The sequence below is a fragment of the Epinephelus fuscoguttatus genome, linkage group LG18 (genome assembly GCF_011397635.1).
Source record: "Epinephelus fuscoguttatus linkage group LG18, E.fuscoguttatus.final_Chr_v1".
In the NCBI taxonomy this organism is placed as follows: Eukaryota; Metazoa; Chordata; class Actinopteri; order Perciformes; family Serranidae; genus Epinephelus; species Epinephelus fuscoguttatus.
This window is the reverse complement of record NC_064769.1, coordinates 24,068,294-24,140,382: the sequence shown is the minus strand read 5'-3', so window position 1 is coordinate 24,140,382 and position 72,089 is coordinate 24,068,294. Positions and strand designations below refer to the sequence as shown.

Sequence of the window (72,089 nt, the reverse complement as noted above, 5' to 3'; positions counted from 1 at the left end):
TCAAACTACACAGGCACACAAGCAATTTAAGGTGCAGTACTTAAGAAAATAACAGATTCTAAAAACAGGAAACATTCTCTCTCTCTCTCTCTCTCTCTCTCTCTCTCTCTCTCTCTCTCTCATTCTATTGCTGCATCTTGCTAACTCGGCCATTCTGGATGTCACTAACTCGGCTTCTTCTCCGGAGCCTTTGTGCTCCACTGTCTCTCAGATTAACTCATATCACAGCGGTGCCTGGACAGCGTGGACGTGTGTGGTTGTGCTGCTGCCGTGGTCCTGCCAGATGCCTCCTGCTGCTGCTGCCATCATTAGTCATTAGTCATACTTCTACTGTTATTATACACATATGACTATTGTCACACATGTATACTGCCAGATATTAATACATACTTTCAACATATTGTACCACAGTAGCCAGAACTATAACTATAATATTATTACTTTCAATAATGTTGTTGTAAGCTACTGTCATTACCTGCATCTCTCTCTCTCTCTCTCTCTCTCTCTCTCTCTCTCTCTCTCTCTCTCTCTCTCTGTCTCATTGTGTCATGTGGATTACTGTTAATTTGTTATGCTGATCTCTTCTGTACGACATCTATTGCACGTCTGTCCGTCCTGGAAGAGGGATCCCTCCTCAGTTGCTCTTCCTGAGGTTTCTACCGTTTTTTTTCCCTGTTAAAGGGTTTTTTTGGGGGAGAGAATGCTACAGTAGCTAAAAAGAGAATATAGATTCTGTGATTTATGTTCAAGCACTAAGAAGAAGTATTTTATTTTGTGACACAATGGAGAGACAAGAGTTTATAGCTGGGATTTTCCTCCACAGGTGTGCTTCTGTCAGCTCTGACTGCCACTTCAATGATCATGTTTGCAGTGTAAATCAGTTCATGCCTGGCAGTCTGATTTATCCTGTAGGGGTGACAAATTACATACAGTAGAACTTCAATTAAAAGCTTAGTCCCAGCGTCCAGTCCTTTTCACTAGCCCAGTGTGACTACACATTTTGACAAATAAACACCTGTCTCAATTAGATGCTTAATCTGGTTACCAAGCATTTCATTTTTTAATAGATGTTCTTATAAAACCAGGTTGTTGGCTACCTCAAATTAATTATGTGTCCATTCCTTGATTACCCTGCTGTAAGTTATTCATATTCCTTTAGACGGAGCTGGATCAAATTAATGATTCATTATTGATATGTTCTCTGAAGCCTAATTTTTAAACAAGTAATATTCATACTGGTTTAAATAAACAATTTGATTGTATTTCCTGATCTTTGCTGGGCAACAGTTTTGTGTGAAAGAAATTTAAGGCCTGTCCCATATAAAGGTTTGTTGATTTCAGTGATTTAAGCAAATAATGGCAGTGGTGGAAAATAGAGCTGGGTGAACTCACCAGACAGTTCTAGCTGTTCTATTATTTGCATTCACCCACTTAGTCATTATATCCACATTACTGAGGATTATTTATCACAGATCTCATTGTGTAAATATTTTATGAAAACACTAATAGTCAACCCTACAATATCCTTGCAATGTTGATATTCAGGTATTTGGCCAAAAATATTATATCTAAGTGTTTGAAACCCAAAGAAGTCAGAATATATTTCACTAAAAGCAAAGATTCAGTCCAGTACTTTTATTTAAGTAGTATTTTAAGAAGCAGGACTTTCACTTGTAATAAAGTATTTTAAAAATCATTTTGTTGATATTTTAACTTTAGTAAAGGACCTGAATACTTTGATACACCACCATTGATTTCTGGCCTGACAGGCATCAAATGTGTGCCCGCAATTCCATCTGGCTCAATCACCGAGAAAATGTTTCTTTATGTAGCTTGCCTTTGTAAATTCTGGAACGTGCACATTATATGAGACAAAAACCTAATCACTGTGATCAGTTAGAAGCTGAAGTGTTGTCTGACGACAATGAAGAGTCTGAAGCTAGAGGCAGAGGATTAAGTGAAATAATTCAAACTGAAATTGTTAGAGATAGGACTGGAAATATATGATTGACTACTAATATTAACAAGGAAGTAATAGCAGACACATTAAAATCTGAATAATAACACAAATATGTGGAAAACTTACTGTTTGCAGGTTTGAATCCTGAAAACACAGATGAGAGATTACAGAATTAAACGTGAAGAAACAAAACTCTTCTGCATATTTTGTATATTTCACAGATCTGTTTTGAACGTTAAGGTAGAGAGCAGCCCTTCTACAGTATATACAGTACATCTGATGAGGACTTCTATGTTCTTTTGGCTGTAAACTACTAACCATCAGCCAGCTCACACTTTTTTTTTCAAAACATTTATCCTTTCTCAGAGAAAACATAATGTATTTTATCATTGAGTTGAACCTGCATGTTAAATCAACTGATGGAGAAAGAAATCTCACCATGATTGTTCCTTCTCCAGATGCAGAGTCCAGTGATGCAGAGTGTCAGCAGCAGCAGTCCTACAACAACTCCAATAACAGCACCAGCAGGAAAGTGTGAGGGAGAAACTGGAACCACAACAGAACATTCACACTTTGTCTCTACTACTGGATGGAGATTAATATGTTTACTCTAAGATGACTGTGATGACTATAGTGTTATCAGAACTAATAGAAATAATGACCACAACTGTATAACATTCATTCAGTATACCTGCAAACATAATTTAGTACTGCTAAGATTGCCAACCCCATCATGTTTGGAAACAAATGCATGCTTGTAAATAAATGCATTATCAAACGGTGAGAAGTGGCTGCAGTTTCTCTGACTGGAAAACTGTGCACAACAGACTACAGTCACCCAAGTTGTTGTTTCAAAAACTATGAAAATAAGATGAAGAACAGGATATGAATTTCTAAATCTGAACCACCCTGTTAGCCTGAGGTTTAAGATTAAGCTCTAAAAACCAGTGCCAAGAGTTAACTTCCTAACAACTCGTCTGCATTTGAATTAATAACAAATGCTTTTGGGCACAATCTCTGTAGTTATGATCCAGCTTTAATGGACAAACAAAACACTAAAAAAACAACACCTAAAACAAACAAACAAACAAAACAAAAAACCAGGTGTGTTTTTTCAATTTTTCATGTCGTCTGATCTCAGTCTTACCCCAGTTGGTCCTGATCACTGCTTTGTCCAGTTTGGTGATGATGTTGTCTTTCACACCAGAAAGATGAAACACACAGTCGTAGCTCCTCCAGTCTTCAGGTGGGACTGATGAAAGGTTCAGGTCAACACTCATCTGGAAGGATCCATCATGGTTGGGGAGGATCTCTCTGTGGTCCACGTCCTCATGAATCTCCTCTCCATCTTTCCTCCAGAACATCATGGCTCTGTTAGGGTAGAAACCTGTAGCGTGGCAGCTGACTGGAGAGGAGGGAGACTTCTGGAGGAGAGACACTGAGGGAAGGTCTGCACAGATAGAGGGAGAAAGAGAGAGGAGAGAGAAAAAAAAGACCAATACAGGCAGTTACAATTTGGAAGTGAATAATCTGAGAAATAAAGGGCAATTTCTAAACACCTACTTTTACCAACTTGATCTTGGCTAAAAATATTCCCACCTGTTACTGAACCAATTTTACTATATGGTAATGAAGTGTAGGGCCTCCTGACAAACACAAAGTATGAGAAGGGGGATAAACACGCTTTTGAAACCCTGCACACTAAAATGTGAGTATCCTCGGAGTCCCCAGAATAACAACGAACAATGGTTGTCACGCTTAATTAAGCAAATTTCCACTTTAAATCAGAATCCAAACAAGTTCTTTCATCAAAGCCTGTGAGCCCAAGTCCTAATGTTACAGAGCTCCATTTTTCCAAAAGAAGGTGGAGAGAGCTGGTTCTTAGACTCTCAATTAAGTTTGTCAAACACAAGCCATCCTGTCTCACAAATCTCAAAGTACACTTCAGTGCAATGTAGCACTGAACAGACAAACTGAGTGGTAGATTATCAGGCCAGTAACGAGAAACTGAGAGTGACATTAACTAAATACTGACTGGGTGACCACAGTTAACTCATAACAGGCGATCATACTCAAAAGTGGTACTACTGTATTATTAAAGAATAAACATTTAAAACTGAGGAGGCATTTTGTGTCTATGAAATCACATCAGGCCATACCTGTTCTCTGCAAAGAGCTCTTTCCAAAGTCCACATACTCCTTCAGGCGCTCAATGCACTTGTGGGTAAGAATTCTTCCAAAATATACTGCTATATCTATCTCTGTCCCACTCATGTTTGGTGATAACAGCTTGTTGTTTTGGAGTGACCCATGTCTCTGTCTCCAGGTCCAATGATATGAGGTCTTCTCCATCATAGCCAAAATGAAGATTACCATTGACCTCATCACTCTCATTGTCCCATTCACAGCCATTCATCCTTTGGAAAATGTGAATACCTGAGAGAGAGAGAGAGAGAGAGAGAGAGAGAGAGAGAGAGAGACTTTTAACTTCCTGTCTGAGAAGATGAAAAACATTTCATCAGTAAAGAGTGAACACATACCTTGAGTGTGGTTGAAACGCTGCATCAAATTCTCTATGGTGGCTTTGAAGGTGTGCTGGTTACCCAAACAGATAGTAGTGTACCACGCCAAGTGCTGAGGTTTCTTTTGGATTAATTTATCCATCCAGTCCGTTGTGGCCTGAGGTACTTGTCCATTGCTGTCACAGTAACCCATCTGAACTTTATCAACCAAAGCAACGGCCACAAACTCTGGGATGTCTCTGATTCCATGGGAATAACTGAGCATGAACTCCAGGGAGTGTTTCACTGTAGGAAAAAAACATTTTTGAGTTAGGCTGTTTTGTGTTTACACTCTTTTTTTGTCCTTTTGCTCCGACTTTGGTCTGAACCAGCTTCTTAGAAAAATATCTGTCTCTTTAGCTGCTGGATGCTCCCATTTCTTCAACCATACTTGCTTCCTTTTGTCCATTTGCTGTTTGATGCTCTGTTGGCAGTGTGCAGTCTGTTTATCAGAGCCTGTTTACTAAAAGCAGACAGACTGAAACAGGAAATGTACTGGTTAAACAAGATACTGAGTTAATAAGCTAAAAGCTATAGCTGCAGAGTTGGGTGAAAATGTGCATGGGGTTTACTGTAAAGTATTATTCTAAATTTAAAGACTGTGAAGGGTGGTGTAGTTTTTTTAATTCTATGTTCAAAACCAAAAACACAAAAGAAGTGTCAGGAATATATTACACAGTGTGAACTTATATGTTAGCATGTCTGGCTAGTTTAACGTTACAACCTACAGTAGTAATATGATCTACAGATAGAATTATGCTTCTCCAGATACAAACATAACGTCTTTGCAAATCCACACAGAGAAGGGTGGTGCATTATGGGTAACTGTAGGTTGCAGAGACTCACAGAGGGAGAATTGTTTCACTGCTAATCTCATGTCTCAGGACCCCAGGACTGTGAACAAATGGGGAGAGTGTGGGGTCGCTATAACTGAGCTGCCATTAGTGTTCTTTTTTGTTTCATTAGTATTAAGGGATACTTTTCTATTACATTACTATCTAGGCAAGGCAAGGCAAGGCAAGGCAAGTTTATTTGTAGAGCACAATTCGTACACAAAGTAATTCAAAGTGCTTTACAGAACAAGAAAATGCATTAAAATCACAATACAAAATAAAAACATAAATAATCATTATTAAAAAATCTGATGATTAGCTGATATCTATATATCAGCTAATCATGCTGGGTTACCTTGAATTCATTAGGTAAACTTTGTTTTTCTTGCATGCCTCCATGGAAAACAGCAAACATATTGATTTTTTAATTAGTGTTTAACGACAGCAAAACTAAACTAAGCACAAAAAGTAAGGAAATTTGTGTTTGGTAGATTATTTCTTTGTCGGAATAATGCTTCTTGGCAATAAATCTTATACTGTTGGAAAGCCAGTTTATTTCCCTTTCTAATGGTGCCACATTTGTAAGGAACATGCATTTGTGGGATGAGCAGCAGAGCCGAGCATGGGGGTTGTGCCCGTGAAATATTTGCCAACTCTACTCTGCCAATGCCAAACAGCTTTTTTTTTGCTGTTGACTCTTGTTTGGTGTTGTTTGGTGGATTGGATGATTGAAGTCTGAAGAAACAAGACATAATTGGCAATTTAACAATTTATTCATTTAACAAACAGGAGCCTCAGTAGCATGTGGAAGAACCATACACAGCCACAACAGTCTGGCCTTCTCATGCTGGTCACCAGCCTGGTGACAAACTGCTGTGGGATGGTATCCCATTCTTCAATCAGCATTTGTCGCAAGTCAGCCAACGTGGTTGTGTTGGTCACTCTGGCACGAACAGCACCTCCAAGTTGATCCCATAAGCGTTCAGTGGGGTTGAGGTCAGGACTGCTGGCAGGCCATTCCATCCTCTCCACTTCCAAATTCTGGAGGTAGTCTTTGATAAACCCCGCTCTGTGGGGGCGAGCATTGTCATCTCAGAGGACAGAGTTCGGTCCCAGCCTGTGGAAATATGGGATTGCCACTGGTTGTAGAATTTCATCTCGATATCTCTCTGCATTGTGATTGCCTCCAATAAGGTGCCAATCAGACACCTGATTGCACCTGGGGGTACCAGAAGCTCAAAACAAGAGCCAATAGCAACAGCAAAAAAAAAGCTGTTTGGCACTGGCAGAAAAGACGAAAGAAATTTTTCATGGCGCAATCCACATACTCAGCTCTGCTGCTTATCCCACAAATGCATGTTCCTTACAAATATGGCACCATTAAAAAGGGAAATAAACAGGCTTTCCAGCGGTATAAGATTTATTGCCAAGGAGCAGAGTCCTGCACTGGGTTGGGTACCCGCAAAAACAGCTGATTTGCGGGTGGTTTTAAAAAAAAAAATTTTCCCGGGTTCGGATCTGGGTGGAAAAAATAAAATGCGGGTCGGATCGCATCAAAATTACAAACACATCAAAATTAAGATAAAATATATTTCAAATATTGCTGTAAATGTGGTAAAAAGTGACAAAAATATTCACACCACTTTTTTAAATGTTGTTAGAAGCTAAATGTGGCAAAATGTTGCTGTTGATTTCAGTGTGAGCCACTTTACAAACAGCAACCCATAGTTCTCTGCACCACTATAAATACAACAAAAGTAAAAACAACATTTAAGTAAGATCTGGGTGGAAAACAGCTTTGGTTAATGGTAACTGCTGTAAGGAGTTACAAATGGTGAGAGAATGCAAAATGCATTTGGAATTTTTTGCACCGACTAAAACCAAAAAATATCAAATCTGTGTAGGGCTGCACGATATATGCGGTAGACGGTAGAAATGATATAAATTCGGTAGAGATTTGCGCTCTACCGTCCTATCGTCGATGACGTCATCGCACCCGCCTCAGTGTGACAATGGCTGCGAGCACAGAGACAGCGGAGCAAAAGGAGCTGGTTCACGTCCGTGATTTAGCGTAGCACGTGCAACATGTGTTGCTGGAGAACTTGTGAGTGAGTGAGTTAATGTCTTATGAACAGCCCCAGACTTCTCAGACTCTTTTAGCGACTTACCGCTCAGAGGGAACTCATTCAGTGTCTCCTCTGGCAGCAGCACAGCGTGTCTCCCTCTCCTCTCTCGCCGTGCGCACATGGGAGTTGGTTTTCGGCAAGAGAGTTTGTCATAAACCTTTGGTAATGTAAACCTATGTGACGCTAGGGGCTCGACAAAAAACTCCATATGTGAATGTGTGATAGTTGTGGTATCATAACAGCCTGTCACAGGTTACAGCGTGATGATTAGAGGAGAAATGGCAGAGCATAAAGGTCCAGGTGGAAAAACACAACTCATTCATTTAGTATTTTGCTAATAGAAGGAAATTACCTTTTGATATTGATCACTTGGGACATTTTGCACCATAGAGTACTGGGTTTTAATTTTGAGTTTTGAGTTCTGCATTCTGCAATACAATAAATACAATACAACAATACAATAAATGCTCTAAATAATACATTATATCTTTGCTTTTGTTGTTGTTGTTGTTGTTGTTTTTTTTAATCAATTTAGCTTTGCTAAGGGACTACAAAACCCATTCAGAAACACTTCTATTATAACTTTTACACTTAAATTTATACCGCGATATATACCGTTACCGTGAAGGGATTCGATTTATACCGTGATATGAATTTTAGGTCATAGCACCCAGCCCTAAATCTATGTTTTAAATATTAGTGTTTTAGTCTTCCGATAGGATGAAATAATATGTAAAAAGCTTACTCTATAAACGTACACTGCAGGCCTGCAGACAATAAGTACACTCATTAACAACATTGCATAATAGTCGTCTAACAAAACTGTTCCTAAAACCTAACCTACGCAATAGGACGATAACTTTTCAGTGACATGAAGTCCACTTGTGATTGCTAAGTATAAAGGTATATAACTTGTGTCAGTTTCAGTGGCGGCTCCTGCCAAATTTCTCAGGGGAGGAATTGTTGTGATAATGGCTGAGGTGACCGGTTCAATGGGTAAATTTGAATTAATTTGTTTCTAAAATGACTCAACAATCCAATGTGGTCATCAACAGACAAATTTTCATCAGTTTGCCCAAACAAACTCAACAAACTCTGAGTCTATCCCTGAACTCTGAGTTGACTTACTCTGAGATGGGAAACTCTGAGTTACGGTTCCAGAACAGCTGATTTGAGTTAGTTCAGTCAACTCTGAGTATGTTCACTCTGAGTTTAGCCGACAATAAACAGCCATCATCAATGGAGCTCCGACTCCACGATTCACCATGGCAACAGGTAAATAAAAGACAGCGCCTCCACTTTAATCCAGTGGATGTAGAGATATTAATGCATGTGTAGCAGATGGTGCATGTTTATCTTTAAAAGAAGAGCCTGAGTCCGAGCGAGGAAAGTGTAAATAAGTTAACCATAAAGTTAATAAAAAAGTTTTAATTAGGGTTGTCCGTTTATTCATCATTTATCAGACTTACAATTCCTTAATGAAGATAAAGTGGTGGAATCTGACTGTGTATCAGGCTGTAGATACATTACATTATATTAATAATATATAATAATATATTTGTTCAGATTTAATCTAATGGGGAAAAACACAGGAGGCAGCAACTGAAAAACAGGAAGATTTAAAACATATAGGCTAGGCTATAGATCAGAGACATAAAGACATGACTGTAAACTCACAGTCTGACCCAGTAATAATATGTTTGGTGATTTGCACTTGAAAAGACGTTGAGGTTAAAATACAGTAGATTTTAAAACATTGGACATCTATTTGTATCTTGACTCAACAGCATTCAGTGACTTTATTTCAGCTACAAATGTAGTAAATTTAAAGACACTGAAATGCTGCACCAATGCTCACTCAGAAATATTAACACATAATCCCCAATACTAGGCTATAGGAATTATGTTCCATCAGTGTGACCAATGACATCAGTGATGGAGATCATTAGTCATTGATAATACGTGTCTAAAGCTTCATACCGATTTTTAAAATTTAAATAATTAGACCTACACATTATGTGCCATAAACATTTGGGAGCTGCTCTAACAGACTGACAGTCTGATCCTTGTGCACAGTGTTATAAAAAAAAAATATATATATATATAAAAAGGACAGAGGTTTGATTCTGAGCTGAGGCTGAATTCTCGCTGTGTAATATTTTATTTAAAGACAAAAACTGATGACCAAAGAAATGACTGATGTGCATAAATTCAGTAACTTAAGACAGTCCTGAGTAACAAACTAATATCAGCAGGATTTGACTGTGACAGAGCGGTAAATCTTGCTAATTAATGCACTTTGATACAAGCTTTGACACGGCCTGAATGAATGAGGAAATGAAACAGCGTGTAAGTGGAAGGAGACAGAGAAAAATTCAGGGTTTATTGAAGAAAACCTGCCAGCGAGCAGGTTAGGTTCACAGACTCAGTTGCCATGGTGATTGACTTTGATTTACCTCTCTTTCTGGAACTGAAAACCCAGAGTTTCCCTCACTCCATGGTTAATATACTCAGAGTTTTCACTAAACTCACTTTCTGGAATACCCCTCTGACCTGAAGGTTTTTTTTGTTGTTTTTCAGTTTCAGTTATATATTGGGAGGACATTTTGGGCATTTTGGCATGCTAAAGTTGTCTGGGTGAAGTGTGCTGGTCTTGTCATACAAAGTTTGATGGAGTGTCAACTAGACAATATGGAGACATTTGCATCTTGAAAGCCGGACTACAAATGTGGATAGACAGGGAGAAACACACACAAGCCTAAGACGTGATAAGATCGATATTCCTCACTATATGAAGTGACTGACAACAAGATCTGTGTAATGGATTGTAAAGAAATTCGTCAGGTTTTTATTTTGTAGACAATTGATCTGGATTTTAGTGGATAGAGTGATGGGATGACAGCACAATGATGTGTCACTGGAAAGCTCTGGTCCTGCGCTTTCATGTGATATGCGTGGCATTTCTGTGCGAGTCTGCATTCGCGAGTAATCCATTCAAGAGTAATGTGTGTGCAAAGCTGTATGAAAAAAAAATCCATAGAGAAGAACATCATGATCATCATGAATTTGGACGCACTACGCGTCATTCCAGTTTAACCAATATGGTTAAAAAGCATTTTGGATCAGCTGGAAACGTTAGCCATGTTGATCTTGAATGTGACCGCTGCGAGTGGCGCTGCCTCATGTGATGGTCGGAATAATCGTAAAATGAGTTTCTGACTGTAAAGCAATATTTCAGTGGAAACGTTGACTTGTGGCGTGTTTTTTAAACATTTTGAGTGATAAAATACAACACATCTTCTTTGTAATGTCCATGATGTCTCCACATTACCACTTAAATGCTCATGAACACACAATGAAGTAAGAACGACTTCCTGACATGGGAAACCAGATCATCGGAAGAGCACATGAATGATACTTGGTGGTGTAGTGTGTATAACGAAAACACTTTGGGGCAAGCCCTCCCGGAACCCACAGAGATTGCATTGGAGCACCTGCATTTAGAAAAAAAAGCCTTTTACATGAATCGGGGTGATTTACTGTTAGGCTGATATCGCCCCAAAGGGTCAGAATGCAACTTCTCACTACGGCTGATTGGATATTCAGAGGCAGGAGGAGCTGTTTCAAGTGAAAATTATTAGAATAATTAATATATTGTGTGTATATATGACAATAATGATGATGATAATCATACATTGTTTATAATCATCTTTCTTTTCTTTTGTGGCTCAAGGAGGGGCCCTATCGCCCTACAGCCTATTGGTCAGCCGCCCTGCTTGACGCAGTTTCTTTTTTGAGCCCCTCATCTCCTCGAATTTTCCAGTCACCAAATTCGCGTTTACTGATAATCAGCTTCATAAAATGTTTAAAGAAAAATATAATCCACAATCTTACCTGGAGATGCAAAGTGGCAGAGGAGAGACAACAGCATCAAGGTCTTCATGTTTGCTCAGTAAAAGCCTTTCGCCCCTTGACAGCGGGCCAGCTGACTTTAAATTCGGTAAAGCTGGACTCACAGATTCGGACTTCGCGGATCAATAACTCATAAACGAGATGTTGTTGGAGCACATAGCCTTCGACACTACCTTCTTCCATTGGTCAACAAGTGAAGCTACAACAAGCTACAACGTAAATTTCATCAGGACAAGCCGTCTTTTCAGCTCGGCCAGTAACACTGATCTTTTTGCACAACCGACTGTGAGACGAGGGCGCAGGGACCGTCTACAAAGTGCAACACCGAAAAGAGATTTAATAAAATTATTCAATAATTTCAATACTATACAGTGTAGCTTCCCCAAAATCACTTCACACATTAATGGTCTTCTGCTGATCATACTACAACACTTCATTTGGGAAAATATGCTTTTTTTTGGTTTTGTTTTATTATTATTAGTAGTAGTATATAATAATAATAATAATAATAATAATTATTATTATTATTATTATTATCATTATTATTATTATTATTATTATTATTATTTTATCATTTTGCTGAATTGTTTTGGAGAAAACTGTTCAGTAATTTCAATACTCTGCAGTGTAGTGTCCCCCAAATCACCCCACACATTAAGGGTCTCCTGCTGATCACACTAAACACTTTTTGGGAAATAGGCTATACTATTTCATAATTTTACTGATTTTTTTATTAGGAAAATGATTCAATAACTTCACTATTATAGAGTGTAGTACTATTACCTTAATTTCAACCACCAGGGGTCCGTTTCATAAAGCAGGTTCAACAAACTCTGAGTCTAATCCTGAACTCTGAGTTGATCTACTCTGAGATAGGAAACTCTGAGTTTCCGGTTCCAGAACAGCTGATTTGAATCAGTTTAATCAATCAATCACTATAAAAAGCCAGATTCAATGGAGCCCCGATTCGACGAGTCACCATGGCAACGGGGAAGAGGAGGGCTGCGTTTTTCACCCCACTAGAATTACAAATCTTCAAAAAGAAGTGCAACACCGCTGCAGCTGCAAGGAGACTGTGGGAGAACATTGCTGCTCGGGTCAATAAGTTTAAATGTAGTCCTTTGCAATCACAATAATATTACAGGGGAAAACTGTTTGAATGGTAGCCTATTAATTTATTTCATTTAGGTGCAATCCATGAGAAGCGCACTTGGCAGCAGTTTAGGATGAAATATAAAAACATTGTTCAAACAGGTAAGACCTCGGCATAATCTCATGGGGTACCTCATTTTGATCATGTTTTACATTGTAAAGTAAATATTAAGTGGCTGTTTGACTGTGCAGTTGTTTTATCCCCAACATAATGCTGTTTTCACACACATAAATGTCTTCTCATCTGTATCATGTTCTGTTAAATAATTAAGCCTATTTAAACTAACACAGACTTCTACTCTGCCAACAGAAAGAAGGCAGATGCCCGTAAAACGAGCACACTTTTCTGACTGCCCTGCATACAGTTGCCTTACTCAAGTGCTCAGCATCTCCGACATTGTACAAAAAACTTCCATTTGCAAAGAAACGCAGCGCAACACACAATATACGATTGGTAATGTTGCAAATGTAAGCACGGATTAGGTTGTGTATAGTCTGAGTGGGCGGAAGTTCGCTGCATAGATCAGCTTCTCATTGAGCGGAACGAGCCACCCGTTGAAGTCCCACCCTACCACCTCTGGTTGGTCAGTTTTCAACCGTTTTCAACACATCCTTTACTAACTTTTGCGGTGTTTGATCTTCTGCCATGGTTCGCGTCCTGTAGGCAATATTTTTGTGGGCGTGTTACACCAAAACCTGTTTTCCCCTGGCAATATTTTTGCAAGCGCACCGTTGCTGTGGCACCACCCAGAACGATTGTGATTGGTTGAAAGAAATACAAGCAGCCGGGGCGTTTTTTTCTCCAATCTTAAAGTGAGAGTCCGTCCAGCCAGACCTTTCTTTTTTTGAGAAAGGTCTGGTGGAGACTAGGTTGTGTATGTAGATGATGGACTGTGGACGTGAAACGGTACAGCTCAAAAGATAATTGTCTGGAAATGCTAGAACATCTATGCGCGGTCTGATAACCATCTCCCAACGAATATTTAATTCTCTGCGCAGTAATGCTGCACCTTCATCCATGGGATCGTTATCAAAAGGACATGCCAGGTTAGTGAAAAAAGCCGTCACCTACTGTGCCTAATGGACTTCTAATATACTGACTCTGATTTTTTAAATGATTTTTTAAAATGACAGACGGCAGAACTAGGTTACGCCAAAACTTGCCTGCTGACTGAATGAATGAGGAAATCAAATGGAATGGAGACAGAGAGAAACTCGAGGATCATTGAGAAAAACCTGGTCCCGACCAGGTTAGGTTCATAGAGTCTGTTACTACAGTAACTGACCAGTGCCCCCAGTAACTCTGAGTCCCACCCCATCTCAACAGGTTGCCGGTTGGACCACTTGAAGCAGCGCACCCACCGGATCATGCAGAATACACCACACAAGGAGGAAAGGGGAGTTTTCTAGTGGATATACGTATACAGTGTTTCTCATACATTGACTTATTTGCCCTGCCATAGTCTCCAAAAATCAGCCAAATATAAAATGCCTCTGGTAAATGAATGTTATTCTGTAGCGCGCTGGAGCACCTACTGAGAATTCTTTGCCCCCTTTCTCATTTGACTGTGGTAGTGACATGTCACATCATGTTGATGTAGCCATGTGAAATACGAGCCAGAGTTTTCATGGGTGTTTTAATTTGAAAATTGACTGGATACTCGTCTTTTCTGCGCCTGACTTCCTGTTTGACTCATTTGGTCTGTGCAAATTGACGTGCCATTGCGCGGCGTCCGTCAGAAACAGACCCTGTGCATATTTTTAGCGGAGCAGAGCGCCGAGCCACTTCTAGGCCACAGCTGGTGGAGCAGCATTGACTTGAATGGCTGCTATTAGCTCCAGCACCGTGCCTCGGGCGGATCGCGCACACCACGGATCCCATGGGTTGCCATAAATGAGCCTGTCCCAGAGGCATTCAACTACCAGAGGGCTTTTGAAATCTTCTTTTCGAAGCCGCGTAAAATTAAATGCTCTGATTCAGGGTGCCATAATTGGAAATCGGGAGGGAGGGAAGCAGTAATTTGTAATTTGTTTCTGTTTGTGTGTAATTGATGTGAGTCTTACGTCGGGTGCACAACCTATTTTTCCTGTTTTAGCAGAGTGTTTCCCCAACGCATTCCCCACCCCCAGAACAATGTCACTGATGGACCTGGCCACATGCGGGTGGCCAGCTAGCGTGCTGTCGAGAGCTGTTAGTGAAGTCATCTGACTACTGACTTGCGCATGCGCATCTAGCGAACCTCTGTTGGGTCGGCTCCCGAAAATTACCTTCTTTAACATTTTTTATCCACTTTTAACTGTCATACTCTTGGCAAACTGTCTGTACCCTTTACACAATCTCTCTATGTGACCACTGTTGCAATCGGTCCTACCGATAACAAGTTTTCACAACTAGCTCATGCCCTGCGCTAGCTAGCCGGCTAACATTAGCCTGCTTTTTGCACTAGCTAGCTTGTTTTTAGCATTGCCGCTAATCCTAACGCCATTGATTTTCTCTGCGACCGTGCGTCATAGCAAGAAGCCACGCATATCACGTGAAACAGCAGAATTGTAGCTTTCGATAAAACCGACAAGCACTTGTCTGCAGTCCAATGTTTTCACAACGAAATAAAATAATAAAATGACAAAATGATGTATAACAGAGCTTTCATACAGCTCTGCACACACATTACTCTTGGATGGATTACTCGCGAATGCACAGAAATGCCACGCATATCACATGAAAGCGCAGGACCAGAGCTTTCCAGTGATACCACACATCATTGTGCTGTCATCCCATCATGCTATAAATCCAGATCATCTACAAAATAAAAACCTGACGAATTTCTTTACAATCCATTATACAGATCTTGTTGTCAGTCACTTCATATAGTGAGGAATATTGTATCTTACCACGTCTTAGGCTTGTGTGTGTTTCTCCCTGTCTATCCACATTTGTGGTCCGGCTTTCAAGATGCAAATATCTCCATATTGTCCAGTTGACACTCCATCAAAGTTTGTATGACAAGACCAGTCACTTCACCTTTGCGCAGACAACTGAGGCCTAATTATGCATGCATGACAGGGCCGTAGTCACCATATACATTGAGGGGGGACCCCCCCCCCCCATGCCCAAAATGTCCCCCCAATATATAACTGAAACTGAAAAACAAATATTATCTTGGAGGACATCATTGCACTTGGTTGACTATTTTTCTATTATCTTAGATGTAAATATTGCATGTTTCCTTCAGATAAAACACATTTTTGACTTGTGAATGAGTCAATGGAATTTCTTGCAATAATGAAAAAATACTGGCAATCATGTCCGCCTGGCACAAACCACATGTTTTGGACAACTGAGACGTGACAGAATGTCCCAGCGTCATGGTTCTTATACTGCCAGATTCTAGAGAGTCTCCCCTCTTCATATATGGCAGAATATGTCTTTTTCCAACTTGCTATGGTGAGATACATTAATATAAAATACTGGCACATAGAAGGACATGAATTGATAGCAAATCTGGTTAGCCCAGATTGTCCTGAAAAAAACAAGATATAGCATGTGTATGTTGCCTTTATAATGACTGTGATATGAGCTTAAAAGTAAAGGCAGCAAAAATACCCCAAAAATGCCTAGGGCCCATAGGGTAAAGTCTCAACCAAACATCATCAACAGCTGTTTTGGGCAGGTCCTCATTTCCGCAGAAGGAACACAACTCATCCTTTGAAACTGGAAAATAAAAATAAAAATAAAACAACAAAAACAAGTAAATTGCTGTTCAATTTGTATGGAGTGTTTAACATATTCTTTCAATATTTCTTAACCCTAGAACATTAATGTAACATTTAGTAGCACCATCACTAACGTCAGGTATATTTTACCTGCTGTGATCCCCGATAAAAAAATCTTCTCATCAAAATATATTAAAGTACAACAATACATGGCAAATTTAAGTACTCTTCTTTTATGTCCTCCTATACAATGTCTCATTTAACCAAAATCATGGGGGACCCTATAAAAAGGCTCTGAAATTAGTGGAAAAAATAGGGAATTGTTAACAAAAAAATCCTAAAAATAAATAAATAATGGAGCTGGGAACTTGTTCCCTGGGCCAAGTATTCCTGGGACATGTGAGCCTTGTCCAGTAAAGGCAGTGTCCCTACCTCACTGACAACTGTTTGAGAGGTAAACAAAAAATGGCATTTTCTGAGAGGGGAAAAATGACTAGCTGACTATAAATGTTTTGACCATATGAATTCCCTTGGAAATTACCACTAAGTGATATTTATTCAAAACCATTACACTAACTAAGGATTACATACAAATACCAGGACCACTCTAAATACCTTATACCTTACATACAGTCGGTACAGGCAGGGTAGTAGTGGTGAGGACACACGGGTCAGTGGCTGTTGCTTCAGCCACTGACACACGGGTCAGTGGCTGAAGCAACAGGCCCTGGGTGGCCATTTGTCTGGTGGTAGGCCTACCGGAATCATGACGTCGTATTTTTTTCTCTGATGACTTGAAGTGCTAGGCTCAATGCCATCACTATCATCCTCCTCCTCCTCATCATCACTTGGTTCCGGTATGTAGTCTTTATTACTGTCACTGTCATACATCTCTTCTGCTTCCACATCATCAACAGCTTCCTCACTGCTTTCCCTGTACAGTAGCTCTTCTATTTCCTTCTGGGACATGTATTTCACTGGTTTTCGGGGCATTCTTTTTTTTCCTCTGTGACTGCTTCAACTTCACCTGTAGCTAGCTTGAAGACATAAAGGAACCTTAGCTATGCTTTACTCAATTTTTGCCATGCCAGAGTCACAAAGCCTGTGACAGAATGATACCTGTGCATGATATGGGGCAATAAATATGGCAGGCCTGAACATTGTTACCCATAGAAACTAAAGGCTGCTTCACCTTGTTAGGTTTTGATCCTGGGAACACTGAGTAAACCTGTTCCAGATGATCTGAGGGGTCTGGATGCTTCATAACGTACAAGTATATCAGAGATGTATTTAGGCCCGAGACCATTTAGTGCTTTATAGACAAGTAACAAGATTTTAAAGTCTATCCTTTGATACACAGGAAGCCAGTGCAGTGATTTAAGCACTGGTGTAATGTGCTCCACTCTCTTGGTGTTGGTGAGGACTCTGGCAGCAGCGTTCTGGACGAGCTGTAGTTGTCTGATTGATTTTTTACTCAGGCCTGTGAAGACACCGTTACAATAGTCCAGCCTGCTGAAAATGAAAGCATGAACAAGTTTTTCTGTATCTTGTTTAGACAGAAATTCTTTTATCCTTGCTATGTTTTTAAGGTGGTAGTAGGCTGATTTAGTAATTGTCTTAATGTGACTATTGAAATTTAGGTCTGAGTCCAGAACTACACCAAGATTTCTGGCTTGATTTGTAGGTTTTAGTGTCATGGCGTCAAGGTGAGCACTGACTATTATTCTTTGTTCTTTGGGGCCAAAAACAACTATCTCAGTTTTGTCTGTGTTTAGTTGTAGAAAATTCTGGCACATCCACGTATTGATTTCATCAATGCACTTATTTGGCAGATGTAGGGGACTGTAGTCATCTGGTGACACTGTTATGTAAAGTTATGTGTCATCTGCATAAGAATGGTAGGAGATGTTATGATATTCCATAATCTGAGCAAGAGGGAGCATATAGATGTTGAACAGAAGAGGCCCACGAATGGACCCTTGAGGAACTCCACATGTAATCTTTGTTCGCACAGATTCATAATTGCCAAGTGACACAAAGAAATCCCTGTCTTGTAAATAAGATTTAAACCAATTTAGCACAGTGCCAGAAAGTCCCACAAACTTTGCTAGTCTGTCGAGTAGTGTGTTATGGTCAACTGTGTCAAATGCAGCACTGAGGTCCAGTAATACCAGAACCGAAATCTTTGATGCATCACTGCTCAGATGAATGTCATTTAAAACTTTTACAAGTGCAGTCTCAGTGCTGTGATGTGCTCGAAATCCAGACTGAAAGGCATCAAAGATATTGTTTTGCTCCAAGAAGGAGTTAAATTGCTGAAAAACAACCTTTTCAATGATCTTTCCTAAAAATGGTAGGTTTGATATGGGCCTGCAGTTATTTATTACTGAGGCATCCAGATTAGGCTTTTTTAAGAGAGGTTTAATGACTGCAGTTTTCAGGGCCGTTGGAAAAAGGCCTGACTGAAGAGAACAGTTGACTATCTGTAGTATATCTGATGCTATGCAGTTAAAAACATCTTTAAAAAAGCTTGTAGGCAGAGTGTCAAGGCAGCAGGTAGTGGACCTAAGGTTTCTAACTATGTCTGTCAAAGTAGCATAATTTAATGGGTGAAAAAGTGCCAAATTAACTGGAGTAGTCTTATGAGGCACAGGTGAAATAGCCACTGTGTTGGAATTACAGACTGTCTGCCTTATCTTTAAAATCTTGTCTGTGAAAAAAGAAGCAAAGTCATTGCATGCCTTGGTGGATAGCAGTTCAGGAGGGACTGACGCTGATGGGTTTGTCAGTCTTTCAACAACAGTAAATAAAGTCTGTGCATTGTTGTTATTTTTGTTGATAATCTCAGAGAAAAAAGACTGCCGCGCCCTTTTTAGCTCCAAGTTATAGATGTGCAGACTTTCCTTATAGATGTCATAATGAACCTGGAGTTTGGTTTTTCACCACCTGCGTTCTGCTTTTCTGCATTCTCTTTTTTGAGCTTTTACCTGTGTGGCGTTCCTCCATGGTGGTTTCTTACCAGAGACAACTTTGACCTTCATGGGGGCAATATTGTCCATAATATTCATAGCTTTAGAGCTGAAACTATGAACCAGATCATTGACAGAGATTGAGGGCAGAGCTGGTGTGGGTATAAAATCCTGGGTGAATAGTGTACAGGTGTTTTCGTTGATATAGCGTTTTCTGATTACCCCTGTTGTACTTTTACTGGTGTCAGCGGAGATGGCCATTTTAAAGAAAACACAGTAATGATCAGAAAAGGCAACATCAGTCACCACAACCTCAGAAATGTTGAGCCCTTTGGAGATAATTAGATCTAAAATATGTCCCTTATTGTGTGTTGTCTCTGTTACATGCTGGGAAAGTTCAAAGTTGTCCAGGATGTAAAAAGTTAAACTCTGCCATCTTTGGGATTATCAATATGAATATTAAAATCACCCACTATAACAACACAGTCAAAATCAATACAGACAACAGACAATAGTTTAGAAAAGTCATCAACAAAGTGTGCACTATATTTTGGAGGCCTGTAAATGGTTACTAATACTGCTTGACAGGAGGATCTCAACTGCAGTGCAACATATTCAAAAGACTCAAACTTCCCATATGACAACTGTTTGCACTGGTAAACATCCTTAAATAAAGTGGCTACTCCACCTCCTTTCCTAAGTTCTCTAACTGAGCTGATAAAATGGAAGTTTGGGGGGGCTGATTCAATAAGTACTGCTGCATTGTTGTTTTCATTTAACCAAGTTTCAGTTAAAAACATAAAATCAAGGTTTCTCTTGATAATAAAATCATTAATTAATAGTGACTTGCCAGCCAGAGATCTGATATTTAATAAAGCTAAGTTTAGTGTACTAACATTGTCTGACACAGTCTGTGGCTGACGCATAACTGGAGTCAGATTAGATAGAGTAGCTGTGCGCTTCGAGTACACGTTGTTTTTCCTGATGCTAGTCAAAACAGGAATGACAGACCTTGGAGATGACTCTGGCTGATGCTTTTCAATTTCAAGATGTGTTTGACCATGCCACCGGCTATTTAAGAATGCCGGTATGTTTAAGGAAGCGGCATGGGGTCTGACTCATCTCTGACAGGCACCTGAGTGATGATGTCTAGGGCTACTATTTAAAAGTTCATCAATTTGACTGAGCTTTAGTGTGGCAGCTTTAACTAACTCCTTGATTGGTGAGCGTGGGGTTGGCGCTGGCTCCGTGGTGATTGTGGTGGTGGTGGGGAGGGTCAACGTTGGCTCCTTAGTGTTTGCGCCGGTGCTGGGGGCAACGTTGGCTCCTTGGTGGCTGTGGTGAAGGGCAGGAGGGAGTTGTTGGATCCCTGACTGGGACAGGGACATCCTCTGAATACTCTCAATCACAAACATCGGGCAAAAATCACCCGAACACATGCCTGTTGAAAAATACAGGGATGGGAGCAGGAAACACGCCTACCTTTGATGACGCAAGTGAGCAGCCTGAAGCTATACCCAAGGACCCAGCCAACTCAGACAAAAGCAACACAATGAAAATCACATGACCACAAATGCATGGGTGAAAATCACCTGACATTAATGTTACCTGATCCTTTAAGTGTTCCTTCTGCCATCTCTCTTTGTAGATTTTGAAGACCTTTTTTCAATGAATCAGTGGGAAATGTCGGTGGAATTTCCACAGGAAATCAACCTGTAAGGATATGAATAATTAGACTGTTAACACTTGTTTTTGCAAACTCATTAAACTGTAAATATTTCAATACTCTGTCTGCACATTCAGCTTTCCTGGTACAGAAAGCTCCTAAACAAGTCTATCTTATTTTGTATTCTTGAATATTTCCGACATTATTGAAATTGTTGTGTTTTGTGATTTGATAAGCATCTTCATGGAAGATGGACTCAAGTAGAACTGTGTGGTGGGTAAACACAACTTGGATGTAAATACAGCTGGCTGATGTGAAATGTTTCTTAATGATTCCTTAATTTTTTCTATAGCTTTGGAAAGTATTTCGTGGATTCAGGTTCCACAAATCACAATGACTTGTTAATCAAGTTAGACTGTGCATTTTATTTTAGTGATCAGGAAAAAAATAGCTCTGGTGCAGGCTTGGAGCCTTTACTTGTTGGATCATTGCTGCTGTGCTTCTCATCTTTGCTCTTCTGGAGGTCTTTGCCAGTGTTTGGAGTAGACTTAGCTCTTTTTGGAACTGGAACAGTTTTTGTGTAAAATTTGGAGCTGGCAGTGTGCGGCTTTGCTCCTTCCCTCTTTGCCCACCTCTCCTGAGACTGTGTGATGTCTTTTGACAGCATAGGTTGAAGAAGTAATTGTTCAGAGAAGTTATGAGCAATGATATGTTCTCCCCTGCAGAGAGCCATACATTTTTCTGACAAAGGTCCCTGGTCTCAATCGCCTCTGCTTTTTGAGAACTGACTGACGATTAAAAAACATCTCCCCACATGACAGTTTGTGACCCTGGTTTTACTTGGGGCAAGGATATTATCCTCTTTGTCAGATGTGTACCTCTTCAAATTTCCCAACAGCAGACCACTCCAAAGAGGAAAAATGCCTAGGTAGTTCTCAAAAAGGACATCAACAATGCCTGGGCAGAAGTTTGGATTTTCTTCTTTATTTGGGGTCTTGTCATCTTCTGCCAATAATTGTGTGGGCAATTCTTCTCTAATCATCATGTTCCTTCTGAGCCAAGAGGCCATCCTCTATTTTGTCTGTCTCTGCCATGTCAGGAATCTTGCATTCTTCTATTAGGGCCTGCATGGCCTTCAGATTTATCTGCACAGCATTGGTGTTGTGTTTGGAAAGCAACACATGGCACAGTACATGGAAGATTTTCAGTGCTGTGGTCATTGAGGTAGCACTTTGCAACCTGGCAAATGCAAATATTGCAAACTCTTTCAAACCTCTGTCTTTTTAGCCCAATTGAGTGGGTGACAGCTTTCAGCAGGTGCAGAGCATATGTGTGGCACTGCGGACATTTGAATGTTCTTCCAAGTCGTCTCTTTAAACAAATAGCAAAAGCTCTGTCCAAGTAGCTGACAATGCTCTGGCTATTGAATGACAGAAGTAAACTTTCGAGTAGTGCTCAGCTGTAATCTGTTTCAACCTGATGTACTCTCAGTTTTATGTAACTGCAGTCAAAGTTGTACGCAGTATCAAACTAAAAACGTTAATAAGCGCAAATAAATAAGTTTCAACAATAAAATTTGATCAGGTTTTGTACCTTGTCTACTTTTGTGTCAGGATCGGCTGCAGACTGACTTGGCAGAGATGGCTGCCATCTTGTTTTTACATAGATTATTGTAATGTGTTCTTGCTACCACTAGATGGCAGATAAAAGCGTCCATAACTAGGAACAAGACTAAGTTAAGCAAATGAATTATCAGGTGCAGCAATCCTAAAGTGTATTACCCTTATATGAGGATGCAGTGTCACAGGAGGTTAAAACTAGTAAATGTGTTTATTTCGACAAAGGGAAAGGACAGATGGATGATATGAAATGATACGTACAGTTTGCAGGCTTAAATCCTGAAATACAGATGGGAGATTAGTAAAAATTAAAACATATAAGATAAACAAAAAAATGGAAATACCCCATTAATTTAACTGATTTCTGCTCCTATTTTAAAAGGTAAGAGAGGAATTCTCAATACATGAGCTAAACGCCAGAACTGTACAATACTGGTGTTCACAGTGGAGTACAAATGGCTCTTTGATGAGTAAAAATGTCTTTGTTCCTTGTCATGATGGTTCCTGCTCCAGATGCAGAGTCCAGTGATGCAGAGTGTCAGCAGCAGCAGTCCTACAACAACTTCAGTAACAACAGAACTTTGACACTTTGTCTCTACACCTGACTGGACCTGATATTGAAGTCACTTACCCAGTTGTTTCTGATCACTGCTTATCCAGTTTGGTGATAATGAGAAAGAAGCTAAGCTAGTTATGGCCCTGTCTTTGCAAATGGCAACAAACATTTACCACATTTTCCCTGATACATCAAAACTAAATGATAAAGATATCATAATTGTATCTGGCAGTTGTCACAGAAGAACTCAGCTGCTTTGCTTAATTAAAGTAGCAATAACAGAGTGTAAATATACAAGATACTTTCAAAGTCCATCATTTCACTGGCTTGATGGGAAACTTCATGAGTGACATGTCCTGCTCAGTTGTCCAACCACCATCACTGTCTTTTAAAAAAACAGACAAGCAACACATTGTTGCATCAATGTAAAACTGATTAATAAATATATAATACAATAAACATTAAAGATAAATTTACAATGTGAAATGAAACGATTACATTTAAATATCAAATACATAAAGTATACTTCTTCACTTTTACAGCAAGAAGCTTTCTTTCAGTCTCTTTTAGTTCTGTGAAGCTTTATAATATGACACATATCAAAGTGTTCACTTTGTTTTTCACAATCAGGTCTCTGGATTCAGTCTCAGACAGAGCTCGTAGTTGTTGTCAGGAGCTGTGAGGTCAGAAACAAAATGTCAATGTGAAATTCCTGAAGTCTCATCTTTCTCTGAACATTTAGAAAAAATAAATGCAGGAAACAGTCTTTGAAAAAAAAATCATCTGCACAATAACTTGAAACACTTTTTAATCTGCAGCATAACGTGTGTTTTAGATCAGTTGAAATAGAATAAAAGTAAGTTTTACTTATGAGGCAGGGGACTTTTGGCTGAAATCAGGAAAAAAAGACAAATCTGTTCAGTTACAGCTGTAAATGCCAGAATATCTTCTGTCACCTTTTCCTCACTGAATGTGTTCCCCTCTTCTACTCACTCTGACTCAAAAATAAATCCATTCTACCCTTTTGTTTCATCCTGACTTTATTTCTTTACTGATCTCTTCTCTCCCACATCATTGTGGTATAGTCACATTATCATGACTAACAGGCTCTGAGCCTTGAGACGCTTCCTGTTGGTTGCTTCAAATCATAGGTGCATGGAACTGATGCTTATTTATTCAGTTCAAATGCAACCTGGATAACAGAACTGAAAAAGTCAGTTTAGCAGATGATGTTTGCATTTTTCTCTCTCACCTTTCTTCCTTTTGTAAACAATGAATGCAGTGGCACTGATGAATATGAGAGCAAGAACAGCCACTGCAGCAGTGATGGGGACGGTCACGTTTCCTTGTGTGGTAAAGACAATGTGGTGTGTAAAATTCTTTCAAACTTTCTATGACTTTGTTAAGTCCTGTTAAGCTTACATGATCTGACCAGTGATCCTGGATGAGAATGTGCATTGGTTTGATTACATTCTTTAACTGGCTTATTATTATTATTATTATTATTATTAGTTCTTAACTTCCCTCAGTCTTACCCCAGTTGGTCCTGATCACTGCTTTTTCCAGTTTGGTGATGATGTCATCCTTCACACCAGAGAAATGAAACACACAGTCGTACCTCCTCCAGTCTTTTTTTTCTTAACAAAATGTTTCCCTAAAATAATGATGATGATAAGCCTGTTGAAGACAAAATTAATGTTTATTTTTGATAAATTGGCATTATTATAAAATTTGAAAACCAACACAAATAAACAATAACAAATGGAGCTGACATTAGGCGAGATGCTGGGTACACCCTGAACAGGCCGTCAAACTATCACAGGGCTGACCACTTAATTTAATTTAATGGAATAAATAACATTGATTTATTATTATTTTAACCTGGAAAAGCTTTTTCAGGATAAAACACTTGGGCGTATTAGTTTTATCAATGACCAAAATGTTATGAATAAATGCCGGATTGGATTTCTACTAAACTCTGCTACAACAGAACACAAAAATACCCTCAACACACCTTTTCTAAGTCCCTCCTCTTTTCGCTCTGGGCTCCAATATCACAATTTATCGATAGCCTGAAAACATTCATTATATCTGTAAAGCTATGTGTCACCCTGAACTAATGAATGTAAGTTTCTACAGTAAGGAGGCTAACGTCAGGTCAGGACCATGGCCTGTACTCAGTAATAAATACATCGAGCACTTCACTGATCCTTTGACAGGGAAAAGGGGACAATTAGAAGAAATCTTAAATTTCACACTCCAATTACAATCTGGCTAAAAATCTTCCAATTTGTTTTGGAACCAATAATTCTCTATGGCAGCTAGATTTTGGGACCAACATTTAATCATGAATTTGACAAACTGGACAAAACAAGTTCTGTAAAAACTCACTGCATGTCCAGTGAAAGACGCCAAATAATTCCTGTAGAGCAGTACCTCACAGTGAAACTGTGAAAGAGCAATTCAATTTACAATCACCAGAAAAAGTGACCCAGAACAATTCATATTCATTGTAATGTAACTGAATATCACAGACTGCAGTGTTTTTATGTACATTGTTGTTTCATCATGAAACTTTGTCAGGTCATGTGATTCTACCTGTTCTCAGCAGGAAGCTCCTCCCAAAGTTCAGATGCTTCCTCAGCCATTCAGGACAAAACTGGGTGAGGTAATTCTTCCAAAGCTCATTTCTGGCTCTCTGTCTGTCCCAGAAGTGTTTGGTGATGACAGCTTGTGGTTTTGAAGCCACCCATGACTCTGTGTCTAAGTCAAATGTTAGGAAGTCTAGGGGGTGGTGCTCCCGTTTCATTTAAGGAAAGCAACACCATGTAACATTAAACCATGTCAGACCATCAAGACCATGACGTCAGTTCTGTATTAAAAAGTTTTATCTGATCTTTTCTTACAACATGTAATCTGTAAAGTAACAATATATTAATGATAAAATGAAATAATTAAAAATACAGTAGTTTCTTTGACACGTAGTGGAGCACAAATATAAAGTAACATAGAATAGAAATGTCCAGTTGAAGTGGAAATACCTCAAATTTGTACTTGTGTGTAGTATTTAAGTAAATGTACTTTAACATTTTCAGTTACCAACTACACGATTTATTGACTCTGTAGAGGAACTAATGCCATAACAAGATTATTAAGATATTTATGGGTCAAAGGTAAAGTCTTCCACCATCATCCGTCAAGACAAAACTGTCAATCATTGTAAAAACTTCTGCTTCTCTTTTGATATTTATTTTGTTGCTTCTGCTCTGTCATGTTGCATCTGCTCATGAATCCAAAACTAAAATATTGTTTAATGTGAATTGGCTGTTGTTGCAGATTCACTTAGGCTACTGTGGAAGCTGATAACACATTAACAAACACTGAACGAATTAATGACTTCATTTCAAACCAAAAAACAAACAAGACAAAGATAACAGTGTCCGAAAGGAGTAGGTACAAGTAAAACTTTATTTATATGTACGTTATATATTTTTTTTGTATAGTCTTTAAAACGTATTTATATTTGTGCTTTGTTTCAACTCACGCAGCCCATTCCACCAGTCCACCCCATACAATGATATACCCAGACTCTTCCTAGTTGTACAAACACGTTGTTTTTGTAAAACATGATTATTGCAGTTTTAAATTTGACCAGATCGAAAAATTTCATTGCATGTCTTTAACAACAGTGTGTTGGTGTGTTCCCTGTATCCCACATTGTGTACTGTCCTGATTGCTCTCTTTTGAAAGATGTATTATTGTTTTTACAGTTTTACATAATTACAATAATTACAATTTACAACATTATCAATCGTCATCATTAACAGATTAAAAATGAACACAAATTCAAAAATGAATAAAATATAAAATAAAATTTCAAACTACACAGGCACACAAGCAATTTAAGGTGCAGTACTTAAGAAAATAACAGATTCTAAAAACAGGAAACATTCTCTCTCTCTCTCTCTCTCTCTCTCTCTCATTCTATTGCTGCATCTTGCTAACTCGGCCATTCTGGATGTCATTAACTCGGCTTCTTCTCCGGAGCCTTTGTGCTCCACTGTCTCTCAGATTAACTCATATCACAGCGGTGCCTGGACAGCGTGACGTGTGTGGTTGTGCTGCTGCCGTGGTCCTGCCAGATGCCTCCTGCTGCTGCTGCCATCATTAGTCATTAGTCATACTTCTACTGTTATTATACACATATGACTATTGTCACACATGTATACTGCCAGATATTAATACATACTTTCAACATATTGTACCACAGTAGCCAGAACTATAACTATAATATTATTACTTTCAATAATGTTGTTGTAAGCTACTGTCATTACCTGCATCTCTCTCTCTCTCTCTCTCTCTCTCTCTCTCTCTCTCTCTCTCTCTGTCTCATTGTGTCATGTGGATTACTGTTAATTTGTTATGCTGATCTGTTCTGTACGACATCTATTGCACGTCTGTCCGTCCTGGAAGAGGGATCCCTCCTCAGTTGCTCTTCCTGAGGTTTCTACCGTTTTTTTTCCCTGTTAAAGGGTTTTTTTGGGGGAGAGAATGCTACAGTAGCTAAAAAGAGAATATAGATTCTGTGATTTATGTTCAAGCACTAAGAAGAAGTATTTTATTTTGTGACACAATGGAGAGACAAGAGTTTATAGCTGGGATTTTCCTCCACAGGTGTGCTTCTGTCAGCTCTGACTGCCACTTCAATGATCATGTTTGCAGTGTAAATCAGTTCATGCCTGGCAGTCTGATTTATCCTGTAGGGGTGACAAATTACATACAGTAGAACTTCAATTAAAAGCTTAGTCCCAGCGTCCAGTCCTTTTCACTAGCCCAGTGTGACTACACATTTTGACAAATAAACACCTGTCTCAATTAGATGCTTAATCTGGTTACCAAGCATTTCATTTTTTAATAGATGTTCTTATAAAACCAGGTTGTTGGCTACCTCAAATTAATTATGTGTCCATTCCTTGATTACCCTGCTGTAAGTTATTCATATTCCTTTAGACGGAGCTGGATCAAATTAATGATTCATTATTGATATGTTCTCTGAAGCCTAATTTTTAAACAAGTAATATTCATACTGGTTTAAATAAACAATTTGATTGTATTTCCTGATCTTTGCTGGGCAACAGTTTTGTGTGAAAGAAATTTAAGGCCTGTCCCATATAAAGGTTTGTTGATTTCAGTGATTTAAGCAAATAATGGCAGTGGTGGAAAATAGAGCTGGGTGAACTCACCAGACAGTTCTAGCTGTTCTATTATTTGCATTCACCCACTTAGTCATTATATCCACATTACTGAGGATTATTTATCACAGATCTCATTGTGTAAATATTTATGAAAACACTAATAGTCAACCCTACAATATCCTTGCAATGTTGATATTCAGGTATTTGGCCAAAAATATTATATCTAAGTGTTTGAAACCCAAAGAAGTCAGAATATATTTCACTAAAAGCAAAGATTCAGTCCAGTACTTTTATTTAAGTAGTATTTTAAGAAGCAGGACTTTCACTTGTAATAAAGTATTTTAAAAATCATTTTGTTGATATTTTAACTTTAGTAAAGGACCTGAATACTTTGATACACCACCATTGATTTCTGGCCTGACAGGCATCAAATGTGTGCCCACAATTCCATCTGGCTCAATCACCGAGAAAATGTTTCTTTATGTAGCTTGCCTTTGTAAATTCTGGAACGTGCACATTATATGAGACAAAAACCTAATCACTGTGATCAGTTAGAAGCTGAAGTGTTGTCTGACGACAATGAAGAGTCTGAAGCTAGAGGCAGAGGATTAAGTGAAATAATTCAAACTGAAATTGTTAGAGATAGGACTGGAAATATATGATTGACTACTAATATTAACAAGGAAGTAATAGCAGACACATTAAAATCTGAATAATAACACAAATATGTGGAAAACTTACTGTTTGCAGGTTTGAATCCTGAAAACACAGATGAGAGATTACAGAATTAAACGTGAAGAAACAAAACTCTTCTGCATATTTTGTATATTTCACAGATCTGTTTTGAACGTTAAGGTAGAGAGCAGCCCTTCTACAGTATATACAGTACATCTGATGAGGACTTCTATGTTCTTTTGGCTGTAAACTACTAACCATCAGCCAGCTCACACTTTTTTTTTCAAAACATTTATCCTTTCTCAGAGAAAACATAATGTATTTTATCATTGAGTTGAACCTGCATGTTAAATCAACTGATGGAGAAAGAAATCTCACCATGATTGTTCCTTCTCCAGATGCAGAGTCCAGTGATGCAGAGTGTCAGCAGCAGCAGTCCTACAACAACTCCAATAACAGCACCAGCAGGAAAGTGTGAGGGAGAAACTGGAACCACAACAGAACATTCACACTTTGTCTCTACTACTGGATGGAGATTAATATGTTTACTCTAAGATGACTGTGATGACTATAGTGTTATCAGAACTAATAGAAATAATGACCACAACTGTATAACATTCATTCAGTATACCTGCAAACATAATTTAGTACTGCTAAGATTGCCAACCCCATCATGTTTGGAAACAAATGCATGCTTGTAAATAAATGCATTATCAAACGGTGAGAAGTGGCTGCAGTTTCTCTGACTGGAAAACTGTGCACAACAGACTACAGTCACCCAAGTTGTTGTTTCAAAAACTATGAAAATAAGATGAAGAACAGGATATGAATTTCTAAATCTGAACCACCCTGTTAGCCTGAGGTTTAAGATTAAGCTCTAAAAACCAGTGCCAAGAGTTAACTTCCTAACAACTCGTCTGCATTTGAATTAATAACAAATGCTTTTGGGCACAATCTCTGTAGTTATGATCCAGCTTTAATGGACAAACAAAACACTAAAAAAACAACACCTAAAACAAACAAACAAAACAAAAAACCAGGTGTGTTTTTTCAATTTTTCATGTCGTCTGATCTCAGTCTTACCCCAGTTGGTCCTGATCACTGCTTTGTCCAGTTTGGTGATGATGTTGTCTTTCACACCAGAAAGATGAAACACACAGTCGTAGCTCCTCCAGTCTTCAGGTGGGACTGATGAAAGGTTCAGGTCAACACTCATCTGGAAGGATCCATCATGGTTGGGGAGGATCTCCGTGGTCCACGTCCTCATGAATCTCCTCTCCATCTTTCCTCCAGAACACCATGGCTCTGTCAGGGTAGAAACCTGTAGCGTGGCAGCTGACTGGAGAGGAACGTTCTGGAGGAGAGACACTGAGGGAAGGTCTGCACAGATAGAGGGAGAAAGAGAGAGGAGAGAGAAAAAAAAGACCAATACAGGCAGTTACAATTTGGAAGTGAATAATCTGAGAAATAAAGGGCAATTTCTAAACACCTACTTTTACCAACTTGATCTTGGCTAAAAATATTCCCACCTGTTACTGAACCAATTTTACTATATGGTAATGAAGTGTAGGGCCTCCTGACAAACACAAAGTATGAGAAGGGGGATAAACACGCTTTTGAAACCCTGCACACTAAAATGTGAGTATCCTCGGAGTCCCCAGAATAACAACGAACAATGGTTGTCACGCTTAATTAAGCAAATTTCCACTTTAAATCAGAATCCAAACAAGTTCTTTCATCAAAGCCTGTGAGCCCAAGTCCTAATGTTACAGAGCTCCATTTTTCCAAAAGAAGGTGGAGAGAGCTGGTTCTTAGACTCTCAATTAAGTTTGTCAAACACAAGCCATCCTGTCTCACAAATCTCAAAGTACACTTCAGTGCAATGTAGCACTGAACAGACAAACTGAGTGGTAGATTATCAGGCCAGTAACGAGAAACTGAGAGTGACATTAACTAAATACTGACTGGGTGACCACAGTTAACTCATAAAAGGGCGATCATACTCAAAAGTGGTACTACTGTATTATTAAAGAATAAACATTTAAAACTGAGGAGGCATTTTGTGTCTATGAAATCACATCAGGCCATACCTGTTCTCTGCAAAGAGCTCTTTCCAAAGTCCACATACTCCTTCAGGCGCTCAATGCACTTGTGGGTAAGGGAATTCTTCCAAAATATACTGCTATATCTATCTCTGTCCCACTCATGTTTGGTGATAACAGCTTGTTGTTTTGGAGTGACCCATGTCTCTGTCTCCAGGTCCAATGATATGAGGTCTTCTCCATCATAGCCAAAATGAAGATTACCATTGACCTCATCACTCTCATTGTCCCATTCACAGCCATTCATCCTTTGGAAAATGTGAATACCTGAGAGAGAGAGAGAGAGAGAGAGAGAGAGAGAGAGAGAGAGAGACTTTTAACTTCCTGTCTGAGAAGATGAAAAACATTTCATCAGTAAAGAGTGAACACATACCTTGAGTGTGGTTGAAACGCTGCATCAAATTCTCTATGGTGGCTTTGAAGGTGTGCTGGTTACCCAAACAGATAGTAGTGTACCACGCCAAGTGCTGAGGTTTCTTTTGGATTAATTTATCCATCCAGTCCGTTGTGGCCTGAGGTACTTGTCCATTGCTGTCACAGTAACCCATCTGAACTTTATCAACCAAAGCAACGGCCACAAACTCTGGGATGTCTCTGATTCCATGGGAATAACTGAGCATGAACTCCAGGGAGTGTTTCACTGTAGGAAAAAAACATTTTTGAGTTAGGCTGTTTTGTGTTTACACTCTTTTTTTGTCCTTTTTGCTCCGACTTTGGTCTGAACCAGCTTCTTAGAAAAATATCTGTCTCTTTAGCTGCTGGATGCTCCCATTTCTTCAACCAGCTACTTGCTTCCTTTTGTCCATTTCTGTTTGATGCTCTGTTGGCAGTGTGCAGTCTGTTTATCAGAGCCTGTTTACTAAAAGCAGACAGACTGAAACAGGAAATGTAGTGGTTAAACAAAACACATCGCATCTCTGCAAACCCACATGGAGAAGGGTGGTGCATTATGGGTAACTGTAGGGTGCAGAGACTCACAGAGGGAGAACTGTCTCACTGCTAATCTCATGTCTCAGGTCCCCAGGACTGTGAACACATGGAAAGAGTGTGGGGTCGCTATAACTGAGCTGCCATTAGTGTTCTTTTTTGTTTCATTAGTATTAAGGGATACTTTTCTATTACATTACTATCTATATATCAGCTAATCATGCTGGGTTACCTTGAATTCATTAGGTAAACTTTGTTTTTCTGTCATGCCTCCACAGAAAACAGCAAACATATTGATTTATTGATTACGGGCTGCGTTTAACAACAGCACAACTAAATCAAATCAGTTTACATACTCTCACCCAACTAGTGCAGTATATTTCAGGTTTACCCATTTGTCCAGTCTTATGCTCAGTAATACCCAAACACATGCATTTTTGCAGTAAAGAGTATTGGAGTCAGACTTTGAAGAGCACATAACAGACACATTGGGGCGGCAGTAGCTCAGTCCATAGGGGACTTGGGTTGGGAACCAGAGGGTCGCCTGTTCAAGTCCCCGTCCGGACCAAAATATGGAACGTGGACTGGTAGCTGGACAGGTGCCAGTTCACCTGGTGGAGGATCTCTCCACTTAATGCATGTATAGGTCCTGTTTGTGCATATGTGTGATGGACCTGTGTGTAACTGATTGACAACAGAGTGAAAAGATTGAATTAATAAAGTATATAAAATTTAAAAAAAAATTAATTAAAAATAACTTTCAGTTCAGTTTTAAATCTTAACATTTTGATTAAAATGCACATGTACTGGGCATACAACTGGATAAATGAGACATGGATTACACTACACGAGTTGTTTTTAAACAGATGTTTAGATATAGTTGCTAAAAGTGGTCACCAATCAAGCAATCAATCAATCAATATGCTTGCAAAACAAAGTTTTCTTCATAAATTCAAGATAACACAGCATGACTAACTCATATTTTAATGGTCACTTTGTGGGTGATGTATTTCTTTAATGTCATATTCATGTTAGTCTGACCTATTTATGTTTTGTGCAATCAATTCAACTGTTAATGTACATTAATAACTGAAGATCAGTTTAAACTCAGACCTTGTTAAAATATTAAAGGGTGCAGGATAACTTCACTGATAGCTGAAGCAATGAGACATTAACACCTGTACTGCAGCTTCTCACTGAGCTCTGAGTTGGATGAGTGTACAGTTAAGTGTTTTGAACAAAGAAAAACCATCTGCTCAGGGAGACAGAGAAATAACTGAGTGAATCCACCAGCTTATGTGATTCCTCATTTCTACAGTTCTGAGTGAGGCTGTTCTCTGCACCACTATAAATACAACAAAAGTGAAAACAACATTTTAGTAAGATCTGGGTGGAAAACAGCTTTGGTTATTGGTAATTGCTGTAAGAAGTTACAAATGGTAAGAGCATGCAAAATGCATTTGGTAACACTTTACAATACACAAAATTAGAGTAGTTACTGAGGAACTAATGAGGAAACTACTGTTAATTTTGTGTACCTTATTGTAAAGTGTTATTTTGCACCGACTAAACACAAAAATCGATCTCGCCTACGTTTTAAATATTAGTGTTTTAGTTTTCAGATAGGATGAACTAAAATGTAAAATATCTGTTTAAAATCGGAGAAAATTTCACATTGTTGGCCTACATGTCTTTTATTTGGCAATTATTATGTAAATAGCTTACTGTACATATAAACGTGCATGTACAGAGAAACAGTTAGGCCTATAGGGAATAAGTACACACATTAACAACACTGCATATTAGTCGTCTAACAAAAATGTTCCTAAAACCTGACATGAAATCCACTATTGTGATTGTGAAGTATAAAATGTATGTATAATGTATCTTTCAGTTTCTTTTAGCCCCTCGTCTTCTCGAATTTTCCAGTCACCAAACTCGCGTTTACTGATGATCAGCTTCATAATGTGTTTAAAGAACAATATAATCTGCAATCTTACCTGGAGATGCAATGTGGCAGAAGAGAGACAACAGCATCAAGGTCTTCATGTTTGTTCAGAAAAAGCCTTTCGTCACTTGACAGCTGTCCAGAGTTCATACTTGAACTCTCTTCTTTATCAAAAGTGCAGGTCGCTTTCTATTGCACTAAGGTGGCTCCTCCCTTTCGTCACTGCCGTCTTGGATGCATGCCCATAAAATTGCATCTGGTATAAAACTCCAAGTTATGTTTTCACTGGCGTTGGTATGTTTGTCTGCAAAATAACTCGAGAAGTTCTGAACGGATTTTGATGAAATTTTCAGGAAAGGTTGATAATGGGACAACGAACAGATGATAAAATTTTGGTGGTGATCGGTTGAAGCGAAGTGGATAAAATAATAAAATGGCGGGAAATCCGAGCTGCTTGGCGGAGTGCTCGTATGGCTGCAGACTGGAGCCTCTCGTCTCATGGCTCTCGTCTCATAACCTCTCGTGTCATGACTTGGGCGTGTACAACAGCAAGTCTACAGGGTCAAAAATGCAAATTCGTGATTTCTTGACACTCTTGCCACCAATAAATCAAACCGAGAGGAGAAGAAGAAGAAGAAGATGGCAGCGGCGTTACAGGTAAATTCCCAAAGAGACCAGTTTTTTTTTTACTATCCATTTAAAAAAATAAAACGGTTAAACTCTTAACTTTACAATTTTAACCATCCGGATAGTTTGTAACGTTGCATTTGAAACGTAAGATGATACTACGTGTCCCTTGGGTTAACACATACATCTTTATTTGAAGAAACGTTAGCGTTTACCGTTTTTTTTTAGCTAATACCTAACGTTATGTACTCTGTACAAAACTGCGCTCAGTGCAACTGCACATTTAAGAGCTGCATGCCAGGTATTCACACTGTGCTTTTAACAGAATTCAAATGTTCAAATGTTACCAGGTAAAATGACTTTGTGTCTGCAACAAAAAAACAAATCTTAACACCATGCACATGAATATGCTTTTGTTTTGTTATTGCTATACCCACAGGTTATGTTGGACGTGGGAAGTTGGGAGAGCTCCGGGGGATTCATTCTGAGGATCCCCACCCTGGATTTTGCAGCCAGTTCTGCCAGCTGCAGTCTAGATGTTTTGACTAAAGAAATAAAAAAAAGCTGCATTCTTTAAAAGACTCGTTTTATTTATATATTTTATATATGTATTATATATTCCTTTCACACATCACAGGGAAATTGTTATGACAAGTACTTATCCTGTAGTGTGAATGTACGTGCATGTATGTGTGCATATGTGTGTGTCAACTAACACATGAACAGGACAAGCAGCAGTGCCAGGCAGATATCTACAGAGCCTGCAAGCTGAGACACACAATAACACTGAGGCAAGGCGAGGCAAGTTTATTTGTATAGCACATTTCAGGCAAAATGCAACTCAAAGTGCTTTACATAAAAAAAATAAAATGATTTTATGAAAGGACAACATGTAAAAGCAACACAAAGCAACAGTACATCAAAGAGAATTCAATACTATGTATAAAACAACTTTTCAACCAGGATTCCTAAAATACAATAGGAGAGGTCATGAGATGAGAGGTTCCAGGCTGCAGTCATATGTATAACACAGGAGAGGTCGTGAGACGAGAGGCTCCAGGCTGCAGTCATGTTTAACACAGGAGAGGTCGTGAGACGAGAGGCTCCAGGCTGCAGTCATGTTTAACACAGGAGAGGTCGTGAGACGAGAGGCTCCAGGCTGCAGTCATGTTTAACACAGGAGAGGTCATGAGACGAGAGGTTCCAGGCTGCAGTCATATGTTTAACACAGGAGAGGTCGTGAGACGAGAGGTTCCAGGCTGCAGTCATATGTTTAACACAACTTTTCTACCAGGAAAATCTACCAGGATTCCTAAAATACATTACAAAATACAATATAACGTTTAAAACAACTATAGTGTCAGGCACGAGCTTTACAAAATACAATATTATGTTTAAGACAACTATAGTGTCAGGCGCGAGCTTTAGAAATACAATATTATGTTTAAAACAACTGTAGTGTCAGGCACGAGCTTTTATTCTGAAATTTAGAAGCTCGGGGGGCGTGGCTTCTTTATCACCAGATGAGAGGTCATGATACCAGAGCCATGAGAGGGGAGGCTCCAGGCTGCAGCCATACAGTCTTGGGAGTGCTCTAGTTATATCAGATTAGTCCAATCAGCTGCACCATCTGGCTGCTTGCAAACAACTTATCTTTGCAGCCACACCAGGGCTGCATTTAGTTTTTAGGCAGAAACAGTAGTGCCTTCAGTGCTTTCTTGTATTAAGCATACAGGCAGTGGCGGTTCTAGGCCAGTTTAAATGAGGGGGCCAAGCTAGGGCCAGTCCTTTTGATACAGGGGCACATACAAGTAGGGTCAAATATCTAAGTCTGAACAATAATATATATAATTTTGTATATATTTGATTTAAAGGCATCAATCTGGTGAATTCTGAGAGCCAAGTTATGATGGCAGAATATGCCTAGATTTCAACATCTTTGTGCTTTTTATGTGTGAAATATGTTCTATTTTTACTGACAAAAACTCTAGCGGTATGTTATGGTGAAGGATTACACTTAAAATACGGCTAAGGATTAGTGGTTTAACATTTCAGTGATCAAAAGAAAAATGACTAACGTCCTGATCTGCCTCTGGAGGCCTATTTTATTATTTCAAATCATGTGCAGACAAAATTTTCTCACAAACACAGTTACAGATACGCAAAACAATACAAAATACGCAATATGAAAAGAAAACAAAAGGTAAGACTTTTTTTGCAAGTATGGCACCCTGAATCAGAGCATTTAATTTTATGCAGCTTCAAAAAGAAGATTTCAAAAGCCCTCTGGTAGTTGAATGCCTCTGGGACAGGCCCATTTATGGCAACCCACTGGATCCGTGGCGTGTGCGATCTAGCCGAGGCGCGGGTGCCGGAGCTAATAGCAGCCATTCAAGTCAATGTAAGCTGCTCCACCAGCTGTGGCCTAAAAGCGGCTCGGCACTCCGCTCTGCTAAAAACAAAAAACACACACCAGGTCTATTTCTGACAGATGCCGCGCGACGGCACGTCAATTTGCACAGACCAGATGAGTCAAACAGGAAGTCAGGCGCAGAAAAGACGAGAGTATCCAGTCAATTTTCCGAATAAAACACCCATGAAAACTCTGGGTCATATTTTTCATCGCTACACCAACATGATGTGACATGTCACTACCATGAGCCAAATGAGACAGAAAAAGTTTTCAGGGCTTACTTCAATGGTGCTGTGTGTTGCCGTGCAGGCTCAGAGTTGTCTTAAATACAGCCACACAATTCTCTACTGATGTTTTTGGTGGGTGCGCCGCTTTAACTGGTCCGACTAGCAACCTGTTGAGACGATTCAGTTCCGCATTCCGCGTTGCCCCTCCGACTCTTTAGCAGGGGGGCCACGGGGGGGCGGACTCAGAGTTACGGGGACACTGGCCCCTGCTGGCCCCCCCCTAAAACCGCCATTGCATACAGGCGCATTGTCTTTTAACACTGCAGGGTTGGATTCAATGCGACTCAAAAGGGCTTTATGGGCATGAGAAACACAAGTTTACATCGCTAAAGCAAGTATGAGAAAAAACAAGATCTGCCAGAATTTGGTTTGTATACACATAGCTGGTATTTAGGTAACACCTCACACACCCACCCAACTATGGGGTGCCATTTGTAAAGTGGCTCACACTGAAATTAACAGCAACATTTTGCCACATTTAGCTTCAAACAACGTTTAAAAAAGTGGTGAGAATTTCACTTTTTACCACATTTACAGCAATATTTGAAATATGTTAAATATAATGTCACAGTTAAACCTAAATGTTATATCTAAATCTACATGTTAAATCTAAATCTGAATGTTAAATCTAAATGTTATATCTAAATCTAAATGTTGAATCTAAATCTAAAGATAAATGTTAAATCTAAATGTTAAATCTAAATGTGCTTGGTGAAACTCAATATTTAGCTAATATGCAAATACACACTGCCAGTCGCTGGACATACCAAATTAAAAGCCCATGTTTACACAACATACACCGTTACACTCAGTTTCAAAGAAACATGTCATTCAATCTGGAAACTGTAGTGAAATGTCTCTTTGCTTCGGTTTCCTTGTTGAACAACATGTTTCTTTGAAACAGTCCGTGTTCCAATACACACGCACAGACGCACAGCTTGTGAACAGGCAAGGCAGGCAACTGCTTGGGGCCCCGAGCCGATAGGGGGCCCCTGAGACTAGGGGCCCGAGGGCTGTTTTTACCGAAATGTCTCAAAAGGGAGCCGCAGTGACCGCATCCCCCTCCCCCTTAAACAACGGGCGATTTGCAATGACATCTCAGTAGGAAACCCCCCGAAAGGGGCCCCACGTCAATCCCATGATCCCACTTCACGTTAAAAGCGCTGTATGTAAGAATGTGGCCAAAACAGTTACTGCACTCAAATTCAAAATACTGCCGCGAGTCATGTCCGCTCCCCCTCCCCTACAGATTCGAGGTTGCTGGACAGCAGCACGCTGGAGACTGATTTGTTTGCCCACGGGCGGCTGCTGTGGCAGGGCTGCGTCGCCGTGTCCTTGGTCTTCGGTTTTCCAGCAAACCGTTCGAGCAAGTCCAACTTCTCTGCTGCTAACGCTGCTGCCGGGATGCAGTTGAGGAGAAGCCGGCTGCTCATGCTCTTATACAGTCTATGCTCATGCTATGTACTGGGGACACTGCTAATGCTGCTTGCCGTGCTGCTGTAGCTCAGTCGTAACTGTAACTGATGCTGAGACTCTACTGACTGTGTGACTGGTAGACGGTGGTGGGTGGCGCAACAGGCCAAAACACAAATTCACAACATAAACATGATTTGCAGACTGCAAAAATGTTTTTTAAATGCGAATATTCTGGCTGTACTATTGTTGTCGGTGAGATCAGTATGTTATATGAACATTCTTCTTTAGTCTCTGTGACATATTAGGAGGATTTTACGACTATTTGCTTTAGATTTCTTACATATAGCACCTTTAAACCTGTGTGATGCTCATCGTTCTGCAAGTTGGAAATGAAGCTGAAGGAAAATGAAGAGGAGTTATCCATCTGGTAGTGAGAAGAGGAAGAAAAAAAGAAGATGAAGAAAAAAGAAAGAAAGTCAGTGGTAAGTGGAGCAGATAATGCATGACATTAAAAATAAATGACTGCTGTTATTGAACTGTTACTTTGTCTAACTAACGGGGAGACAGACTTGAATAGCAGCTAACATTAGCATCAGAACGCTATCTGACGCTAACGCTAGCTTACACGAATGTTGCATCCTGGACATTTCATTGGTAGACTATCATTAATGTTAACTGGGCCACCCCCCTTAATTTTTCTGATTATTCTAATTGCTTGTGTAGACACGCCTGATTTCAGACTGGACTAGAGTAGTTGCTACTCTGGTAGCGTAACGGTTGCTGTTTGCCCTGTTGTCATGGCGACCGGCCGACCGCTGTAGTTCAGAGAAAGTCCAGTCAAAGTCACTACAGTTGAACCATATACTCGTTATAAACTTTACTAGTGTTTTATCTGTTTGTGTGTTTACAGGTGAGTTAAATATGTTTACACAAGCATCCATATGTTTGCATATTTTCTGTTTACTCGTTGATGTTTACACTTGTTAAATGTGAAGATGTGAGAGGTTAGGTAGTGGTCAGCGACCGTTGTTATATGTTGTTAGTATGTTGTTGATGTTTGTATTTATTGTAAAGTTTACTTGTTGTACCATGCTTGCTGTGCCTGTATACTGTGTGGACATGGGTGTTTGTTGAAGGTACAAAATGTATTGGAGTGATTTGGATGGAAAAACAGCTTTTTCTGTAACTAATAAAGTTGTGTAAGAGTTAATAGGTAGCGTTAAGTTATGCTATGATAGCAATGAATAATGAAAGCTATACCCAAGAAGAACAATTAAGAATCTGTCTCTTACCTCTCCTCAGGATCATTAATTAAATTTATGACCACAAAACAGATAGATAAAGAGCCCTTACCAAATGCTGAGAATGAAAACCGTAAGTCCAGTAATCCACTTTAATTGATAACATATGCCATGCCCTGTAAAGATTCTTTATGACAATATACACCGTTTTGTTTTTCGTCACAAAAGTTCCAGCAACATCCACCTCCAGTGGGATAGTGGCCACTCCACCTGGTGGTTGTCATGAGCAGGAGGAGACACCAACAGAGGCACATTGAGCGCCCACACCGACTGATGATATTGATGACTGTGAGTTCAATAAATGTTACTTCAATTGATAAAATGTGACATGCCCTGTAAAGATTGTTTATGATAATATATACCCTGTTGCTTTTTTGTCACATCAGTTCCAGAATTTAGCCATGGTATTTGCACTAGCCAAGGCAGAATTTGAACTAGTGCTTAAAAAGTGCTGATAAGCACTGGCCTTATAATGTGGGTTATTTCCAATGTAACAACCTTGTTGTTATTTAGTTATTTATTTTGTTTTTTATTGTTCTTCACATTTATATTTTCACATACTTTATATTTTCAAAATTACAAGGTTCATGTTATTTAATTCTAATATGTAAGGTATGGTATGTGAACATTTGGAATAAAAAAAGTTTTGATTTCATACATTTTTCATTGGTGTCAGATTATTTATAACATAATGGTGATGAACACTGGTCGGAAGGGCCCCCTGGGAATTTTTGCTTAGGGCCCCAACAGACTCTAGAATCGCCTCTGCACACGCAACCATACAGTTTACTATGCTAGAAAAATATTTAGTATGTCTCCCAATACATAGTATGTCAAATGCAGTTTGCCAACCAGGCTGTTCTACTGCAGCCAATCACATTTTGCAGTTTGCAAGTCAGCATGCCCCTGGCTTCCAAAGGTCTGCAGAAACAGCTGGACAGCAGCATCAATTCTCCCCAGATGTTGTTACTCATGTTATCACACCAATGCTTCTGTCACTTCTCAGATTATCATTCTTCACTGTAAGCACTAACAGCCTGAAACATATAAATCTGATCTTATCGAGTTTTGTTTAGGCATATTTATGATACAAATATAATAAAATATTTGTACAACAGTAACTTTACTGGAGTTATGTATATTTTTATCTTTACTGGATAGCTGTAAAGTGAGAAATACATTGGGACTTGGACTTAGTTTTTATATTATACAGTATTTGCTTTCATATATATGCAGTGTCTTTGTTCCAAAATGTAGAACTTTCCATAGTATTATAATAAAATCTTTATTCCGGCTGTTTAGTTTCAGCAAAGAGAGTATTAAAAGAGTATTATATCAGTGTGTCAGTATATGGTAGATAGTTTCAGGCGGGCCAACAAAGGAGGGATTCTGCATGACGTGTCTGCACAGTGCGGCTGACGTGATAAAGTACTCACTTTGATCGGTTAAGAGCTGCATCTTTGACCGAAGAAGTTTGAGAAGACGACGAGTCTGAGGCTTTACAGGAAAAACAAAGTGTCAGTAGCTGAATTTATCCTCCTGTGACTGGAGCTTTTGTTTGGTATGGAATTCTAATTTCACTTAGCTATTTAGGATAAGTAGGACCTGATAAGTATAAAAACTAAGCAGTGCCTTTGAGCACTAAGTAATTTTTGAAAAATGTGGACACTGGATTTATTTTTAATAGTCACAAGTGTGTTATAAAATATAAACCTGTTTATTTTAATGTCTGAAAAATTGCTGTGCAAAACAAAATTACAAACAATGCAACATTTGTTGATTACTTTTAATTCTATAGGTTGGGGGTCACAGTTCAAGTCTAAAACTGTTCAAAAGTGTTCATTCAGTGCCTGAACGTGGCTGTGCAAAAGCAGCACTGCAATAATGCAGTGTCTTAGGATTTGTTCATTTTGTAACTCTGTATGAATTTTCCCTGCTCCATACTCCTAGCTAGGAATGCCCTTTTTGTTCTGTAGGAAGTTAGGAACAGTCTGTCACTCACACCTCATTGGCCTGTGTGAAATGCTGCAATAACACAACACTATATTCTGTTGTCACACAAGATGATAATAAAGTCCCAATGTCCTAAAATGAGTACGTTCTAATTAACAAGATCTTAACTTGGTGTGATTAGTTAATAAGCGCAAATCAATCAACCAACCAACCAACCAGCCAGCCAGCCAGACAGCCAACCAACCAACCAACCAGTCAGTCAGTCAGTCAGTCAGTCAGTCAGTCAATCAATCAATCAATCAATCAATCAATCAATTTTATTTATGAAGCCCAGTATCACAAATCACAATTTGCCTCAGAGGGCTTTACAGCATATGACATTCCTCTGTCCTTAGGACCCTCGCAGCAGATAAGGAAAAATTCCCCAGCAGAGATGGCTGCCATCTTGTTTTTACATGGATTATTGTATTGTGTTCTTGCTACTACTAGATGGCAGATAAAAGTGTCCATCTTATCTTACGAGAGAATGACAAAAACTCTGTGTGTCTGTCTGTGTGTCTGTTCCACGTTTTTCTCCTCACTGACTTGGTCAATCCATGTGAAATTTGGCACAGTGGTAGAGGGTCATGGGGGGATGCGAATGAAGCAATATTACATCAATTGGCCAAAGGGGGGCGCTATAGCAACCGATTGAAATTGCAAACTTTGAATGGGCATATCTCATGCCCCGTATGTCGTAAAGACATGAAACTTTGCACAGAGATGCCTCTCCTCATGAGGAACAAATTTGCCCCAAGAACTAATAACTTCCGGTTATATAGATTTTCCGCCATTTTGAATTTTTTTAAAAACACTTAAAATCGATCTCTTCCTAGGAAGTTTGACCGATCTGCATGAAACTCGGTGAACATAATCTAGGGACCAATATCTAAAATTCTCTCCCGACAAAAGTTTCTAAAACTGAGCTTCTATAAGGCAATGAATATTGGAGGGCGTGGCTCATCACATAAAGGTGTATAACATCTCAAGGGTTTCACTGATCATCACGCAACTTTGTAGGCATATGACCACACATAATCTGAGGGGACCCTCCATTATTGACCCCATCAAACAAAATGCTAGAGAGCTAATTTCTTATCTAGGTCTAACCACCATATCGATTTTTACTAAACTTGGTAGATATGTAGAACAGGACGCCTCAAGGTGACTGGAGAAATTTAACTCTAATTGGCAACTGGGTGGCGCTATAACAACAGAAAAATGCTTAAAAATGGCTAAAATGCGACCGTTCGCTGTGGCTCCCCCTGTGGCCCAATGTTTTGGGTTTTTTTTCTAATTTTTGGTATGACTAAGTCATGGTATGGTATGCTGTACATGATCACGTAAACTGTGTGTGTCATTCTGTCAGTCAGTCATTCTGTCTGTCTCACGTTTTTCTACTCACTGACGTGGTCAATCTATGTGAAACTGCACATAGGCATTGAGGATTGGCATAGATAGAAGGTGACAGAGCTACCAATGGGTATGGACTAGTAAATAAGAACAACAAGTGCAAGTGCAGCAATCCCAAAATGCAATACTTATATGAGGATGCAGTGTCACAGGAGGTTAAAACTAGTAAATGTGTTTATTTCAACAAAGGAAAGGACAAATGGATGATATGAAATGATACATACTGATTGCAGGCTTGAATCCTGAAATACAGATGGGAGATTAGTAAGAATTAAAAACATTTAAGATAAACAAAAATTGGAAATACCCCATTAATTTAACTGATTTCTGCTCCTATTTTAAAAGGTGAGAGAGTAATTCTCAATACATGAGCCAGTACTGTACTCTACAATACTGGTGTTCACAGTGAAGTACAAATGGCTCTTTGATGAGTAAAAATGTCTTTGTTCCTTGACATGATGGTTCCTTCTCCAGATGAGGAGTCCAGTGATGCAGAGTGTCAGCAGCAGCAGTCCTACAACAACTCCAATAACAGCACCAGCAGGAAACTGTGAGGGAGAAACTGGAGCCAAAACAGAACATTCACACTTTGTCTCTACTACTGGGTGGACCTGATGCTGAAGCCACTTACCCAGTTGTTTCTGATGATGACGATGATGATGATAGGAAAGAAGCTAAGCTAGTTATGGCCCTGTCTTTGCAAATGGCAACAAACATTTACCCACATTTTCCCTGATATATCATAACTAAATGATGAAGATATCATAATTGTATCCAGCAGTTGTGACAGAAGTACCCAGCTGCTTTGCTTAATTAAAATAGAAATAACACAGCGTAGACATACAAGATACTTTAAAAGTCATCATTTAATACTTAACTTAAGCACAAGTATAACCAGCAAAATGTACTTTCAGTATCAATAGTAAAATTCATCAGTGTACAGGTCTCTTTCAGATTTTTATATCTATTATTACTGAAAATTAACTTGTATAGTGGCATTTTTTGTTGTAGCCAGTCAAGCTGGAGCTAATTTTGACTATTACATGTCAGGCCCATGCACAACTGGACCCCAGGTGGTACTCAAGCAAGTGCTCATTTTTATGTTTTTTCTATTTCTATTTTCATATTATAGTTTTTTAATTTGGTCCATGGCATTGATACTCAATTAAACGTGTGTTGTATGCTCTTTAACTTCACCTGTGGCAGTTACGCACAAATCAAACTCCCCGCAGAGCTGCATCGCTTCTCCCTGACCCGCCGTCATGGACAGTCAGGCAAGGATAATGTTTGCTCTAAGCCTCAGCATTGTTTGTCACAGTTGTGAAATTAAACCATGATTAAAACATTTCAATACAGCCAGTCTAATTTAGGCAATAATACATCATTAAGAATAACAAGTATGCTAGCCTGGTGTAAAATCACACCATCTCTTGACACTTCCATCTATAACATTAAAGCCCTGACACACCAGACAGGTCAGCTGCTGGTCAGAGTTGGGCCATTGCCGAGCGTCAGACGCCCTTGTCGGTGCAGTATTTCCCACAGCGTTGCCCCTCATCTGCCCTATCGGCTCTTTTTTGGCCAAATTCAGCATGCTGAATTGGCGGCGGAGCCTGACAGCGAAAGAAAAACTCTGACTGGCAGTTCAACTCAGCGCAAGAGAAGAGAAACAAAGTGAGGAAAGTAAACAAAGAGCAAAAGTCCAGAGGGAGTGAGACCAAAACAAACTTTTCACATAAGATAAGATTATTTTTCTTTAGCCATGAGCTTTCTAGCAGAAACGCTGTGATGGTTTGTGTTACTGTTCACTGGCGCATGGTAAATATGCTCTGTTGTTCAGCATTGATTGGATTGTTAATGTGCTAACTGGCTAAATAGCATCAAGACAGTCTTTAGCTCCTCTTTGAATGAGGATTACAGACTGCTGGTGTGGAGGTGCTGAACATATGTGCTGGTTGACCATCGTCTTTGCAATGTGTTGGAGTGCAACTTTTTTGGTCAAGACATGGCCACGTCAGGCAACATAGCAGGGGGTGTTCATTGCTGCTAGCTCTCTGAAGTCAGTTTGGTGTGTCTGGGCCTTTACATCCAAAACACTACATTTAATAAGATTATCATCAGATTTGTATGACACAATGTTCTATCTTATCTTAAAATACTTCATCTGTAAAGTAACAATATAATTTTTTTTTTAAAAAAAAAAGGAAAATAAAATATTTCTGGTGAAATGTTGTGGAGGGGAAGAATGAAGTAACATAGAATGAAAATGTTTAACTTAAGTAAAAGTTCCTCAGAATTGCAATATTTGAGTAAATGTACTTTCAGTTACCAACCACACAGGTCATTAACTCTCCAGAGGAACCGATGCAATAACAAGATTATTAACAAATTTACAAATTCTTATGGGTCAACATTAAAGACTTGACTAATGATATAAACCAGATAAGGTAAAACACTGATAAGTGTTCCAGATAGAGTCTGCAGAAGCAGCTGTATGGCATCCTCAGTTTTCTCCAGATGTTGTACTCCTGGAGGATTTTCCTCACAGTTATGCTTCTGTCAGCTCTGACTGTCACTTCAATGATCTTCTTTGGTTCTTTGGTGTGTAAATAGATTCACACTTGAGCAGTTTGACTCATCCTGTGATGTTCTGACAGGTTCTGTAACTTCACATCTCATTGTTTGATTTTGATCAAATAAATAAAATAAATATATACATTTGAATAAATGCAAATTTGAATAAAATGCTTTTTAGAAAAGAAATAACACTTTAGATGCAACAGTAACTTTACTGGAGTCTTTATCTAATCTTCACTGGGAGCCTGTTGAGACAAATTAATAAATGGACAAGATGAATGACTGATTAGGTACTTACAGTTCATATGGGGCATTTTAATGTTCATTGAAGGTAATTTATCTATTCCTGGAAAGGTTGGAAAGTAACTAAGGATATTAAATCAAGTACTTTACATAGGTGCAATTTTGAGGTAATTGTACTGTACTTGAGTATTTCTAATTCATGTCTCTTAATACTTCTATTCAAATACATGTAGTACTTTTTACTTTGTTATAAATAACTTGACAGCTATAGTTAATTTCCAAATTAAAATTTTAAAAATGCAAAACTTGAGTCCAAAGTCTTCACCCAGATTTGTGTTGCAGAACTTGATTGAATACTTCTTCCACTATTGATTTCTGGTCTACAGACATTAAACGCGTATTTGCAGTACCATCTTTCAATTGTCAAGCTCCCTATAGTTATACCATGTACTATAATGTCTTTGTGAATATGAAAAGTCTACTGTGCACATTTCAAACAATGACATACTCACTTTGATCAGTTAGGTGACAAGTTTTTGTCCAGTGACGCTGAACAGTCTGAAGCTAGAAGCAGATAATTAAGTAAATTTACTTTGAAGTTATCAGTGATCACAGAGACAGGACAGGACATGAATGACTGATTACTAATATTTACAAGCAAATAATAGCAGACACATTCAAATCTGAATAATTAAACAAATGTATTCTATTTTTGATAAAGGAAAACTTACTGTTTGCAGGTCTGAATCCTGAAATACAGGTGAGAGATTTTCAGAAATTTTAAGGAAAATCCAGAATTTATGAAACAAACAAACACTTTTGTTCTGAAGAATTCCTCCATAAATTTCACAGATTTCTGCTTTGAATATAAATGTAGGAGAGCAGCTCTTAAACAGTATATACAGTACATCTGCCGAGCACCTTTACTGTGTTCTTTTGGCAGTAAACTTACTGAAAATTAGCCAGCTCACACTTTTATCCTTTCAGAGTAAAAGTAATGTTTTGACATATTATCCTTGAGTTGAACCCACATGTTAAATCAAACAGTGAGTGAAAATGGCTTCACTCACCATGATTGTTCCTTCTCCAGATGCAGAGTCCAGTGATGCAGAGTGTCAGCAGCAGCAGCAGTCCTACAACAACTCCAATAACAGCACCAGCAGGAAACTGTGATGGAGAAACTGGAACCACAACAGAACATTCACACTTTGTCTCTACTACTGGATGGAGATCTATATGTTTGTCTGTGTTGGGGGATGTTACAGAAACAAAGACCTATACTGTTAAATTAATAATATTATTAGGGAAAAGGTTAATTTATAAGGCAACTGAGTAGAGTCTTTAAACACCAGTTTATTTTGGATATTATATTATAAATATAATCAAGGTTTCTTAGATAGGTGGGAAAAGTTTATTGAAGCTGAGGGGTGGTGAGAAAAGATATGTGGTGAAACTTAAAACTGTGAATGGTCTCTACTCCTATCTCTTCAAGAATGCCTTTTTGTCTAATTTGTACTTGTTATGTTGAGCTAGTTTTGGAATATTGTTATGCCAATATGAAATGTTTACTGTACGGCCATTTGTCCATGTGTCGTGTGAGGTAAACTGTTTAGCTTTTGTCTGCTGTTTTTTTTTTTTTATCTGTTAGTTTGTTTCTGTTTCTGTTATGATGAAGTGTTGCTGTTTGTGTGTGTATTGGTTGTGTTGTATGTGATCACCACCCACTTATACTGAACTCCATTTCTAAATGCCAGAGATGACAAGAAATTACAAGAAAATGATAAATAATTAACATTAAAAATTACAAAAAAAGAAAAGGAAAAAATGAAAATAAAAACGACAAAAAGAGAGAAAAGGTCCCCACTGGGGGAAAAAAAGGGGAAAAAAAATCTATATGTTTAGTTTACGATGACTTTCATGAAGACAATGTTATCATAACTAATAGAAATAATGGAACGATGAGAAATAAGACACAAGTTGTAAACAGGATTATCCTGTTAGCCTAGGATTAATAATCATTAATATGATTTATATTGATGACCTGATAGCAAAATGCTTTGGGGCATATCCTCTGTAGTTATGATCCAGGGCCCTGTTTCAGAAAGTCTAACTCTGAACTTCGAGTTGATGAACGCTGAGATGGAAAACTCTGAGTTTTCAGTTCCACAACAGCTGATCAGAGTCAGGTCAGTCAAGTCAGAGTATATTCCCTCTGAGTTAAGCTTATGTGCGGGGAAAGAAACGAGCCATCCTCAGTGGAGCTCCAATACTATGATTCACCATGGCAACAGGTAAATAAAAAGCACAGCCTCCATTTTAGTCCGGTGGATGTAGAGATATTAATGCATGCATATATGGTGTATCTTACTGCAGCCCACATTACATTTTAAATATATTTGTTCAGCTTTAATCTGAGAGGGACAAAACACAGGAGCCAGCAGCTGAAGATAAAAAATATAGTTTAAGATTTAAAAGAATATCTATCAAAAACAGAGATATGGTTTTAAGCTCTCAATCTGATCTAGTAACAATGTGGTCAGTCATTTGCTCTTGAAATGTCGTTTAGGTTCAAATACAATAGATTTTAAACTTAAGACATCTATTTGGATTTCTTGCTCAACAACATTCACTCAGTTTATTTCATCTACAGTTGTGATGGGAAAATTTAAATCCAGTCACTGAAATGCTGTTAAAACAAGTTCAGACTATACGCAGCCTTTTTTAAAAAAGCTGACTTCCAAACTACAGTCTGCAGCTGCACCACCATCATGCTCACTCACAAAAATATAACTTCAAATATTCCAGGAATTATGTTCCATCAGTGCAACCAATCACATCACGAGTGATAGCGATAATTATTCATTGATCCGATGTGTCTAAAGCTTCATACAGATTTTTACAATTTACACTGAGTCGACACATTATGTGCAATAAACATTGAGGTGGAACTTCTAACAAGATGACAGCTGCACATAGAAGCCCTCACTTCATTTGGTCCTGAGTAACTACTATCCAACCAGGACTTCAATTCTGACACAAAATAAACTTCCACTAATTAATGAACTTGATACACACATTGATACGTTCTGAATCAATGAGGAAATGAAACAGCCCACCTGGCTCTGTCAACGGGAGGAGACAGAAAGAAACTCAGGGTCTGTTGAAGAAAGCCTGCCAGCAAACAGGTTGGGGTCACAGAGTCAGTTACCAGAGTAACTGACCCAGAGTTTAAGTTACCTCTCTCTCTAAAATGGAAAACCAAGAGTTTGCCCTCATCTCAAGGTTAACAAACGCATGGTTTTCACTATACCCACTTTGTAAAACAGGGCCCTGGTCTAGCTTTAGAAAACCAAAACAAGGCAAACCAACAGGTGTGTTTTTCAGTTTCAATCAATGTCTGATTCCAGTCTTACCCCAGTTGGTCCTGATCACTGCTTTGTCCAGTTTGGTGATGATGTCATCCTTCACACCAGAGAGATGAAACACACAGTCGTACCTCCTCCAGTCTTCAGGTGGGACTGATGAAAGGTCCAGGTCAACACTCATCTGGAAGGATCCATCATGGTTGGGGAGGATCTCTCCGTGGTCCACGTCCTCATGAATCTCCTCTCCATCTTTCCTCCAGAACATCATGGCTCTGTCAGGGTAGAAACCTGTAGCGTGGCAGCTGACTGGAGAGGAGGGAGACTTCTGGAGGAGAGACACTGAGGGAAGGTCTGCAGAGAGAGAGAGAGAGGAGCGAGTGGTGCTTTGAGCTGATTTGACCACGTAGATGTTTGGCAGTTGTAATACCATCTTAGTTCTGTGTGTTAGCATGCTAATATTTGCTGGTACAGCGGAGGCTGAACTGAATGTCATTAGTTTTGCACATATTTGGTCATAAACCATGAATGTGTGCAACAAATTTCATAGCAATCCATCCAATAGTTTGATACAGTATTTCAGTCTGGACCAAAAATGTCAACCTGGTGACACTAGAGGAAAAGGCAGAGGATCACCAAAGGCAGTAGAGTTCATCCTCTGGGTAACTTGATTATTTGTACAAAATTGTAAAGAAATCCAAACAGTCTAATAAAGCAAAGGGCCAGCTGACTGACTGACACCCAGTCACTGCACTTAAACTCACTTAACTCATGCTAACTGAGCACTCGCTGGGTGTCAGTCTTAGCTTTGGCAGAAGATAACATTAGAGCACCCCCCCGATTGTCAGTCTCTACTGACTGGTGAGAACTAAATCAAATCTTGATGCCACAGACGACGGCCATAAATAAAAAAGTAATGTCAGAATGACTGGAGTGATATTACACAGTCTGAGCAGGATGTTTGAACTTTGTTGTGTCCATGAAACAGCCTCAGATCATGTGATCCCACCTGTTCTCATCAGAGCGCTCTTCCCATAGTCCACATACATCTTCAGCCACTCAGGACAAATCTGAGCGAGGTAATTCTGATTGTATTTTGTTCTAGATTTCTCAGCATCCCATCTCAGTTTGGTGATGACAGCCTGTGGTTTTGGAGCGATCCATGTCAGTGTCTTCAGGTCAAATGCAAGGAAGTCTTCTCCATCATAACCGTAATGCATAAAACCTATAACCTCTCCAGTCTCATCGTCCCACTCACAGCCACTCATCCTCTGGAAAATGTGGGCACCTAAGAGACAGACACAGAAATGGAGCCTCTATAACAAATGATGTGCAAAGATTTATTTATTTTTTAAGACTTATTTTTACTGCCAGGTCTTTTTCTCTGTTTCATTTTCCACTGATAGTACCCCATCAGTGATTCTCAGCTGACTGCCATGGCCGCACCTCTTAAAACTGCTGTGACATTATCTTCAGCACGACACTTGCTGGATCCTTTCATCAGCAACAATGTCTGTGTTTTGTTAAGTGCATGTTGTGGTGTACCTCATTGTTTCACAGGCTGTCATTCTTAAAATCTGGGTTGCGCTAATAAAAACATTTCAGTCTCTATTCACTGTAGTGTGGCTATTAAAAAATGCCTGGTTTGTGCAGGACGTCCCTTGTCACACAGCTGACAATTCTAGTGACAATTCCCTCTGACCAATCAGAGACCTGCAGTATTTAAACTCAACCTTCTAGTATCAGATCAGCTCGCTTGTAACCTTGACCAAGGGTGGTAATACCAGAAGTTCTATGACAAAACTGATAATGGAACATAAAAAAAAGAAAAAGAAAAAAAAGAAAAAGCGGGCGGGCAGCACAAGGTCAATGAAACCAGCCAGTCACGTAGCTAAATAACACTGTTGACATTGCTGAATAATACTGTTGGCAGAGCTGACTAACACAGTTGATGGATGAAAGACTGTAGGTAAGGGTGTAACAGTACACAGACGTTACAGTTCGATTTAGTACAGCAGGAAAAACTCCCCCTAAATGCAGAAATATATGTAACATTTCATTTATTTTGAAAAGTGTAAACACTCAACAGTAGCTGATAGGCCAGGTCTTACTGTAAGAGTTAAGGCACTCAAATACTAACATTTTGACAATAAGAAAAAATGAATAACATAATTAACACAAATGTAATGTAAATAAATGTAAATGCAAATAATGCTCCATCATAAGACTCTGACCTGTTAACTGCTGAACTGCAGCTTGTAGTTGGCCTTAATGCAGGGGAGGTAGACAGACTGAAATGCACACGCAAAGCACAGTGTTGCAAGGTTCAAGCACTGTGACCATATGCTTTAATTCAGTATTTTCTACCTACAGTATATGGGAGTGTGGTTGCTTACCCACACTGATAAACACTATAGTATTAGTCAGTACAGTCCATATCTGCAGTGGGAGGCTGCCTGAACGCTGTGGGGAAAAGGAACGTAGGACTTCCAGCCTGTTTTGGTCTTGTTCCACTAGTTGACACATTCTGGTGATGGCGTCATATATAAAATGTTTGAAACATTTTCACAGATATACTCAACTTCTACAGCTGATAGACAGCAACTAGTGCACTGCTAAAACTTTCCAGGTAAGAATTGACAGAATTAATAAAAATAGTAAACGGTTCAAGATAATTACATTACACCCCTGATGGAAGAGGTGGGACTACTCTTTGTGTGTGTGTGTGTGTGTGTGTGTGTGTGTGTGTGTGTGTGTGTGTGTGTGTGCCTGTGCTTGCAATTCAAAATGGAGACTATGTTTGCATCTTTGCAATAAATAAAACATTTCATCAGTAAAAAGAGAACATACCTTCAGTTTGGTTAAAACGTTGCATCAAGGTGTCCATAGTGTCCTTGAATGTGTGCTGGTTACCCAAACAGCTGCCAACGTACCAGTCAAAGTGCTTAGGTTTCTCTTTGAAAATTCTTTTCAACCAGTCCGTTTTGGCTTCTGGGGTTGGTCTGTTGCTGTCACAATAACCCATCGGAACTTCGTCAACCATTGCCACACCGAAAAACTGTGGGACACGATTGATTCCGTAAGTAGAGGTGAGCACATACTTCAGGGAGTGTTTCACTGTAGGATAAAAACATTTTTGGGTTAGGCTTCTTTATGTTTATACTCCCTTTTGTCCTTTAAGCTTCGACTTTGGTCTGAACAAACCTCTTAGAAAAATATCTGTCTTTAGCTGCTGGATGCTCCCCTTTCTTCAACCAGCTACTTGTCCTTAGTCCATTTGCGGTTTGATGCTGTGCAGGCAGCATGCAGTGTCAGGTATAAAAAATGAACTACATTTTTTTTATTGTGTGTTATGTGTGAAATAAATGCTATTCTAAATTGAAAACAATAACCTGCTGCATGAAATACAAGTGATGTTAGCCTCCTGGAGAATATTTATGTCAAGATTAAACTAAAATCTGACATTGTTTACCACTGACTAAACAGTACAGGACTATGCACAGCCTATTTGTGTTTTGACCAAAGTCAGTTCAACTGCTGATGTTCATTTAAATGATCATGTGGATGGAAATGGAAACAGTGCAGAGTGCATTTGCCTTTACACCAAATAACACAAAAATCTATTACATCTACATTTAAATATTTAAATTTAAGTTTTCCAGCTTCAGTCATAATGAAAAAAAATAAAATATCCGTTTAACATTTATTTTATTTGGGAAATAATATATGAAAATAGCCTACTGTACATACTGAATAATGCAATCAAACTCTTCGTACGTGTGCATCCGCGTGTACGCGTATAAAGAGAAACAGTTATAGGGAACAAGTGCACACAAACAACACAGCATTTAAGTCGTCCAACAACAAAAAATGTCTCTAAAACCAAACGTACGCCTTTGGAAAATAACTTTTCAGTGACACGAGCTCCCCAAGAGCGACATATAAAGTAGTGTGACTGAAGTTGTTTCAGTTTCTTTTTAAACCCCCCCCCCCCCCCCGAACTTACCAGTCAACAAACTTTTTTATTTATTTATTTATTTTGAAAGTGTTTAAAAGAAAGATACAACATGCATCTTACCTGGAAATGCAAAGTGGGTTAAGAGAGACAACAGCAGCATCGAGGTCTTCATGTTTTGGTCACAAGCTCCCTTTCGCCTCTTGACAGCAGGTCATGTGAAGGCAGGGCGCGCTCAGTCAAATCGCTGTGCACTGTTTCACTGGTTTCCGGATTTTATTACATTTTCTGTGAAACGCTGGGCATTTCCCAACCACCCTCTACACCCTCTCTCTACTCACTTTTATTTTAACATACAGTCTATGCTGTCACTGCGTTTGCGCGTTCACGCCTCATTGCACACTAAGTGCCACCCCAAACCAACTTGTGAGGAGGTGAACTGTAAAACTCTCTGACAGCCTGCACTGATGCTTTCCGCACAAATAAAGTTCATACAGATAGATAGATAGATAGATAGATAGATAGATATTCATTTATTTTGTTGATAAAAACACAATATACACAATGAAGGTAAACAACAGCAGGACATACAGGTTAAATATAAGTGCTACAAATACATATGAAGTTTTATTTTTCTCCACAGTTACTTAAAGTTACAACAGTTCCTCTTTCTGCCACAGAGATGGAAGTTTGTCTCAAAGCTTACCACTGTGTTTATCCCCTTCACCATGATGAAGAAAGTGCTTCATTCAGCTGTGGAGGTGACTACAAATGGAGTTACACTCCACTGCAGAGTGGGAGTGGATAGGGTCCAGTTTTGGAAAGGTCTGATGTGCAGCTGGCTTTTAGATAGATCTTCTTTCATTTGGTGGATCTGTCAGAGGTGTTAACCAATCAGCTGCAACATGTGTACAAATAAATGTCTGGCAGATCTTTACTGATTGTATACATTTTGTTTATATTTCACACTTGCTTTGGCCGTGTAAACATATGCTTCCCATGTCAATAAAGCCCTTTAAATTTAATTGAACTGGATCAACCCCCATTGTATTAGAAGGCATGTGCTTGCATAACAGGGTGTTTTGCCATGTTTTTGTTGTTGTTGTTGTTGTTGTTGTTGTTGTTGTTGAAAGCATAGCTGCCTTCAGCCACAACAAAATATAACTAAACTTTTATTGCAACTTGAAAGAGCAACCTTTTAACCTCTAAAAAATAACACTAAAAGGCAGCAAAATGTAGCTAGACAATATTCTGTTCACCAAACAAACAAACAAAAACATTTTTCAATTGCCATCTGAACTGATGCACAGAGACCATGTCATCAGCCTCTGGAAGCTGTGACTAAACTTTTATATGTTTTGTAGCTCACCAGTGTAACAGTGAGATCAGTTAACAACTAAGTAAATTATAAACTGACATGCATGTACTAAAGACAGTTACTGTGTATTGTCTTGTTCCAAAACACATGTAACATGTTTGAATTTGTTCGTAAGTTTTCTAAAACAGAATATAACATATAGAGACAAAAGCCTACTGAAGTGAAAACAGGTCCAGTAACTTAAAAGTAGGAGTTTATATGTCTGAAAACCCAAGGAGTCCTACTGGGAACATGGTTTTCTCTTAATGTCTGTGGTCTCTGCTGGCTGCAGCAGTAATCATTCTCCACCAAAGCTCTGCAGAAACAGCTGGACAGCAGCATCTGCAATGCTTCTGTCACTTCTCACACAGTCAGTCAGTCAGTCTTCACTGTTTACACTGAACACCAGACACATGTCAATCTGATCTTGAATTCACACTTGACCAGTTTTATGCATCCTTTGACTTTCTAACTGGCCCTATGACCTAAACATCTCAATATTCAGTAAAATAAGTTTTGTTCATGTATGTTTATGATGCAAAACATAATCAAATATTTGTACCACAGTAAATTTGTTGGACTTATGTGTCCTCTTCTTATCTTCACTGGATAGCTGTAAAGAGAGAGCATACAACAGGACCTGGACTTAGTTTTTAAATTGTACAGTATTTGCTTTCATATTATGCAGTAGGCTATGTTTTGTCCAAAATGCAGAATTTTCAATCAATATTATGGTAAAATCTTTGTTCCAGTTGTTTAGTCAGTAATATAATTAATATCAGCTGCTTGTGAATATTTTTTGTACGCTTAAAGGATTCACAGGTTTACCTAGGAGAGTATTAAAGTATTTTGGGGGTGGGGGTGGGGGTGGGGGGGTATGCAGTCATACCCAACAGCATTGCAATCTGTTGATGAGTTGCTTTGTGTACGTCTCCATGACAGTGGACAGACTGGACTGTAAACAGGCAAGAGGCTGTGTGTCACAAACTGCAGTAAAAACCCCAATGGGGACACATATTCTCAATGTGCTGTATGCATGCCAAAAAATGCTATTAAAACCTATTAATACTTATATATTCCACATGTCTTAATTGGAAAATGCTTAATTCAGAAAAAGGCCTACCGTAATTAGGAAAATCCAAACAAAATATGCTGTTTATGTGACCCGGATCAAATTCAGAATATTGTCATAGAATAGAATTGTGGAATATTGGTGTGCATGTAAATGTACCCAGTGTTTGCACAGAGTATCGACATGCCGAAGTACTCGCTGTGATCAATCAAGAGCTGCATCTTTGACCAAAGTGGTTTGAGAGGAAGAAGAGTCTAAAGCTAAACAAGAAATGTATCAGTAGTTGAATTTAAAACTATTAACTGTTTTTATTTCGACAAAGAGAGAGGGAAAGGCAGATAATCAGGCATAATACTTAAAACCTGAAATACACATGATCACATCAATAAACATTTAAGATCAGAAATCATTTAGATTAACAGGTATATCACATTTAAAGATATGAGAGTAACTTTCAGGACATGAGCCAAATGCCAGTACTGTATTCTGTCAAAGTACTGAATATCAGCCATGTCACACTTTTATTTCTTTTAGATCTTTTTCCCCTGAAATATTATCTTGTAGTCTGCAGTAAAGTGAAATGGCTTTCTGGTGAGTAAAACATCTTTCTTACCATGATGGTTCCTTCTCCAGCTGAAGAGTCCAGTGATGCAGAGTGTCAGCAGCTGCAGCAGTCCTACAACAACTCCAATAACAGCACCAGCAGGAAACTGTGAGGGAGAAACTGGAACCACAACAGAACATTCACACTTTGTCTCTACTACTGGATGGACCTGATATTGAAACCACTTACCCAAGTTGGTCCTGATCACTGCTTTGTCCAGTTTGGTGATGTCGTCCTTCACACCAAAGAGATGAAACACACAGTCGTACCTCCTCCAGTCTTCAGGTGGGACTGATGAAAGGTTCAGGTCAACACTCATCTGGAAGGATCCATCATGGTTGGGGAGGATCTCTCCGATGTCCACGTCCTCATGAATCTCCTCTCCATCTTTCCTCCAGAACATCATGGCTCTGTCAGGGTAGAAACCTGTAGCGTGGCAGCTGACTGGAGAGGAGGAGACTTCTGGAGGAGAGACACTGAGGGAGAGGAATACAGACAATAGAAGGAGAGGGAGCGAGACGAAAAAAGGGTGTAGAGAAAGATGAGAAACAGCAAATGTTAAAGAAAAGAAAACAAGGGAAAATAAATAAACAGAAATTAAATCTGGAGAAATCAACATAAGACATACAGAAAAAGAAGAGAGAGCGAAAGACATGATTGTTAGTTGAAAAACATCACAATTGTGAGCGCAGTGAGTCTCAGTGCTGATTCATGTCAATAGTAGTGGTAGAGAATTGTTGGAGACCATCATTAAACTGAGCAACATAAGTAACAATTGTAGCTGCTGTGCAGCAGTAGGTCAGGGCTGGGCATTTTGGGGAGGAAGAAGAAGAAAAAAGGGTCCATCAGCACAACTTTCCAGAAAATAAATCAAACCAGGAACACTCACTTGCTGTGAGGCGACAGTGCTAACCACTACACCACCGTGCTGCCTCATTTAGTACGGTGAGGTCAAATTAACAAAAAAAAAAAAAAATCTCATTACAACAAAGCAGTTAGTTATGGGGTCTAACATCATCACAGAATAAAATTGGTCACATTGGATCCACAAGAGTCTCAGCCTTCCAGTAATGTCCAATCTATGCAATCCCAAGACTGTAGGGACCCCAGAAAAAGTGCAGAAAAAGTGAAATATATGTGGGTGAGAATAATACATGTGCATTGCATGTAAAGAACTGCATGGTTTCTGCCCAAATCTGTATGAGATTACCATAATTCAGGACTTGAACTGACAAATCTGACACCAATGGCTAATTCTGGCCTAGGTGGGCTAACAGTGCTGGGAAACTCCTATGAATAAACAGTGTGTAAAGCCTAGTAGCTAAGCTAAACATACCTATGGATAAGTGCTCAGTAGGGGAGGAAGAAGAATAAAAACAAAAGAAGTAAGAGGATAATAAGGAAGAGGAAAAGGAAGAAGAGGAGGAAGACAAATAACAAATCCATGGGGATCCATCAGTAGAACTCTCCGGGCCAAAAATATTACTATCCTCGAAATATCTTTAAAATCACATGTTTCTAACCCACATAGCACAATGTCTGAGAAGGCAAAAGCATGTTTAATCTGCACCACCTGGGATTCACAGCTTTTAGGCATTAAAGACAAGTTGTTATCAAGTTAAGCTACTTCACCAGTGTAGAATTTAGATGTGGCTTCGCACCATGATACAGCCAAACACCAGGCTGCAGCATAACAGCTGTACATGTATTTACAGGCAGACTTTAAACTAGTGTCAAAAATTAAGTTATTGTGTGAAAATTCTGAGAATTGGCATACTTCATTTACCCAGACAGCAAAATATCGCCAATGTATTTAATGAACATTGGAGCTTTATTTAGTAAGAATTTACACTAGCTGTTTACAGTACTGTTTACAGTGACACATTTGGATGCACTGTGGGCTCAGTTTTTGATCATTCGAAAATTTGTGTAATATTTTTGTGTAGGACAGTCTGAATTTGCATGGGAAGCATGTTTGGCGTACACTGAGCCAAAAGTGTGGGAGGAAATAAGTTTAATTAGCTTTACAGTTGTTAAAAAACAAAAACAAAAAAAACAGAGTGATGGACTTCATAATTTGCACTAGGTTGGAGTTTACAAAAGTGTACTCACAACTGGGCCTACAGTTTAGTATAAGTTGCAAAGCTGTAGGCCATACAGGTGATTTGGTATGACTTTTCAGAGTTTTGAACTTAAAACAGTTGCTGTAGTGTCACTATCAAAACTATTGACCCCCATTTCCCATTGAGAAAGTTTAGCATGGGACCTATGTGTCATGTTTGGTTTATTTTCATGCATGGGAAGCTAGATATGTTTGGAAGGAGAAGGAGAAGGAGGAGAATATTATCAAATTCAAGAGGGACCAGCAGCAGAGCTGCCCGGCCCCTAACAAGACCAAGCCATGCCAGCAGCTCTTTGAGGTTGTCCTGAGGTAGAGTGATGTTTTGAGCTATAAGCTGATCTCAGTATGTTAACAACAGTAATACCGGCATGTTGATGTTTTACGGATATAATAACATCTCAATTCTGCATGTTAGCATTCTAATATGTTAATTAGCACTAAACCTATAGTACAGCTGAGGCTGATGTCAGTGTCATTGGTTGTGCAGGTATTTTTCAGGCCATAAACCAAAGTATTGGATAACCAGATATTTTGATCTGATAATGGCTTTAGATTAAATTTTTTATGATTCATTCTTGGGGGAACCATGAATCTGTGCAACAAATTTCATAGCAATGCATCCAGTCTACCAAGGTAAAGGACCCACCAACTGACTGACTGACTGACAGCCTGTCATTGCAGTTAAACTCTTGCTAAATGTGCAGTGGCTGTCACGGTCTCTACTGACTGGTGAGTGCTACATATATCTAACCTCCACAGAAAACAGTCAAGAAGAAGGTAATACCAGACTGATTGGATTGTTGTGTCCATGAAACTACATCAGGTCATGTGATCCTACCTGTTCTCAGCAGAAAGCTCTTGCCAAAGGCCACATACGCCTTCAGGAACTCAGGTAACATCTGACTCAGGATCATCTCATTGTATTTTATTCTAGCTTTGTCAGCACCCCATCTCAGTTTGGTGATGACAGCCTGTGGTTTCGGAGCAACCCATGTCAATGTCCTCAGGTCGAATGATAGGAAGTCTTCTCCATTATAACCATACTGATTAAAACCATTAACCTCTCCAGTCCCATCGTCCCACTCACAGCCAAACATCTGCTGTAAAATATGGATGCCTGAGAGACAGAGACTGTAATTAACAATGATGTACAGATGATAATATCTCCACTGGAAAGATGATCTTAAACATATTGAGTGATGCACTGCTATTCTTTCATGTCTTCTGATGTGCTCATGATTCAAGAGCAAATAATCAGTGCACTTTTCTTTATATGAGAGATCCTCCACTTTGGTTGAAGCGCTTCAAACTATTAATTGTAGCTTTCAAGAAGTTTGGCTTAATCTCAAAACGCTCATGAGTTAACCACTCAAAGTGCTGAGGATGGGTTTCATTAATCTTCTTTCCCCATTCCTGTTTTGGTTCTACTTTCATGATGTTGGTGTCGCAGTAAGCCACCAGAAATTCAGCACCCACAAACTCTGGGAAGTTTGGGACTCCAGAGGATCCAGTAAAGAAAAACTGCAGGGAGTGTTTCACTGCAGAACAAATGAGGTTTATACATTCAGTATAATATGTATATTTATATTAATTTATTTCAAATACACACACTACCACACTTATTATGAATTCAGTTTGATTTTGGTGAAACATATTGTCTAAATCTTGCCTTCTTTGTGGGTCTGGCTGTAAGACTTCACATAACATGCAATGTTGTCTTTTGTTTTTTAAAGATATGTTTTTGGGCATTTGCCTTTAATGGACAGGACAGGTAAGCTTGAAAGGGGAAGAGAGAGAGAAGAGGGATGACATGCAGCAAAGGGCCACAGGCTGGACTTGAACCCAGGCCTGCAACAGCCTTGTATATGGGTCACCTGCTCTACCCACTGAGCTACCAACGCCCCGACATGCAATGTTGTCTTGAGCTAGGCAGTACATGTGTTAATGTGGAAAGGCAACTGGCAAAATAATGTTGCAATGTAGAGACCAATGTTTACAGTTTTGCTATAAGTGTGTTAAATCGCAACTTATTGTAAAGCACTGAGTTGTGTTAACAGTTTTGCAAAAAATGTGTTACAAAATTACAAACTGCATGTAAAGCAGAGAAAGGGCATTCAGTTTGGCACACTTTGTAAATACACTGGCGACAAATGTTCATGGTTTCAGAGACAGTGCTTCATAAATCACTGTTAGTGTTTAACCATTTAGAAAAAACTGTACAAAGTGATCTTACCTGATGAAGAGAAGCAACAAAAGTAACTTCTTCATCTTGTTTTAAGATGTTTGAGTAAAGCACCGAGCTGATTCAGCTGTTTGTCTTCTGTCAGATGTATGTCTTCTGAGAGGGAGGTGGGAGTGTTTCTGTTTTGATCAGAGGTGGGCAGATGATTCAGAAGTTGAGAAACTTGTTTCACTCCTTGACTTAAGTCTTGCAGGGCTGCTGTGAGTTTTGCATTCACCAGATGTCACTGTGCTGCTGTGTCTGAAGCTTCATAAGGCTTCATCTGCCCAACAATAGCACTGACTCTACTAAATTAGGGACTGTACAAAATGTATTGAGGTGGGGAGGGGCTGTCCAGCATTAGTAATATTTTTTTTTGAACCCCCTTTGAAAAAAAAAATTCAATAACCTCCCCTATTTCTTAAAACAATATATTTATAACAAACAAGACAAAATGGAGAAAGAACAGCCTCTGAACTTTTCAATAAAGAGCTGTTAATTAAATAGTTACTAAAGCTTTGTGGCTACTGATGGACTTGTGCAACACAATTTTAACCCCACCACAGATTCAATAAACAAATAAATAAATAAATAAATAAACATGAAAAACATCAGGTGATCATAATTAAATGTATTAGATGATGTTACATGGCTACATGTGATGGAGACATTTCATGCAGCTGTTACAAAGAGCAAATTAAGCACATATTAATACAGTTTTTAATACATTAAAATCCGGTTCTCTCTGGTGTGCAGTAGAGAGAGAACCTTGAACAGGATACATGTAGCCAGAGGTGGGCTTGGGTGCACCTACTGTATATACTACCTCAATTGGATATTATTGTTTTATGTGTGCTTGTACACATCATGTGTTGTAACCTCCACCCTAAATGACTGTGAATAAGCATGTTTTACCATGTGTTTCACTCTCAACATTCGATGTGACACTTTGTTTCCATCTACAAGCTCCTCAGAGGCAAAGTATCACAGGTTTGGAGATTTGCTCTAAAATGCTGAAAGCTTTTGTTAATATTGTCCTTGCATTGTTGAAACGTCTCTTTAGATTGGCTGTCAGGATAGACTGTCTGTATTTTAAAAGATAGGAGGTAAAGGGAATCAAGGCAAAACTAGACTTTCCAGAAATTATTGCATTTATTTTGTTATTTCAGCAATGGTAAAAACTCTGCAAGTCTTTGTGACAGCCCTACTTTGCTTGGATCCTTCTGTGCTACTCGCACTTTGGCAGCGATGAGGAAGAGAACAAGAACAGCTACTGCAGCAGTGATGGGGACAGTCATGTCACTGGGTTTCTCTGTTAAAAAATTAAGACCTGTACTAATAAAGCAGGTCAGAAGTCCATCCATCCATGAACTAAGACTAACTTGGAGTTGAGTTAATACAGTATGCTCTATGATTTTTGAATTTTTTTCTTGTATCATTCTGTTGGATAAGTGATTGTCAGTTAGCTACGCACAGAATTGTATTGCTTCTTTAATCAGTACAGAGCAAAGGTACACCAAAGACCTGTTCCTATCATTAGTCTAATTAGTATCATTAGTGTCTACAGGTCACACCCTGTGATGGTATTCCTGAAATCTAAACTCACTTGAACACTGACAGCAATTCCTTCTCACTTGCAACAAGATCTGATTACTAAATTACACATGGATCAAACAAAATACCTACTGAAATTGTTTTAAGGAGTTTTGCATTTTTTTTCAAGATGTCAATAAACATCCTAGGAATGTTACCTTTCACTCAGTGAAACAGTACAATAATGTGTTGAGGTGGTATCCAGCTCTACAGGAGCCTGTAGGCCGAATCAAAATGACAAAGGGTTTAAACTTAAGACTTTAAATGTCTTTGTAACAGAAGAGGAGCAAGAGAAGTAAACACATCTTGTTTTGAATGGACGTAGAGCTGGAGAGTGAAGTAGAGTCAGCTGATGTAAACTTTCCCTTCAGTCCAAACCTGTTTCCTAGGTTAATGTTTCATCTGGAGTGTGACGCATATTCTCAGGTGAACACACCTCACACTCCAGATGAAAGTAAGGAGGTAAGTGCTGTAAGTGCTAGAGTGAGTTCAAATTTCAGGAATACCATCATGAGGTGTGATCTGTCAGTGCTATCTATTAATAATTATCGGAAACTGGCCACATAATGCTCACTGCTCAAGACACAAAGACTAATGATGGGAAAAAAAGCTTTGGTGTACTTTTAGTCTTTCCTGATTTAAGAAAAAAGCATGCAAATCCACAACCTGAAAATCTCTTTGTCCCACAGCAAATCACTTCTTGAGGTCGTTCTCCACTGCATCTCCTGGGGTCCTAAACTTCCCACTTTTAATGTATTATTACAGACACTCACTTTTAAGATGAAAGCCAGAATCATAGATTATATTGTATTAACTCAGCTAAGTCAGTCTTAGTTCCCAGCAACTAACCCAATGAACAAAATGATGATGGATGGATGGATGGATGGATGGACATCTTACCTGCTTTATTTGAACAGGTCTTAATTTTTGTTCAGCAGAGAAGCCCAATGACATGGCCGTCCCCATCCCTGCTGCGGTGGCTGTTCTTGCTGTCGCCTCATGGCTGCCACTGAATTCATTGTTGACAAAAAGAAGTCATCTAAATTTGGATTTTCAGTTTACAAAAAGAATTTTGAGTGGTTACATTTTACTTTAAAGCAATTTTAATTTTGTGTTGACTTTGGCATCCCCTGTTGAAAAAAATGGCAGCGTTTCCCGAAATGAAGACTACATCTCCCATGAGCACTACTGCCTCTTGCCATAAAGATCTTGATCTGGCATTTGTTTCGGAAGTGAATGAGAGAAAGATGCAACTTGTTTTTAACACTATTTATATTTTTTAAACATAGCTGTTTGCAGGTAATGTTTCTATTTATAGCTATGTGCGATTAATAACTGTAATATGACAATGGTGAAATTAAATAACCTTTGTTTTAGTACCATTCATACACCTAGGTTACATTCAAGCCTACAACAGATTTGATAATAGTAATTTTGTTAAAACATGTTCATAACTGTCTAGCAGGAAGAGGGCCAATTCAGGATCAGTTTTGAATCCTTTCATTTCCCACAGTTCTCTCCATCTGTTGAATGACTGACTGTGGTCTTTACGTTTCTTATCTCTTTGCTGATCCTGCCCCAGTAACAGCCATAACCACAAAATTTAACATCAAAAAGAAAATTCTCTAAAGAAAAATGTCCTTATTCCTTTTAACTGGCTAACAAACTTCTCACTATGAAGCTTTGCCAAGAAAATGTAAAATAGGGTCCTCTGGTCTGCGTGCCATAAATTATTTTGAAAAGAAAAAGACACTCTTCTCTCGGGTCCATGTCATTGGTTCGACATCCCATTAGTCCGACTGTCCGCGGTGCTGAACAGCTTGCAGCGGGTGTATGGTGCGCCGCGACCGGCTTGAGGCAGAGCAGGCTCACGGCTTATGTGTTTTTCCACTTTCTTTTTCATTTTAACCCACACCATGATCTTTTCCTGACCCTAACCAAGTGGTTTTTGTGCCTAAACCTAACCAGACCTTAACCACAGGGCATCATGATGATTTCGGAACAGACTTCGGAACAATGAGTTTAATATGGTCGGAACAATGGGATGTCGAACCAATGGGGCAGTTCCCCTTCTCTCTGATGGTTAGGAAACAAGCATAAGTATTACACTGAGACTGTTTCGTAGGTCAAATGAAGCTTAATTCATTTCATGAGGCATGGTTAATGGTTTTAATCAGTACAGTTATGATGAAGAAGACTTCATGTCATTCTGATACAAAAGGACAACAAACGGACAAATAAAAAACTTTCCATCAGACTTTTATTAGTTCATGAAAGGTCACAGTGAATCATGTCTGTATTAACAAGAGGGATGCAAGACACACACACACACACACACACACACAGAAAACACCAAAAACAATAGCGACACAAAATGTAACATTATCTGAGAGAATATAAAGATATATGTGTGTACACATATCCCAGCAGTTCTACATTGTACATACAGTTCAGTGATACGTGTGTTGGGTCTAAGACATTCTTTGATTAATATGCAAGCACTGAGAATTAGGAGAATACTAAGAGTTTACAGGTGGGGTTCACTGCACGGTCTTCATTAGTGTGTTTCAAGAGTGGAAGCATCAAACAGAAGTCCATGATGTGACAACTAAAGGGCTGGACTTCTTACTGATCACCATCAAAGACAGATAACTGCCTGGTCCCTAATGATATAAACCAGATAAGGCTCAAGACTAATAAATGTTTCAGAGAGAGTCTGCAGACACTTCACAGCCACAGTAACTTCATTGGAGTCCTCCCCTTTTCACTGGGAGTCTGTCAAGACAAATTTGTAAATGGACAAACTGAGTAACTGACTATGCATTTGAGACATTATTGATGTTCATTATAAAAAAAGCAAAAAAAAAAAAAAAAAAAAAAATCAGTTTCTGGACTGTACTTAAGTGTAATTTTGAGTATTTTTTTTGCATTTGCGCTGGCAATAGCCAAAGCCAGAGGCATTTTTATATATATATTTACTTTATTATTTACTTACAAACAATTTTAAAAGCTCCTATAGAGGCTGTTATGCCAATGTTTATGAAGTCCAGATGTATATCGAAAGCAGCTTTGGTTAGGGCTAGTTAGAACCTCTATAATAGCATTCTTGGACTTGCCCAGACAAGACATGAATTTATACATCAGTTGTCTTAGTAAAGCTCCAAGAGTAGGAACACCACAGTTCACAAACAGCTGGCTTGCATTGTGCCACCTGGGGACACCAAGTAAAAGTCTCATGGCATCATTGAAGGCCACAGTGATCTTAAGCATGCTACTGTTGTTATATCGCCACCACAGATGTGCAGTATACATAGTAGTGCAGTAGGCCCTGAGCAGAGAACATTTAACACTGCGAGAGCACATACTAAATTTACACAGCAATAAGTTTGCTTGGCCAATTTGCAGCACTGTCTATACATGTCTCTATCATCATTCAGTTCATCAGATATGTAATGTCCAAGATATTTTGTTTCTTTATACACCTTAAGAATATTTCCACTCAAGCGAAAAACAGGGAAAATTAATCTCCTGTCCTCCCTGCTCTTGACAGTCATAATGTTACTTTTCTTTGCATTAAATTTAATATCAAAATCTTTACCATACTGGGAACAAACGTGTAGTAATTGCTGCAAACCTGCAGTGTATGGGCTGAATACTACCAGGACATCAGCATACATGAGGTGACTGACTACAGAGTTTCCAACTAGACATCCAGTCTTACACCCATTTAACAATCTGGATAAATCATCCATGTATACATTAAATAAATAGGAGACAGTATTCCGCCTTGACGCACTCCATTTTGAACATGAAAAGGAGTTGACACAACCTTGCCCTATTTGACACACACTGTTTGGTTTGCATACCAGAAGACTAGAATTCTAATAATATAAGAGGGGCACCTCTACAAAGCCAAACAATGCCAGCCTACTCAGCAAAACTCTCTCAAGCACTTTAGATAGAATACTTGCCAGAGCAATTGGGCAATAGTTGTCCATACTATTTAACTTTGCAGCCTTGTCCTTTAGGACTGGGACTAATATTACATGTGTCAAGGAATCAGGTAAGACACCATGACGTAGGAGACCAGTGAAACATATAGCCAGCAGCGCAGAAAGCCTATGGCTGGCATATTTCATATGTTCTCTATGGCGATGTCATCAAGGCCACAAGCCTTGTTACTGTCCAGCTTTGAGATAGCATAACCAATATCAGATGCACTGATCAATATATTTTCAGGATCTTCCACATGATCGATTTTTTATTTTTAGGTTGTCCGTCAGTCTGTCTGTGGCCTCCGTCCCATTCACATGAACACAAATCTCAAGAATGCCTTGAGGGAATTGTTTTATCTCAACTAAAGGATGAAATAATTAGAATTTGGTGGTCAAAGGTCAAAGGTCAAGGTCAAGGTCACTGTGACCTCACAAAACCTTTTTTTGGCCATAAAGAATCCATAGTCCTCTGGCAAAATTTCACACAAATGTCTAAAATGAATAAAATGATTAAATGATGACGTGCAATATCCACAATGTCAACGGTCAGCTTCACTGTGACATCATGATTTTCAGCAAAAACACTTTTCTGGCCATAATTCAACGTCATATCTCAGGAACAGAAGGGGAAACATTTAGTCAGATACAGAATTGGTGACACTAATCTAGGGTGTTCATCTTGAAACTGTGCTGATTGTATTGATTTGCTGCTGGGCTGAAAATATGTGTAAAGCATCCATGTTTTATAATTTGTATCTTCTCGACAGTAGCATCCTTATTTGAAGCATTGTCTGCTGTCATGGCTACATATGAGTCTGAGCAGACATGGATGTAAACTGTAGCTGCTTTTGACTTTATCCTGAGTATTTGGAGGCAATATTTCCCAATACTTCCCTGCATATAAAGCAACAAACATATAGCCCCACCTGTACTCATACATTACAGGGGAATTTTTTCTTAAGGAGTAGCCTACTTTTATTTTGATATTTTAAATACATTTTTCTGATAATACATCTGGACTACTTCTTAAGTAGGATTTTGAATGGAGGAGTATTTTCACATTGCTGTATTGGTATCATTACTGACCAGGAAAAATCTTTGTCATGTAGAATGTTTTGTGGGTTATGAAACTTGTACATTATGTCACGTGCACAGCATAGCTGAAACAATGATGTACTCACTGTCATCAGTTAGGGCTAAAGTGTTGTCCAACTGAGATGAAGAGTCTAAAGTTAGAAATAGAAAATTAAGTGAAATTTAACTTTAAAGTTTTTAGTAATCATATGTGAGACAGAACTGGACATCAGTGGTTGATTACAGTACAAATGATTACAAGCAAATGGTAGCAGACACACGAAATTCTTATCAATAAAACAGATCCATTTTTTTTTTCCTATAAAGGAATACTTACTGTTTGCAGGTCTGAATCCTGAAATACAGATGAAAGATTACAGTATTAAATGTTTAAAAAAAAAGAAAACGATTTTATGAGAGGAAACAAAGAACACTTTTGCATGTTTTACAGAATTCCTCCAAAATTTCATAGATTTCTGCTTTGAATATAAAAGCAGGACTGCAGCTCTGATACAATATATAATGCAGTACATCTGTTGAGGACCTTGACTGTGTTCTGTTGTCAGCAAAACTACTGACCATCAGCCAGCTCACACTTCTATCCCTTCAGAGTAAAAATAACAAGGCTTGAAATACTTTTTTTCTGCATATGCACATGGTATTTTGAGCTGTTAAAATGTTATTTGACACTTTCCTCTTGAGTTAAACCCACATGTTGAATCAAACAGTGAGTGAACATGGCTTCACTCACCATGATGGTTCCTTCTCCAGAGGAAGAGTCCAGTGATGCAGAGTGCCAGCAGCAGCAGCAGTCCTACAACAACTCCAATAACAGGACCAGCAGGAAACTGTGAGGGAGAAACTGGAACCACAACAAAACATTCACACTTTGTCTCTACTACTGGATGGACCTGATATTGAAACCACTTACCCAAGTTGGTCCTGATCACTGCTTTGTCCAGTTTGGTGATGATGTCATCTTTCACACCAGAGAGATGAAACACACAGTCGTAGCTCCTCCAGTCTTCAGGTGGGACTGATGAAAGGTTCAGGTCAACACTCATCTGGAAGGATCCATCATGGTTGGGGAGGATCTCTCCGATGTCCACGTCCTCATGAATCTCCTCTCCATCTTTCCTCCAGAACATCATGGCTCTGTCAGGGTAGAAACCTGTAGCGTGGCAGCTGACTAGAGAGGAGGGAGACTTCTGGAGGAGAGACACTGAGGCAAGGTCTGCAGAGAGAGACTCAGAGGAAGTACACTACAGCATGAAACTACAGATGGTATTGTTATGAACTCAAGCCACACTGGATAATTTATGAAGTAGCAACATGCTAGCAACTTCTCTCCCAGGTAAATGCAAAATCAACAGTCTTATGTATCTTATGAGCTGTAAAAATGTTATGACAGTGCTACATACCAATTCATTTGCTACACAACTTTCACATTGTCTGTATATCAGGCAGAGAGGGAAACTACATCACCACAGAAGAAACTCACTACAGTCAATTAGAAAGGTTCTGATATTTTTTATAGGTTACAGTATAGCAGTGAATCACAGTGTCATTGTTCAGTAGAACTATTTCAATTTTAAAACACTGAAACACTGGGAGCTTACCTCAGTCATGCCATCTGTGTACTGGCCATTGCAGCTTTGGTAAAAAGTAATGTATAACCAAAACTGTCAATCTCTAAATCAAATCTTAGTACCACATGGAAAACGACCAAAAAGAAAGTAATATCAGACTGATTGGAGTGATAACACAATGTCAGTTCAGTCTGAGCAGTCTATATCAACACTGTTGTGTCCATGAAACAACATCAGATCATGTGATCCTACCTGTTCTCAGCAGAACGCTGTTGCCATAGGATACATATACCTTCAGAAAAAAAGGGCATATCTGAGTGACATAAATCCCATCCACATCTAAAACTACATATCTGGAGGCATCCCATGTAATTTTAGTGATGACAGCCTGTGGTTTCGCAGCAATCCATGTCAGTGTCTTCAGGTCGAATGACATTAAGTCTTCTCCATCATAACCATACTGATTAAAACCATTAACCTCTCCAGTCTCATCGTCCCACTCACAGCCTATCCTCTCCTGCAAGGTGTGAATACCTGAGAGACAGAGACTGTAATTAACACTGATGTACAGATGATATCTCCAGTGGAAAGATGACCTTTAACATATTGTGTGATGCACTGCTTTTCTCCCAGCCCTGTGGTTTGTACAGGGATCCAAGAGCAAATAGTCAGCACAGTTTTTCTTTGTGTAAAAGATGAAACCCAATTTCTGTAAAACAATTTAAAGGTTACAATGGTAACCTTTGTTCTATGAATTAATGGGTGATTGCCAGTGGCAGTCAACAAAGTGATTATGTCTTCTTGCATTCTGTGCACACATCAAACTCTTATTTCAGTAAAATACAGTACAGTAAAACAGTAACAGTAAAACCTGTTTGACACCTGCAGTTTCAGATACATTCCCAGCAAATGCCTGTAATGTGCACACATGAACACATGCACATGTTCGTAAAAGAAGCTATAAATAGCTCTGTTTTGCCAAATAACAAATCAGGATGCAGACCATTTTAGCCATAAGTGAAATACAACCTAAAGGAATGATGTAGCCTACCTCCAGTTTGGTTCAAGTCCTGCTTCAAACGGAAGATCGTAGTTTTAAACCCGTATGGCAGATTCACAAGACACATTTGAGTGTACTCCTCCATGGACTCCAGGAAAATGTTGAAAGATTTTTTCATCCAGTCCTGTTTCGTTCTATTATCTTTTCATTGGTGTTGCAGTTTGCCACCAAAATGTCATCAACCACTGCAGTACCCACAAAGTCTGGGAAGTCTGGAACTCCAGAAGACGCAGTTAACAAGTACTCCAGGGAGTGTTTCACTACAGAACAAACAAGGTTCACACATTTAGTTTAAATATACACACATCATCATCAACACTTATGAATATGATGTATTCAGTATGATCCAGTCAGAACATACACTGCAGGTGTGTCCTGGAGCTGCCCAAGAACAAAATACAGAGCTGAGGGGAAAGTGAATGGAAGATTAAATTTGTGATCTTACCTGGAGATGAAACATGACAGAAGAGAAACAACAAAAGTAACTTCATCTTGTTTTTATAAAGACCTGTGGGTGACTGAGCTGCTTCAGCTGTTTAATTTTCTGTGTTTTTTCCTTGATTAGGAGGCGGGAATGTCCCTGTTCTGAAAAGAGATGAATGGATGGTACAAAAGTTGGTAAACTTGTTTTACTACCATGACGTTCACTGTTTCAGTACATTGTGGAGGAGCTTGTATAAAATGAAGAATATCATCCAAAGCTTCAAGTCACTTGTGCTTCACTTTGACAGTTTTGAAACTTTTGCAGTTAAACTTTGTGATCGGCACATTAGTGGGATAAGAGGAGAGGAGAATAACTGAAATATGGCAATCAATGTAAATCAGAGGAACTAAAAGTAATTTAGTTAATAGCTAATTGTTTAGTTAATTTAGTTTTGTTATTAATTGAATACTGATCTTAAAATCATAACCACGGATGACATTTCCCAAGGTTGGAACTTCAGCAAAAGAAAAAAAAAAGCTGAGTCATTTCTAATCTCAGTTTTACTCCAGTTGTTTCTGATCACTGCTTTGTCAGCCTGGTGATGATATCATTCCTGACTGATTGATTTTATTAGACAGTTTCAATCTTATAAGAAGAAATACACCAACATGTGCTTGCGTAAAAGAAAAGAAAATATTAACATAAACGAAATTGTCAAAAAAAATACAATAAAGCCCTAAAGCTTGTTGTCATGCATTTGGTCATGTGTGTTTATGAGTTTGTGTTTATATTAGTGTGTGTATCCAGCTTTCCAAAGCTAATCTGGCAAACTACTGGACCAATCAGCCTCATATTTTGTGTACACATTTATGACTGTATGCTCAAGGACATCTTGGTGGAGATGAGGCTGCAGGCAGGTAAGTGGTGATCCTGGAGCACAGGAAAACACAGGATATTGACACGAAATAACATGACAAAGCAAAACACCAACAATAAGTTAGTTGGTTGTTAAGCTTAGCTACCACAAACGATTGAATAACGATCTGGTGGTGAGTGGTTGGAGAGCTGGAGTAGAGATACTGCATGTTGATGAACTGATGAGAGACAATATCTTGATGAGCTGATAGCAGACAGATGAGTGTTGAACAGAGCCGGGGAATTCGGGAGGGGAGACCATGTCCATGCCAGCACACATACAAAAAAGACAGAAGCCAGCTTGGCGTATTAAAGGCTCTTGCGCTTGTAGGATTTCTCCACAGTATCCTCTGAGGGCACAGTGAGGAGGACCAAAGCCTAAGGTCTGAGGTTAGTGGAGGCATCTGTTGGAACAGAATTGAGGCCACCTGGTGGAGATCTGCAGACTACTGAGCGCTTTTCCAGTTTCCATTGTGGTCACTTTGGTTCCCTTTGTGATCACTTTCTTCACACCAGAGATATGAACACAGTTAGACCGCCTCCAGTCCTCAGGTGTGATTGA

The 72,089-nt window shown here is 39.0% G+C and overlaps 1 protein-coding gene and 3 pseudogenes across 5 annotated transcripts; all 4 read right to left on the bottom strand.

Moving 5' to 3' along the window:
- LOC125906164 (major histocompatibility complex class I-related gene protein-like) overlaps positions 1 to 34,105 on the bottom strand; it is a 45,038-nt pseudogene extending 10,933 nt beyond the window's left edge.
- A 9,498-nt stretch (positions 34,106 to 43,603) lies between these two features.
- LOC125906161 (major histocompatibility complex class I-related gene protein-like) lies at positions 43,604 to 53,830 on the bottom strand. Of its 5 annotated transcripts, XM_049604611.1 has the most exons (8): positions 53,625 to 53,830; positions 52,397 to 52,663; positions 50,556 to 50,834; positions 49,598 to 49,900; positions 47,255 to 47,365; positions 46,916 to 46,933; positions 46,697 to 46,748; positions 45,215 to 46,186 (listed from the first exon to the last, which is right to left on the bottom strand). In XM_049604611.1, exons 1-7 carry the CDS (start codon positions 53,674 to 53,676, stop codon positions 46,702 to 46,704), a joined length of 1,077 nt encoding a protein of 358 aa, XP_049460568.1. In that variant the 5' UTR covers positions 53,677 to 53,830; the 3' UTR covers positions 45,215 to 46,186; positions 46,697 to 46,701. The 5 variants fall into 5 exon arrangements, with proteins under 5 accessions (XP_049460566.1, XP_049460570.1, XP_049460568.1 ...); XM_049604610.1 differs by lacking the exon at positions 45,215 to 46,186 and having other exon boundaries at positions 46,261 to 46,748; XM_049604612.1 differs by lacking the exon at positions 45,215 to 46,186 and having other exon boundaries at positions 46,261 to 46,748; positions 47,255 to 47,326.
- A 1,867-nt stretch (positions 53,831 to 55,697) lies between these two features.
- Positions 55,698 to 60,924, bottom strand: LOC125878552 (major histocompatibility complex class I-related gene protein-like; annotated as a pseudogene).
- Positions 60,925 to 64,713: 3,789 nt separating this feature from the next.
- Positions 64,714 to 70,695, bottom strand: LOC125906163 (major histocompatibility complex class I-related gene protein-like; annotated as a pseudogene).
- Positions 70,696 to 72,089: the final 1,394 nt, after the last annotated feature.

What these genes read in the sequence shown, in the direction of transcription:
- LOC125906161 (XM_049604609.1), bottom strand. Translation starts at nt 53,676, where the DNA reads ATGAAGACCTCGATGCTGCTGTTGTCTCTCTTAACCCACTTTGCATTT. An exon ending in ACGTTTTAACCAAACTGAAG is followed by an intron (nt 50,835 to 52,396) that starts GTATGTTCTCTT and finishes TCTGTCTCTTAG; the next exon opens with GTGCCCACATTTTCCAGAGG. An exon ending in AGTGATCAGGACCAACTGGG is followed by an intron (nt 43,927 to 49,597) that starts GTAAGACTGGAA and finishes TTTTGGCTCCAG; the next exon opens with TTTCTCCCTCACAGTTTCCT.